This window comes from Aegilops tauschii, chromosome 6 (assembly GCF_002575655.3).
Source record: "Aegilops tauschii subsp. strangulata cultivar AL8/78 chromosome 6, Aet v6.0, whole genome shotgun sequence".
Taxonomy (NCBI): Eukaryota; Viridiplantae; Streptophyta; class Magnoliopsida; order Poales; family Poaceae; genus Aegilops; species Aegilops tauschii.
Window position 1 is genome coordinate 493,887,449 of NC_053040.3, and position 72,089 is coordinate 493,959,537.

General features: G+C 43.6%; 3 protein-coding genes and 3 pseudogenes across 5 annotated transcripts; 5 read left to right on the forward strand and 1 right to left on the reverse strand.

Moving 5' to 3' along the window:
• Nucleotides 1-4,710: 4,710 nt before the first annotated feature.
• LOC109736780 (probable 2-oxoglutarate-dependent dioxygenase AOP1) lies at nt 4,711-6,514 on the reverse strand (annotated as a pseudogene).
• Nucleotides 6,515-13,405: 6,891 nt separating this feature from the next.
• On the forward strand, nt 13,406-17,370 carry LOC109736775 (uncharacterized). Its single transcript, XM_020295981.4, has 3 exons — nt 13,406-14,947; nt 15,064-15,503; nt 15,616-17,370. Exons 1-3 carry the CDS (start codon nt 13,526-13,528, stop codon nt 17,054-17,056), a joined length of 3,303 nt encoding a protein of 1,100 aa, XP_020151570.1. The 5' UTR covers nt 13,406-13,525; the 3' UTR covers nt 17,057-17,370.
• A 1,741-nt stretch (nt 17,371-19,111) lies between these two features.
• Nucleotides 19,112-21,572, forward strand: LOC123494402 (uncharacterized). Its single transcript, XM_045230229.2, has one exon. The coding sequence runs from the start codon at nt 19,240-19,242 to the stop codon at nt 21,448-21,450; it is 2,211 nt and encodes a 736-aa protein (XP_045086164.1). The 5' UTR covers nt 19,112-19,239; the 3' UTR covers nt 21,451-21,572.
• A 3,541-nt stretch (nt 21,573-25,113) lies between these two features.
• On the forward strand, nt 25,114-31,294 carry LOC109736773 (scopoletin glucosyltransferase-like; annotated as a pseudogene).
• Nucleotides 31,295-43,374: 12,080 nt separating this feature from the next.
• On the forward strand, nt 43,375-44,081 carry LOC120967250 (F-box protein PP2-B11-like; annotated as a pseudogene).
• Nucleotides 44,082-52,263: 8,182 nt separating this feature from the next.
• On the forward strand, nt 52,264-57,504 carry LOC109736776 (putative disease resistance protein RGA3). 3 transcript variants are annotated; one of them, XM_073502726.1, is made up of 5 exons: nt 52,314-52,545; nt 52,660-53,879; nt 54,443-56,567; nt 56,640-56,766; nt 56,978-57,504. In XM_073502726.1, the coding sequence occupies exons 2-4, from the start codon at nt 52,833-52,835 to the stop codon at nt 56,672-56,674; spliced, it is 3,207 nt and encodes a 1,068-aa protein (XP_073358827.1). In that variant the 5' UTR covers nt 52,314-52,545; nt 52,660-52,832; the 3' UTR covers nt 56,675-56,766; nt 56,978-57,504. The 3 variants fall into 3 exon arrangements, with proteins under 3 accessions (XP_020151571.1, XP_040249146.1, XP_073358827.1); XM_020295982.4 differs by having other exon boundaries at nt 52,264-53,879; XM_040393212.3 differs by having other exon boundaries at nt 52,271-53,879; nt 56,982-57,504.
• Nucleotides 57,505-72,089: the final 14,585 nt, after the last annotated feature.

Consider the following 72,089-nt stretch of genomic DNA (forward strand, 5'->3'; position numbering starts at 1 on the left):
CCATCCTATAGAACACCTTTTGTCAAACCTTTCAGCTACAAGCTTATGCAGCAAGACTGCTAGAGAGATCCGAGAGATCTTGCTACCTTTGCTCTTGTGAGTTCATTCGGATTCGCGAGAAGGAGCCTCTGGTTCCCCCTAGTTCGTGCTCTACGGTTCCGGCCGTTTTGTGTGGATTAGTCCCGGTTTGTGGTTCTGTGATTATTCGGACAGCGGGTTGGAGTTCTTGTAGCTTCGGTCAGCCATCCCCAACGTATGGGTTGCATCCAACCTTGGCAGGTATAAAGCTAGTTATCCCGGCTGCTTGCAGCTAGTTATCCCTTCCGATTCGATCCTACGACGTGAAGATCGGGCCACCCTCGGGCGTGAACTCGTTCCTCGGGTTTCCACCTATCACCACCGGACCACACCCGCGCCACCAACAGCCGAGGAGACGGTGGCGCCTCACCGAACAAGGCCGCCGCCCCAGATTCCGATGCCCCCCCGCTGGAGAATCGGAGTTGCAAAGGCCCCACCGCCACCTTCCTTGGCCACGCCCCGGGCTTGCCCGGCGGATGCCTCTGGCGGCGGCGAGGAGGGAGTAGTGGAAGGGGGGAGGCGGTGAGGGCTAGGGTTGTCGCCCTCGAGCCGCCCGAGAGGGGCGACGCGAGGGAAGGGAGAGATCCACTCTTAGACTCTTATGATCATTGTCTTGGATATCGTTATGGGTATTTGCACTTCTATCAATTGCTCAACAGTAATTATTTTCCCACCGTTTGCTATTTTTCGAGAGAAACCACTAGTGAAATCTACGGCCCCCGGGTCTATTTTCGCATCATATACTTTCCGATCTACATTGCTATTTGCGTTTTCCCTTATCTGCATCTTTTATTTTTCATATCTATATTATCAAAATTACAAAAATACATTGCTGCATTTTTTATTTGCATCTTTTATTTTGCACTTGTTCGCGATCTATTTATCTAATCTATCACTATTTTTATCCCATCTACATGATTTTTCTCTAGACTGATTTTGTGTATTTTTTTCTTTTCCCTTTTCCTTTTTAAATATTTTTTATTTTGTATTTACTATTTATATAATTTTTTAAATTTTCCTTTTTTTAAAACGCACAAACAATTTTCAAATTCGATGAATACTTTTCAAAAATTGAGGAACTCTTTTTAAAAATCAAAGGACTTTTTTATAATGTGATCAACTTTTTTCAAAGTGGATGAATGTTGTTTCAAAATTGAAGAAATTTATTCAGATTTACGTTCCTTTTTCAAAATTGATGAATTTTTTTTCAGAATAAATGAAGACTTTTAAGTCTGTAAATTTTTTTGAACATGATAAACACTTTTTCAAATTGATGATTTTTTCTGTGAACATTTTTTAGTTCCTGTTTTTTTCGAATTATGTTTTTATCAGAAAGGCAACGGTTAACGGGTCAACGGTGGGCTGGTCAACCATGACTACCGAAGCAGGAAAGATGCGCTGGCAAGCGAGCGAGTAGTCCTCCCTTGATCGCTTGATCGGACCATGAAGCGGCGCGCGTGGGCGCTGGTTCTTTTACTGGCACTGAAGACATCCAATAGGAGCTGCCATGGTTTCCAAAGGCTCTCAAAGCTTTCACCCTGTTTTGGGACGATGATGGCCGTTTTTCTGTTTCCTTTAGTTTTCCTTGCTACTTTTTCATATTATTTTCATTTCTTTTGTGATTTACTATTTCAACTTTTATTTTCTATTTTTATTTCTTTCAGTTCATGAATAGTGTTTCAATTTCCTAAATATTATTTTATATATGTGAATTTTTTTACAAACCCACGAAATTTAAACAAATTCAAGATTTTCTATATCCCTAAATAATTTCAAAGTCGATGAACATTTTAAAAATCTCTGAAGACTTATAAAATTCATGAACAATTTAAAAATCTTGAACCTTTTATTACTTGCAAAAATTAACGCGTCAATCTTTTTTAATTCGGAAACCTAGTTGAAACTAGTGGAATTTTTACAAAATTTCTTGTAAATGTAAATATATATAAAGTATGAGACATAAAGTGAAAAAAAGATATCAAACCGGTACCTGAACGATCTGAGCAAACACATATGTGAGCGACTACTTAGTGGTGTTGGCCCACTTATCAGGGTCGATGTGAGTAATCGCCACACACGATATGTTTCCCCCTCCCCCCACCCGGCCCGAATTCAGTCCATGCCCCGCCACCACACTCACATCCTACTGCATATTTTATGACATACCTCATAGAAACCTTAAGTTTATAACTAACTATTTATGGAGTAGCATTTGATGGTTATTAAGTATGTCACTACACAACCATATAGTCGTTCCGTCCCAAAATAAATGTCTCAATTTTAGTAGAAGTATTATCTAATATATTCACATTATTGATTTGATATCTCCATATATAGGATATGTGAAACATGATCATCAACCTATGCATCAGTTGATCCTATCCGTTTCAAATATCTGATATACAATCCGGGACAGTTTAAGAATCATTTAATAGTCTCACAAATAAGTTGCATACTCATTGATCAATATTTTTTTTAAGAAAAGGAGGATGACCCCCGGCCTCTGCATCTGGGAGATGTATGCGGCCACTTTATTGATTATTTTCGAGAACCTTACAAAGTATTACAACAATATGTCTAAAACCGCCATCTTGGCAACATGCCACTACTCCTATCCATATGATGAAGGGGTGCTACCTGGGCCAAATACGCAGACCACTCACCTAAGCCTATCATCAAAAGCCGGAAGCCCCAGCCGAGCCACATACCGGGTCTGGGGCACAAACCGGTCTGACGCACGCACTTGTGTCGTCGCCGCCATCATTCCACAGGTCCGTCTTCAGAGCAGATATTGAGGCTTCTACCATGTCAGGCCACTCTGCCATCGACGCCACCATGACGCCAGACAGCGTCCTCCTCCTGCGCGAGTCCATCTCAAGCATCAGACGCCAAGTCTTCACTACACCACGCTGCCAAGATCGGCCGCCATCAATGTTTAAGATGAAGCACCGCTCACCCAAGAAACCAACCGCCATTCCCTAGAGTCTGTGTACACCTCCAAGAATGACGCCCCAAGGGGGAAACGACACAAGAGCCCCGTCATCCGATCTACTGATCTAGGGTTTCCCCCGGAGGTAGCAGATAGTTGTCTTAAACTTCTCCTTGGTGATGCCTTCAAGAAGGAAACGCCGCAAAATAGCGCCGTCACCGTCGGCCTTGGCCAGGTTTTCACCCAGATATGAACAGAGGACCTCCATCAAGCAACTTGTACACGAACCGCCGCCATCGCTGCCGGGGACTGGACGGAGAATCCAGGCCGCCGCCGCCTGACCGGCCATGGCACCACCATGGTGCCTAGGCCGGCGTCGTCAGGCCCACCATGCCCGCCTGTAGAAGCTCACCAGATCCGCCGGCCCGCCGAAACCCATCTGGGTACAGCGAGATCCACGATCTGGGCCGCCGCCACAGGGGCTCCTCTGCCGCGGTATCGCCCCTGCGCTGACGCCGCTATCACACTCGCCGCCGGGAACCCGCCGCTCCACGCCGCCGGTGCCCCATAGTTCCGTGCGGCGCCGACGCCAGGGGAAAACGTAGCCACCACGCGATGGGGAAAACCCCGCCGCCGCCATCACTGGCCAGGCTACGGGCGTGGCCTCCGGCGGTGGCAGGGGAGAGAGGGCGAGGGAGGAGGCCTTTGGGCCAGAGGCGGCAGATCGCCCCCCGTGTCGCCTAGGTTAGGCGACGCGGGGGCAGGGGGCTGAGTCCGTGTCGTACAGGCTCTGCTTTTGTCCGGCGCCTCAAGAAAGTAGACCTCCTGCCTTTCCTCCCTTTCCCTTCGGCGGCTATGGCAAACTCTCCCTTGCAGGCTACATCGCTTAGCCCGTGGATTCGCCTCCGCTCCGCCTTCCACTTCAGTGGCCGGTGGTAGGGACGAGAATCTGAGTGCCTCCGCACGGCTAGTAGTCTACGTTTGGATTCTTAGTCCTCACATGAGTGGTGCTCGGGCGGGTGGTGGTTCTTCTTCTTTGAGTTTGTCTTCTATGCTCCGATCCTCCTCGAGTTCGTCCATTTGGACATCGTTGATGGAGCTATGATGTATATTCCAACCGTCTCCTTGGGGCGGCGAGGTTAGGGTTTCTCGTCATGTATGCATGATAGCGAGATTTGGTGATGTCAAGTGCTTCAGATCTATTCAAGTGTTTCAACAGTGACGACTGTGGCTCCCTCGTGCTGATCCTTAGAGGTACGTGCGCAAGGACTTTTCAATTGTCATCAACAAGGTCAAGCCGGTTCCGGTAAAGGAGCGGTGATAGCGGTATGCCGGTGGCTCATTCTGACGGAGATAGCGGCTATTCGGCACTCTAGCTTGGGACCTCGATGTATATAGTAAACACATAGCATAAATGTAGTTTGTACGTGATGCAAGCACCAACAGACTTCGACATGGTGCTTACCATAGTACTCCCTCCGTTCCATATTACTTGTCGCTGATTTAGTATAACTTTATACTAAATCAGCGACAAGTAATATGGAACGGAGGGAGTACTATTTAGGCAACACAAGGCTTAATACATGCATCATCAATCATACGCATGATTGCCTCTATCGCATATCACCAACAGATTTAGAAATTAAGCCGAAATAGGAAGCACACGAAATTTAATTGTATAATTAATATAGATAAAGCAGAGCGTGAGGATGGCCGTATTCCATGCATGGATTATCAGAGGGTGGTCGCCGGCTCCACTCCGCAGAAGGCCTTGAGTGGGTCGCCGGAGTTGCGCCCTTCCTCCGACTGACGGAACGCGTTGTAATCGTCAAGCCTGCAGGGGCTGTACTTGAGAGGGTGGTCTTCGTCCACGAGCCCGTCCATCGCACTCAGCACGGTGCCGTCCCTGGGCCGGCAGACGAACAGCGCGCAGTAACGCTCACGGTTGCTCGGCGTCCTCACGCGGTGAAAGCATGGCGGCACACGCCCGTTGGTCACAACCTGCATGCATGATGCATCCATATTATCAAGACGAGAGAAGGTGGCCGGCGAGCGGGAGCTGGGCTGCGTACGTACCGTGAAGACCTTGCCGGCGAGGAAGGTGAAGGTGTCCGGCTCTGGCGGCACCATGAGTCAGCACCCGTCGTTGGCCTGCACCTCGAGCCCTTCCACCTCGTGCTGCACGACCACGGTGAACAGGGTCTCGTCGTAGTGCGCCTGCATGGACTTGCCGGTCGCCGTGTCCTCCGGCACGCCGTAGTGCGACAGCCGGGCGGCGTAGGTGTGTGCGCCCAGGTGGGCCGGGTCGACACGAACGCCCTTGCTGAGGCCCTCAAGGGTCATCTTCTCCACGGTCCGCTGCACACGATCGTATCACTTGATCCCATGGAGAGACATATTATATATCGGTGTCAAAAATATTGGACCATCTGTTTTGTCAAGTGACTGGTATTTTTCTATTTGTCGATCTCTTTTTCAATCACTAGCTAGATCAACATCATCTAACAACTCATTTTTCCTTCGCAAATTTAAATACTCCCTACGTCCTATAATATATATAAGACGTTTTCGCAAGCTAGACGTCTAACATTATGGGATGAAGTGCTGGAAAATTTGATACTAAAGTTGGTTGCGCCGACATTTTATGTTCAAATTTTGTTAAAGTGATGGTAAAAGGCCAGAAAGACAAGCGAAAAAATAGCGTAACTGAAAATAGAATTACTAACCAAAAAGCAGAGTTGCCTGTGGCCATAGGAGGTTTGTGAATTCACGGACACGGGCGTCATCAGTGGCCTCCTCGACACGCAGGCTCTCCCGAAGAAGGCCGGGAACCTTTCCGAGGTAGCTGCTGAAAGGGCCCCATTTGGAGATGTTCCGCTGCTTGGCCTCGACCGGGAGAGCGAATAGCTCGGGCAATGGGCTGAGCACGCTGCCATGCGAGACAACCACGCAGCCATGCCTCACCATGGATGCGGTCATCGAAGCCTGGGCATCCTCCCACCCCGGCGCACCCGGATCTAGCCTAGAGAGGTCCACCTTGGGGATCGCCGTGACCCGCTGACCCGCGCCATGTACATAAGCCTTAACCACCATTCTTCTGTTCAACTTTGCCTTTATGGACGGGTTGGACATCATCACCTAAAATTGAAGTTAGGGAGAAGCTTCAGCTTTAGGGTCGCATTGGTTCGCATGATTCTAAAAACACAAAATAGGAAAAACACAGATTTTATCTTTATGTCATCTTGAATGCTACATGAAATGAAACACGGGAATGCAAGTGCCCTAAGCTTTCAGGGCCTCTGAGAAATTCTACATAGCTAGGTAAATTTTTACTCTTGCAACAAACTAACTAGGTAAAATTAAGAAACAAATAACAATCAATGAACAAGAAATAATGCATGTTTATATCGAAAGGATCATGCAACTGACCATGGAGCTAGGGGAGGAGTAGCCGTGGAGGCCGTGGAACTGCGGCATGGAGGTGGCAGGAGAGAGCTGGAAGGCCATGGTACCTATCTCTGAGTAATAATGCTACGTAGGATTTTCCAAGTGAGTAGTCACGCCGTGCCTTCAGATCATACTTATAGCTTGGAAGTAAGGAGGAAGATGTGGACTGGCGGCAACATGGCAAGCTTGCAGTCGTATTCGTCGGATATCTTCCAGTATTTTTTGTGATCTCGCTGAGCACATGGAAGTGTTTATTGTATTGTAGGGGCACATGCATAGTTACATAACCTAATGATTTTCTGGTTAATTTATTCCAGATTCCTAGAGTAAGTGTCAGTTCGACATGACTATGTAACACTTGCTTTCTGTTTTTTTGGCAAAATTTCTTTACATCACAGATAGTTCATTGGTTCATTGGTAGTATACTAGCTAGTACCCTACTTTTCTTTCGAGCCTCATGAACCACACAAGATAAATAACAACATTTTTATAAATAGTCTTTTTGTTGACTCATATTGTCACATCAAGGTGATACAACTATAAAAGGTTTACACCCAGCCTCTGCATAACTACGATGCACACAACAGAAAAGACACAAAAAAGATCAAGAACATCTGACATTCTAGTCATACTATGCAATAACCTCAGTTGAGCAGTATTATCAAGTTGGACCGTGATAGACAAAATATGTGTATTCGATCGGCTCTTTAGCAGAACTTTTGTTGCTTTACGGAACATTGTTCATGGGACATGCGATATTTGAAACTGCAATGGGTGAAACCATGGGAACACTATACTAAACTAACTTAATGTGTGTGGGTCTCTGGAGAAGTGAAGCTGGAGCGGGTCTTTCCGAGACCATGACACTGTGATCATTCTTACATATTTCTGGTTCATTAAACATAACATCGTGTTGATGCCCTGGAGGCGGAGCTTCCGCGTGCATGGCATATATTGCTTCGACGATGTAGTGGAGCCAATATCCTTTCCTTCTGAAATCATACAACACGGAAGGTGTAGCTATAATCCATGCGGTAGGCATGAATAGATCCCACTACACGTCACAAGAAATCAAACAAGCTTTGGGAAGGGATGAGGTTTGCTATCACCCATGTTAACCACAGTCAAAATCAAGTTAGCCATTGTTTGGCAAATATTGGTGGACAGTGTCGTGCTCTGCAGTCTAGCTACGCTCTGGTCTAGACGACGTTGTTGAGTTGTATAAGACTGACTGTCATGTTTGAGTGATATACCATCTTTTCCCCACAAAAAAAGTCCCGTAGTGAGAAAAGGACTAGTCGTGAAATATTTCTTGATAGCAGTTAGGCAAAAGTAAACATGGATTCGTGTTGCAGAACCTACATTTGACGGTTATAACCCATGGTGTATGTTAATCTTTGTTAGATCCATCCTGAAACAATTTTGATCCATTATTTATGTTGTATATGTGCTGATCTATATAAAGTCTACCTATGCTCATTTTAGAATAGTAACTTGGTGCCAACAACTAGTTTGACTGGTTAATATAGAGTTGCTTCTTTGCATGTTGGCTTTGAATCCTTTCAATTCATTAGCTTCTTTCGATGAACACAAGGTAACAAGCCTTGGCGAATTCTATCCTAAGGACATATCAATCAAGGATTTGGTAAGACTTGAGTTCCAACTTGCCAATGTTATTGATGATATGAGAAAAGATGATAGATTAAGATGCCTAAATAATATTGGCGAGCTCCTTATCAAGCTTGTTGGAACACAAAAATATGTGTTTTTATGATTTCTGTACTTACTTCTCAAATGGTATTGATCTTACCAGCCGGTAAGGCGAGCATTTTGAAAGTTTTTTTTTTGCGTAGTGAAGAATAGTGATGACCTCTTGAACTACTGCTTAGTGACATTTAATGAGGCAGCTCTATTCTTGGAAGTGAGCCAGGATGATATAGTTAATGCTATCATGGCAGTGCAAAAGCACAAAGTAGTAGCCCAGTTTTGTAATTTTCTACCCATGTCATGTGAGACTTTGTATTGTGAGCTTGTGAGATTTGATAAGCTATTTACATTGTTCCTTTATTGAATTATCTATTAGACCTGGCACTGTCACTGATTCACATCCGTTATTTGACATTATCTAGGTTCCTGCGGTGATTTGCACCATGCCTAGCTAGTTCACACATGAAAGCGGACTAACAGGAAAACAAAAGCGTGCAGATAATGTTAAGTTGAGTCTGATGGGAGTATATGCCACTCTATTTCAACGCGTCATGTGCATAATTTAAAGTATAATGCTAGCATATTCGGCATGTTAGAAGGCATAACTGTATATACTCGGCATCTTTAGAAGGGGCACAACTTTATATACCCAAAATCTTGATCTGGAGAAGCACTTGTTTATTGATCCATGCATGTTGGGTCTCTTCATAAATCCCAAAGGACGATTAGTTGTTGGTTACTCTCCTGTCTTGTTCATCAGCGAGGTCATCCACCAAACGTCAACATGCTATTACATTACATATATAGAATGGGACGACTAGAAAGATGGCCGTCTTTAATTTTCTGTCTTATGCTTGTCAAATTATTAATTGTAGGATTTGATTGGTGGAGGTAAGCAAGTAATTGCTTGTCGAATCTGAATAATATAACATGTTGATGAAGTTAGGTTACTTTACAAAAATGGGATTTAGATCAACGCCACACAACAGTCTTTTCCAGGAGAGGCGGCATGGCAGGCAACCATGAAACCCGTACCGGTGTCAGTGCCGTGCAGCGGCGGCGGGGGGGGGGGGGGGGGGGGGGGGTCCTGTCTGTGGGGTGGCCTGATGCAGAGGCGCTGGAGGACTGCCTTGAGACGGCAAAGAAGATGGGTGCTCAAGCGGTGGTCCTCGTCATGTTGTGTGGAATGACCGCGTTGGTGTAACCGGCGACGGCTAAATGGATCCGCCACTATCACTAGAGAAGAGAGCCTCAATGCATGGTGGTTCTGAGCAGCAGCGAGCTCGACACCAGACCCGCTTCTACTGTACAGTGACATCAATGTTTTTTTGGGATTTCTTAAAGGAATCTTCATGTTTGGTTTGGGGCGACGGAGCGGCGGCATTGCCCCAAGGTAGGGACTCCCCCCTTATCGCCGGTCCATTTGTGTGCTTTGCATATCGGTGGAGGGCTTGTGAATCCGTGTCTCCGGTGGGTCTTCTAGAGATCCGTCTGGTTTAAGTTTGTGGTGGGTCCGTCTGGATTCGATCGACTTTTGTGGTCTTCTTAGTTTCTACAAGTCCTATCGGTGTTTTTCCTCTAGGGTGGTGATTTTCTTCATAGATTGCGGTCAGCAATTGTACACCGCCAACTTTCTGGCCGTTGTTTCTACAAATTCCTGAGTATCAAAATGTTTGCTTCACCGAGGCGGCATCGAGCTATGCTCACAACGCACCATCGCTGGATGAAGGAGAATAAGATTTCGGCACGCTAAAGATTTTTAATGTATTTTTTCGTAAGAATATGGCTTTAGGCCTTTTCGAAAAAAAATAGGATTTCAGACATTTTTACAAATGATATAAACAGCATGTGCATTCCCAAACCAATCGCATCAGTCCACCGTTGCAATATGACAAGTGATTGGTTGAATGTTGATCTCATCAACCGGGTCTATTGTTTGTATGTCATTGCCCACTAGCTAATTGCTACTTATTTGATTAGATTATCGTCAGTGAAGCAAGAAATACTGGCAAGCACCGAAGTATAGCATAAGCTCCACTTCATATCATACTAGAGGACATCCCACTCGTTGATGCGGGAATTGGCTGATGAGAATTTGGATTGATAACATGAGAACTAAAATTTAAAATAGACATGGCTTATCATATTTGATTATGTCTATATGTAATATATTTATTGAATATAAGTAGGATAATTGAATGGGATTTTTTTCAATGCATGGTTGAATGGTGTAGTAGTTTTTTTTTCATACATGATTGCATGTTGAGGTGGACCTTATCCCTTTCATAATTCTATGATGAGATGACATGCAAGGATATGTGGCACGATTGCTTGGGATTTATTAAAAAAAATGAACACTGAAACGATCGCAGATGCTCACATATGCTCATACCTATGAACGCAAACACACACATGCTACCCTATGAGCACCTCCGAGACACCGAGCCAACACAATATCTTGAGATTGATGAAGTCATCACAAACACCTTATAGTCTATGAGAACGTCTCCTCCCACTAAATGAACATCACCAGAAAGTATGAAATAAATTCAGGAGAATGTAAGCACCGGTGCCAACTCTAGGACTTGAACCCTGGTGGGTTGTGCAAGGAACCTGGACATCTGTGTTACGCTCAGTTCACGCTTGGGATTTACTATTCATATACGTGATTAAGCTCTGGGTGCCTTCCCACACTAGTGAGATATGGGGAACCCGTTTTATACCGCCCTAACTTTGGTGAGGTCAGTCTAAGTGTCTGATTGGTGGTGGTGAGGCGATGTCATCATCGGCGACGTGCAACAAGTTCTTCTCGCCTTTTCATAGATTCGGCAATCCTTATTGGTGTCGGTGGAGGATGTGTTGAGCTTCGGTCATGGTCAGATTTTGTGACTCTTTTTTTCTATGTTTCATCTAGGTGGTCTTGGACATCGTCGTTCGGCGTAGTAGATTGAGACAGTTTGTGTTTTGGTCTTGAGTGGCTTCTTCCCCGTTTGGCGATACACAACCAGCTACGGCTTCGATGAACATTCTTTAGTACATAGTGCACATTTTTTGAACACACGTGAAGCACTTTTTTCAACTACATGTGAACATTTTTCCAAATACACATTGTACATGTTTTTGAATAGACCTAGTACATTTCTCATCAACATGGTGAACATTTTTGATACACATTGAACGCTTTCAAATACAAGTTGGATATTTTTTCAAATAAATGTTTGAATATATTTTAATACATGTGAAACACTTTTCAGACTCACCTTGAACTTTGTAAAATACATGATAAACATTCTTTTCTTTTTTGATATATGTTGAACATTTTCGAATACATGATAAACTTCTTTCAAACATATGTTTGAACATTTTTTAATATATCTTAAACATTTTCTAAATATTTTTTAGTAAACATTGAATTTGTGGTAATACATGTGAAACATTATTCAGATACACCTTGAATATTTTCTTAAAATAGATCATGCACATTTGTTTCAAATACGTGCTGTATATTTTTGAATACACGCTGAACATTTTTTCTGATACATGTTGAATATTTGGTCAAATACAGGATGAACATTTTTAAATACATGTGTGAACATTTTTTGTATACATGTTAATTTTTTTTCAAATACACATTGAACATTTGTTGAGCACATGCTGAACATTCTTTTGAATGGTATGAACATTTTTTAAACTTTACACAAATATTTTTCTATGCTGAATGAAATGAAAACGAGTATCTAAGCAGTATCATGCATGACATGAAAACGAGTTCCTCCGTTCAACATGACATGAAAATGAACATTTTTTAAAAGTATTAACTTATTTTTCGGCTACAAAAAGGCAAAAAGCTCTTCCTTTCAACATGACATGCAAACGAGCTCGGAAATGGATGAAACTTGGCATGATGTTCATAGGATCCTGTAAGGTGTGGTAAAATTAGAGAGCGTTACGGTAAAAAGTAAATGCACTTCGGGTACAAATCGAACACTCTCCAACGAAGTCTCAGTGTTTCGAACGAGCCGCCTTTCAAACACAACTTCATTTTTACATCATTTCAACTCCAAACTCTTTCTATGATTAATAGACAGCATTGAGAGTCCCATGCTCAATTTTTAAAATATTTTGAGTTGGTTTGTTATTTTCAAAGCATTAATTGAATTGCCGGCCACTAAAGAGGCAAAAAAGCTCTTCCGTTCAACATAACATGCAAACGAGCTCGGAAATGGATGAAACTTGGCATTAGATCTTCATAGAATCCCTGTAAGGCGTGGAAAATTTGAGATCGTTATGACAAAAATTAGATGCACTTTGTGTACAAATCGAACACTCTTCAACGAACAGAAAAACTCCCTTCCGAGTAAAACTATATTTTTTTACAGCATTTGCCCTTTAAACTTTTTCTATGTTGAATACACCATTAAAAACGCCATGCTATAGCTTGGCACTACTCTGAGTAATAAACAAGATATTTCTAGTAAACGCCATGCTATAGCTTGGGACTACTCTGGGTAATAAACATGCTATTTCTAGTACTCTTCCTTACTTACAAAACCTATGGCAGGTGCTATATAGTGCCCGCCACTGCCAAAACTGGAAATTTTTTAAAAGGGCGGGCGCGGGTTAGCGAAATATGACGGTGGCGGCTCTAGAAAATGCCCGCCAATGTCGCGCCAAGATCCAGTGGCGGGCACCGTGGCCCACTCGCCGCTGCTGTTTCCATCTCACGGGTAATTCTGTGAAAACATAGGTGTGGCGAATCCGCTGAGCATTTAGCCGTGGCCGACTTTTTTTTTCCTACCCGACACTGGAAATTTTTCAAAATAGCTGTGGTGAGTACATTGCTCCGCATGCCACTAGTTTGAGCCGACCTATAAGCCTTTTCTTAGTAGTGGTGCTCGCATTTTCCTGGCACTAATTGTTTGAGGATTGATATAACATGATATTTTTATTAGGAATAATATTGTTGACTCCAGTTGTATGGAGGAATCCGAGAGTCAATGCGCCCTAAATTGGTAATCGGTGATCCGGAATATTTTGAGAAGATAGAGTACCTCCGGCTTGGATTTGCGTGGAAATTTTTGTGTGCTCCCTACTAGTACTATCTACACTATTTTTTAAATTTGTTTTTTTTCCTTTGAGGGGATGTTTTTCCATGTAGCCGGAAAAAATGCGGGCGAGGTAAGTTAATAGCCCAGCCCACTAGCGTAGCCAGTATTGAGGTTTGAGCCCAACAAGAGGCACACTCTCCACACCACCAACCCTCGACGACCCAACCAAAGCCCACATCCATACTCGCATCCTCCTCTGACAACCACCACCGCATCTGGTCTCCGTCTCCCCCCTCGCCGGTCCTCGTCGCCGGCGATGGAGCCCCGGCCGCCCCCGCAGCCGCCGACCCTCACGGCGCAGGAGTGGGAGCACCTTCTCGACGACTTCGCCGCCCCGCCTCCCCGCCGCGACCGGTGGCTCCACCTCCCGCTGCTGGACCTGGCCCTCTCCTCGCTCCCCCGCCGCGACCTCCCCTCCCACCTCAAGCCGCTCCTGCTGGCCTTCGTCGACGACCACCTCCTCCCTCCCTCCGCCCCCGCGCGTCAACTCCCGCTCCTCCTCGCCGCCCTCCTCGCCTTCCCCGCCGACCACCCGCTCCGCGACCACCTCGTCGCCACCGCCGCCTCCGCCTTCGCCTCCGCGCTCTCCGCCCCGCTGGCCGATCCCGAGGGGGAGGCCCCGCCGCTCGCGGGGCTCGTCGGCGCGCTCCTCGCCGCCGCCAACCGCCCCAACCACGCCACCGACCGCGCCGCGCGCGCCCTCGCCTGCGACGCGCTCAGGGCGCTGGACGAGGCCCTGCCGGGGCTCCTCGCCGACGTGCTCGGCCACGCCTACGCGCTCGCCTCCGCCGAGCGCTCCCCCGCCGCGCAGTCCTACATCCTCCTGCTCGCCTCCGCCGCGCGCGGCGCCGTCCGCCTCGGCAGGCTCGGATCCAGCGCCTCCATCCTCGCCGTCTCCGGCCCGCCCGTTCCGTTCTCAGTGCCTGCGCACCTCCTCTCCTCACCGCCGCCGCTCGCTTCTGCCGCACCCCCGTCGGAGCAGAACGTGAGGGAGATCAGGAAGGTGCTCGCGCTGGTCATGGAGAGGCCGCAGGTGCTGACGCCCGCGGCGGCAATGGAGGTCACGGCCATCGTCGCGGAGGTGGCGACGGCGGTGCTGGAGTGGGCGCCGGCCATCGCGGCGCATGTCAAAGTGCAGTTCAGTGGGATGGCGTATTCGTCGAGCCCGATGCTGCTGCACTCGGTGCTCACGCTGTTCGCGAAGTTCCCCGATGCGTTTGGAGCTGAGGATGAGCGCAAGATGGCGCGCCGCCTAGCTTCGGCTGCCTGCGAGGCGCACCGGCCACTGCCAGTGCGATTGCTGGTGTTGCATTGGCTGCTTGGGTCCGGGAGGTTCAGAGATTCAGTGCCTGGACTTGCCAAATGGTTCTATCCTGGCATGTTTGACCCCCTGGCGCTCAAGGCCAAGAAGCTGGACTGCCTTGGATTTGTTGCTGCTACCGTTGACAGTGATAAGGTTGAAGGAGGCAGTTACGGCCAGCAGACAACCGAGTTCATCGATGATGGCTTAGTCTGTGTTTCGGCCTTCAGGTGGCTCCCGGCATGGAGTACTGAGACAAGTGTTGCGTTCCGAGCGCTGCACAGGGTCTTGGTCGGCGCTGCTCCTCACGGCACGAATGACAAGGGTTGCTCCGGAGCTGGTGAGCTCCTGAATTCAACTACCTTCCACCATTTCCAGGTAGAAATTACGGAGAAAGTTAACGATAGGCACACTCATCAACTTGCAGGACCCTCACTCCATCACATTGCAATGGAATTTAGTGAATGCTAAGTTTGTGTGTCATCTTTATGCAGGCTATGCTGGTTGATATGGCATCAGAACATCGGAGTTTAGTCCCAGTCATTGCTGATTTCATCAACCGCCTGCTAGCATGCACCACACATCGGTGGGTGGGGGAACAGTTGCTCCGAACCTTTGATGAGTGCCTGCTTCCGAGGCTTGAACCGGGCTACCAGCTCGCATCTTACTACCCTCTTTTTGAGAAGATTGCACAGAATGAGGCAGTCCCTCAGCTCCGCCTAATTGAATTGCTCACCAAGCAGATGGTTTGTCTTGCCAAGAAGCATGACCCGGACACAGAACTGAAGTCCTGGTCTCAGGGCAGCAAGGTTGTGGGCATTTGTCGTATCATGCTGAAGCACCATCACAGCTCTCATATATTCCTTCCCCTGACCCACCTACTCGTGCGCACCATCGAGTCATTCCCAGACCTAGAGATCCGGGACCATGCAAGGTATCTTCATCTTTTTTTTTCTTCTTAAAATCAGGCACACATAATTCTGGCATAGCTTTGCTTGTGTTATCTGTTTCCCTAGCCTTCTCACTGCTTGAAATGATTCGTCCAGGATATGTTTGCGGATGTTGTCTTGCATTCCTGGCAAAAAACTGAGGAATCTCATGGGGATTGGAGAGCAACCCACACCCTCGCATCCGGGTTCCATGTTTGATGACCCATCAGAACGTCCTGCTCAAGATCCTAGCAGCATGCCTGCTTTGGCATCGTACATTCATCTTGAAAGAGTTGTGCCTCTGGTTGTGAAGCAGTCATGGGCCCTCACATTGCCTAATTTCAGTGTCCAGAGCAGAGCGTCTGGTCACATCATAAGTATACAGGATGTGAGTGTGACTCCTCCAGAGCAAGAAAAGCCACCACAGCCTACCATCGAGAGAATTGGCTATACACAAGAAGCGCTACGCGTGATGGATTCAAAGGGGGCTGAAACTTTGGAAATCCTTAGAAGGCACTTTTCATGCATTCCTGACTACCTGCACTCATCTGGTGGTCTCAAAGTCAAAATACATTGCACATTTAGATTTGATTCAGAGCCATTTAACAGAGCTTGGGTATCTGATTCACCTGTTCCAAGTTCTGAAGGGGAAGATGAGTTGCCTGCCCTTTATGCAGTGACGATTACCTTGTCATCCAGTGCACAGTTTGGAAAAATTCCCTCATGTCATGTGCCTTTCCTTTTGGGTGAGCCTCCAGCTTCCGGTGTGGACATTGTCCCCGTAGATAACTGCCACCAGGAAGAATCAAGTTACCGGGCATCAGTAATGATAGAACTGGAGCCTCGAGAGCCATCACCTGGTCTTATTGACGTCGAAATCGCAGCAAACACAGAGAACTGCCAAGTCATTTGTGGTTCTCTTAAGCCCATTACAGTTGGCATCGAGGACATGTTTTTGAAGGCCAGTGTACCTCCTGATACTCCGAAAGATGGTACAGCTGAGTATTACCAGGACCTGTTTCATGCTCTATGGGAGGCCTGTAACAGTTCCTCTAACACAGGCCGTGAGACATTCCCTTTGAGTGGAGGGAAAGGGTTAGTTGCAATCAGTGGAACCCGGTCTGTCAAGCTTCTTGAGGTGACTCCAAAGGTTCTGATAGGAGCTCTTGAAAAATACCTGGCTCCCTTTGTTGTCAGTGTTGCTGGGCGTTCACTTATCACCATTCTAAGAGGTAATGGACTCATTGAGAATGTCGTGTGGGAAGAAAGTGACTCAGATGCTGCTGTTGGTGCTGATGCATTGGTTCCATACTCCATGGAAAACAATCTCCAGCTTCAGCACATCGATGATGACGAAATTGGGATCGGTGCGCAGAGGTTTGCTCATTTAAGCAAGAGGGATATGGGTGTCATGCGCGTCCTGATATTCCTGCCACCCAGGTATCACCTCCTCTTCTCAATGGAAGTAGGCTATGCCTCCACGCTGGTCAGGATAAGAACAGATCATTGGCCATGTTTGGCATATGTTGATGAATATTTGGAGGCGTTGCTGCAATAGTGAAGGTTTCTCTGGCCAAGAGTCTTCAGTTTTGTACCTTATGTAACAGTAAAGAGCATACAAATGCAAGCTGTTGTTTTTTCCCATTTTCCGGGGGCTTCTTTTTCTGTACCATGAAGTCTGGAGCGTCATTCTTTCTGCGGATTCAGAAGTGTAATTTCCAGTGGAGAGGGCAATTTTGTTCATTGGCCATCATCTAGAATATGGGATTGTTTATAGGTTGAAATCAACTTTCCATCCTATGTTACTTCACTGGCTATGTAAAGTTGAGGTTTTCTTTCATGTTGATCTGTGAAAAGAGCAACTTGTGGTAATCAGTGTCCATTTGCAACAAATTTGTAAGTCTTCAGTGTTCAGTCAAGTTGAACTTCTTCCTTCAGTATGGCCTGGGGTATGCATAAGTTCAAGATCAGTTCCAATGTTCCACAGGATATTTCCAGTAAGTTTTACCCTCAGCTTCAGCAGTAATATCCTCTGCCTGTATCGTCATGGTTATTGCAGTAGATAATCAGGGCAAATATCAGAGAGAAAATTGCGACTTTAGAATCTAGGAGTTGCAATACAAATTATTGAACTGCAATATGTCTGAAATCGAGACTGGGGCGTTACAGTTCCATTATGTGCTATCTTTTGGCTCTATGATGTCATATTTGGTGATTCTAATTCTTCAAAGTCAGCCTACAATTCTTTATCTGCAATACAGCCTGATCTTAAACCAGTGTTAACTTCTGAATTTTGGCCCCAGGGGTATTTCCCATAATCATTTTCTTGATGAAAACCTTCCTAACAATCCTGCTGAGCAGAAGTGGTCAATGTATGTAATTCTTTATTTTTACTTATTATATTAGGCGTTGATGTTAATAGCTAAATTGGCAACCTGAGGCTCCAAAACATCACGGGTTCAAAGTTCAAACATACAAATTGCAGTAATTATTATCTGTATTTTCTGGGCAGTTTTGTTCATTGGTCATTTATCATGAACAGCGCGCGATTACATGCTGAAACTAAGTTCGCATCATATGTTACGTCAATTCTGTTCTATTTGGAGTCTCCCACCAGCCATGTGAAAAGTTGAGGTTTGCTTCCTTGTTGGTTTGTGAAAAGTGCAGATCATGGCAATTACGTACTCAAATGTCCTGGGAAGAATATCTGGCAAAGTTAAGATGCTTGATTAGCTAGCCTGATTCAGTTAAACAGAGTACAGTATGTAGCAATAGCAGTTCGGGACTTGATATGGGCACTCAATCCTTATACATTCCCATGTCCATATAACATGCCATTCTGTTGTGACTGCATATCCTCCTGGTTGTAACTGGCCGGCCATTTTCTCTTAAAAACTTATCACGTGGTCTCCGGTCCCTATAAAATACTACTAGCCACCAACTTGGTAAAGTACAATACCATACAATAGGAACAGTCGTTCCAAAGAGCAGTCCATAGATGTAGTTGGTGAAAAAAATAAAGAAATGATTAAGCCTGCAACTTGCTTAAGAACACGTGTGATACCCTACAATAGGAACTCAAGTGAGGTCCACAAGTACTTGGTCAAGTCAAATAAAATATGACACCCTTGCAAGTGTTATTGTAGGTATTTGCAGTAAATCAAGGACCCTTTCAAGCAGGTTGTATATATAATAATGCGTGTATACAAGGCGTTCGGTAGGCAATTGGTGACTTCGTGATTCAACTAAACAAAGTATATTATGCAGTACTAACATTTTTGAACTCGATATAGGCACTCAATCCTTGATCGATTGCCAATGTACATATAAGTATATGCCATTTAGTTGTGACCGCATATCTGCCTGTCCGCGGCTTGGCCACTCGTTGTTAAAAACTCATTCGTCGGTCCGGTCCCCATAAAATACTAGCTGGACAACAACCTGGTAACATGCTATACCATACTCCATACAATATGACCAACTTAATCAAGAGATGTACATAGTTGATCAAGTCAAGCAAAAAAGAGATCAGGCCAAGACATTGGCTCTTGAAAATGTTATATGATTAAATTAAAAAAGAAGAGACACTTTTAGGCAAGTGGTATAAGAAAAGTTGAGTAGGCAAGTGAGGGCTGGGATTATGAATGTGTAGATACATACAAAAGTGGTTCGTGGACCAGCCAGTAGCATAATTAGCTAGTGTGCGTGTGTGGCAGAGAGGAGAGATCAAAGGGAGAACTGATGGGTGTCTCAGGCGCTGTTCAGTGGTGGGAGGTGTCGCAGCTGCGCATCCTCGTCCTTGCTAGCCTGGTGATTCAGTACATCCTCCTTTTCGCTTCGGCCGCACGTAAGTTTCCCATCAGATCCTGGTTTAGACCTGTCATCTGGCTAGCATACCTGGGCAGTGATGCCATTGCAATCTATGCGCTCGCCACCCTCTTCAACCGCCACAGGGAGTCACATCAGGAGGATGGAGATGGCGGCAGCAACATCCTGGAGGTGCTGTGGGCGCCTATCCTCCTGATACACCTAGGTGGACAGGACGGCATAACCGCCTACAACATCGAGGACAACGAGCTATGGACGCGGCACATCCTCACCTCAGTGTCTCAGGTCACTGTGGCTGTCTACGTCTTCTGGAAATCATGGCCAGGCGACGACAGGAGGCTGCTCCAGGCAGCAATATTGCTTTTCATCCCCGGTATCCTCAAATGCTTGGAGAAGCCCTGGGCTCTCAACAGGGCTAGCATTAGCAGCCTGGTAAGCTCCGGAGAGCCTGTTTGGAGGTCAATAAACACACAGAAGCTCAAGATCGATCTGCTTGAAGATTTCATTCACAAGGCAACAAGTCCTGCTGGGGCGAATGATTACCTTTTAACACCAGCCACACCGGTGGACTTCACTCCCCACAAGCTATTTGTGGATGTTGCATCTCCTTCTCCGGATGATCGGATCAGGATGCTGCAGTCCTTCTCAGCACTGGATGACAACCATGCGTATTGTAAGCTGCAGCATTGGCTCTCTGAGACATTTCAGCTACTCTACACCAAAGAAAAGATGTTCCCCATTGAGTCTGGCTTTGCAGGCCGAACCAATAACATCGCCCATGCCCGTGCCAGTTCCACCAAAGTAGGCTTTTTTAGGAGTGGTCTAGTTCGACTATTTGCTATGTACCTTCCGTTTGTGGCCATAGCCCTCTTTCATTATAGTCACAGAGAAGTTTATAGGGAAGATGATGTCAAGGTTACATATGTGTTGCTCTGTTGTACTGCTGCCCTGGAGGGTCATGTCATGGCCCTAAAGACCATGAGAAGGGGCCGAGAAAATCGGAAGCATACAGACGAACCTCTGTTTGCTGACATGGTTTCCCAATACAACCTTATAGGTCTTGTTGTCCGCAACAAGAAGCATTCCAGGATGATGAGGATCCTGGGAGTATTGGGATGCTCTGACTTCCTTCAGCAACGTTGGCGCATGAAGTCTTGCTACTCATCCTTCAGCATTACAATGTTAGTGCTCAAGTATGTGAAAGGAGGGTGGGAGCATCACATAAGAGATGTTTCCACTTACAGGAAGTTCAGTGATAACAGGGGCCAGTTTACTCTTGGGTGTGAAGGGTGCTACGAGGAACTAGGCTGGAGCTTAGAGGGTGCATTCGACGAGAGTGTTCTCCTCTGGCATCTCGCTACGGATTTCTGCTACTACGACACAGGTGTATCTCACTCTCACCACGGACTGCTGTGCACGCAAGATTCATGCCCTCATGCTTATGCATGCCCTGCTTGGTGTGAAGGATCTGGTCATCACAAGAGGGCCGTGCAGTGCAGAGAAATGTCCAACTACATGGTGTACCTACTGTTTGTGAATCCTGAAATGCTAATGGCAGGCACCAGAAGGAACCTTTTCACGACCGCCTACGACGAACTGAAGGGCATCATTATCCAGGGAGACAAGCAACCTCACAAGGAAGCAGAGCTTACACAGATTATAATTGCTGCAGTGGATGGTGGAGGATCTCCACCTCCACAGCAGCAACAGGGAGGCATTATCCATGACGCTTGGAGTATTGCCAAAGTATTGTCCTGTCTGCCTGAAGACAAGATGTGGGATGTGATCGAAGGCGTCTGGGTGGAGATGCTGTGTTTCTCTGCCGCTAGATGCAGAGGGTACCTGCACGCCAAGGGTCTGGCCACAGGCGTGGAGTACCTCACCTATGTCTGGCTCCTATTGTACTACATGGGGATGGAGACTTTGGCAGCAAAACTGCAGAGGGCGGATCATCATTATCACCACAACGGAGGAGAGCATGGGGATGGCCCTTCAAGTTCTCATGTCAGCACGGCCGCCACTGGCCAAGAGGAAGCAGCTGGTCCATCAAGATCAGATGGTGGCGCCGAAGGTCAATCTGCCGGTTACCATGACAGTGATGATATAGTGGAAGAAATGGTTTGATTCACTATGATGTTTCTGGAAGCCGATCTGACTCTGCGTTGCATTGCTCTCTTTGCTTTTGCATGTGTGCTAATACTGTTTTTTGTTGATTAATGGCACTATGCGTGTTTTGTCGCTGTCGTTTCTGCTATGTAATCCCTTTCTGTTGTTGAATTCAAATAAAGAGTGGGCAATGTCTGCTGTAACATTGAGGCAGAGTTTTCAGTTCTGTACCATATGTAACACTTGCACTGTACCGTGAATACTTCTGAAGCATCATTCTTCTTACTGATTCGGATTACTTTACTGCCTGCTACTTATAGTGCGTCCATGTGGCTGCATTTTGCATGCGTATCACTGTTTTGTTTTTGGAAAAACAATGAAATAATGTTTCGCACCGGGTTGATCATATCCTCTAGCCAATGTTTGGCATGCCAAGTGAAAGATGTCAGCTATCCGGGCATTCTTTGATGCGACATGTGGTTATGTATCGGTCCTTTTGAAGCAGCTCCTAAATATTTTTGGGGCGAATTCTTGCACATGTCTTGTGTTTGCATGTGTGTGTTACTCACAGTGGCTGTATGTTGCAGTGTGGTGTAATAAACTAGAAGATGATGATAGCTTTGGTTCCCCCACCTGTGCTTCTCTGCCGGCAGATGCAAAGGGCACCTGCATGCCGCAGAGGGGAGAAGCTGGAAGCTAGGTCGGCTATGCTTTTAAAGAGAGGCTCTTGGTCGTCACGCTGATGTGGCGAGAGGAGCTGGGTATATGGTGCTCCAGATCACCGGTCGCAATGGGACTGTGGAGGATGCTGAAGGTGATGTTGACGGTCCTTTGCTTCACATCTTTGGTCTGTCAATTGGGAGCAACATTGGTCGATGGCATCACAAGGGCAGCGATGCAACCGGGGACAGAAAATCCCGACTTACAATGATGTTTCTGGATGCGCCAATCCGTCTCTGCTTCGCATTGCTCTGTTTGCTTTTCTATAGGTGCCAATACTTCTTCCTGTTGATTACCGGTGCCATGCATGTTTGTGGGTGTCGTTTCTGCTACTTAAATCCCCTCTCCGTTGCTGAATTCAATAAAGACTAGACAATTTCTGATGTAACACTGAGGCTTACTGCTAGAGTTTTCAGTATTCATGTACATCATGAGTTTCAGCTGGGTGCTCTGTTTTTCATGCCTCCTTCTTTTTCCATAGCATGTACCACCATGAATACTGAAGCAGAATTCTTCTTGCATAATCAGATCTGAGCAACCTTCATGCTCAACTCTGAGCAACCTTAGGTAGTTTACAATCGTTTGCTTCCCGCAAAAAGGAAAAAAAACACTGTCTGCAGAAAATAGGTCAGAGGAAAGGCATTCTTCTCAAGAAAAAAAAAACTACACGTCTTCGATTTAGTAACCGAAGAGTTTAGAAAAATGGAATGTCTTAGTTAGTCAACGTTTGTTATGCCAAGTGAAAGATGCCACTGTTTGCTCATCTCTGATGCAACATTCAGTCATGTACCCATCCTTGACAAGCGGCTGCTGAATCGAGCACCTCAACAAGTATGTGGATTTCACGAGGATAATGTCAGCAGAGATGTCCCAGGCCGAGGAGTAGGAGCGGTGTCCACGCTCGAGGAAGATCATCAGCCAGCCAATCAAGTACTCCCTCTGTATCAAAATATAAGACATGTTAGTTCTGAAGGTTCTTCTACTGTAGGTAGCATATAACTGAAGCAGACCATGCTGTTGGTTCTGGAGTCTCGTCGCTGGTCCTTATTTCCAATGGTGTCAGCTCCGCTGACTCGTATGACCGGGTGGACTCACCGGAAACCCACTCTGACTCTGCTCTCCAGAACACAGTAGAAAAACAGAGTGGCCGCTGGCGCAAGGGACAGGCAGGTCGCAGTAGCCTCTCTCGCCGGCCCTCACTTGAGATACTCATAAATTCACAACTGACAAGACTACATTTCTGTGGCTGATCTTGGTAGGACACCATGCTTTCCTAAATTTATCGTGGTAAAATATTGTGGCATTCAACCACTGAACCACAGCTCTTGGCATCGATAGCAATTTACAAGGCACAATGTTCTGAATATTCAGGTGTAAAGTCAAATCAGTTGATCTGTCACAAGTACTCCCTCTGTAAACTAATATAAGAGCGTTTAGATTACTAAAATAGTGATCTAAACGCTCTTATATTAGTTTACGGAGGGAGTAGAACTTAGACAATCACCTCTGTTCTTCGCTATGCGCATGCACACAATACATAATCAAATAGTAAGTTATAGGTATTTACTTTCAAATTCTACCGCTGGTACCAAGAATAACTTCTTGAAAAGTACTAGCACAGGCATATAACTTCTACCGCTGTATTTTGTAGTTGCATCAACAACACACAGGCATATACACGTTACAGCCATCATCGTTGCAAATTGGATGACACTGGTCTTGCCGAAAAGTAATCTAAATGACGAGCTTCTCTTTGTTGTAGGAGGATCGCACTGCAGCGCACTTGATATGGCCAACCAACAAGGTGAAGAACTGAAGATGGTTATAAGGCCCGTCTATATTGCTTGCCTTCAACCTGTCTGCATCAATGTTTAACACGCATAAAAATATGACCATACACCTGGGTTTCATGGATTAAGGTTTTTCATTTCCATGTATAGCATAGCTACTAACTTCGTCATCGAAATCATGAGTACTACAGAGTAAATTGGCATGCGACTGCCAACACCAAAATGAAATACATTAACGGAGGCAAAATTATATTAACTAGAAGCTGAATGATGAACCTACCTCTCTCCATGCACCTTCACAAGAACCCAGAAAGATGCATGCAAAAGAATGCCAAAATCTTATGCCTACTCCTTGTCGCCCTTCATCTCAATGGACTCATGAAACAACTTCCTGGTCCTCCTCTTCATCCCCTGAATCAACTAAACGAGTTAAATGAACAGAGCGGAACAACAAATTGAGATGACGCAGTTAGGCTAATTTACCTGCAGATATGAAGTGGCAGACATTTGTGTCCAAGCTGCAGGGCCTCTCGTGTACAACACATACCATTTCCTTGTATTGTTCTCATCGCGTGCATATGCTTTGACATGGTCGATACGGCTGAACTTGTCCCACTCAGGTCTAGATTGTCCCACGACTATTGAAGTGAGCAACGTTAGATTGGGAAGATTAGTGATCCTCTCCATGTCGGGGCTTTTAGCCACCTTCCAGCTCAACAACAGAAGCAAAGTTCTCTAGTGAGTTGAGGTGCCGGTTATTTTGTGCAGATATAGACTTTAAAGCCCTCGCATGTGAGGCGAGGCCAGGAGGAAGACACCTCAATCTGCAATTTTCAAGCTCAAGCTCCTCCAAAAGAGGCATGGCTTGCACTTTCTCCTCCCACTTCCACTCCTCCGATTCCACCATATCAACTAAACACATCTTCTGTAATCTCGGAAACACAGCCGTCGCTAACTGGGGCTGTAGGAATTCAGGTCCAACACGCTTGATGGCTGGAGCGCGGCGGGTTTCAATTTCCTGCAAACATGGGAGCTGGCACAAGCCATCGGGTAGTTGGGTGCAACAAGCTAGATCATACTGTTAAAGATATATGCTACCCATTTGCTAAACCAGCTGGTGACAGAAAAGTACACAGACATCGAACATGGCATAAGAGAGCACATCCTCAGGATGAGCAACATGACAGCTAAGCTCAAACCCATGGATGCGGATTTGGAGCTCAAGCCTGTACTCCTTATTCACCTGGTCATGGCTTCACTGCCAAAAGAGTTTGACACTTTTGTTGTCAAGTACAACATGTCGCCTGGAAAATGGGACATTGAAAAGACTATAGCCAGGTGTGTGCAAGAAGAGGAAAGACTTAAAACATCACATGGTGGTTCTCTGAACTATGTAAAGGATAATAAGAAAAAGAACTACAATCAAAGTGGCAAAGGTTCTCCTTCAAAGCCACATGGAAAAGCTTCCACGCACCATCAGCATCAGCAAAAGTCTTTCCCAGTGGACAAAGATACATGTCTCCATTGTAAGAAGACTGGACACTGTAAGAAAGATTGCCCTGATTGGCTAAAGTCAATAATAGCAAAGAGAGGTAACAACGTTGTTTCCTTTGTAAATGAATCCTTCTATACACAGTTTTCGAAATCTACTTGGTGGATTGACTCAGGAGCAACTGTTCATGTTGCAAATTTATTACAGGGATTCCATTCGACGTGGACTACACAAAGAAGCGAAAGATGCATTGAAGTTGCAAATGGAGTTGAAGCAGAAGTTGAAGCTGTCGGCAACATCTCCCTGGAGTTAGCTGATGGATTCATGCTTCTGCTTAGAGATGTTTTATATGTTCCTTCATGTCACAGAAAATTAATTAGTGTTTCGTGTTTGGATAAATGTCATTATGAATGTCACTTTGGACATGGCAAGTGTGCCATATGGTTTAATAATACTCATGTGGGTGTTGTTTTCCTACACGATGAGCTTGTGAAAAAGTGCATTCTGTGTGTAATGTGAATGGGCATGTTTCCGCGTCGGATAAGGAACAAAAGAAAAGAAAGAAAACTCATGGCTCATCGAAATTATGGCACTGTCGTTTGGGCCGTATTTTGAGGGGAAAAATTGAAAGACTAGTTAAGAATGAAATTCTTCCTCCATTAGAGTTCTCAGTCATAGAGCAATGCATAGATTGCATTAAAGGAAAGTATGTAAAACAAATAAAATAGGGTGCAAACCGCAGCACAGGAACACTAGAAATTATTCACACTGACATTTGTGGACCATTTCCTGTGAAAAGTGTGGATGACTATGACTCGTTCATAACATTCACAGATGATTACTCCCGATATGGTTATATTTATCCAATCAAAGAAAGATATCAAGCGTTGGATAAATTTAAAATATTCAAAGATGAAGTTGAAAATTAGCATGATAAAGGAATAAAGATAGTAAGATCTGACCGTGGGGGAGAGTACTACGATCGGCACACTCCATATGGCCAAGTCTCTGGACCTTTTGTAAAGTTCTTACAGGAGACTGGCATAGTGGCCCAGTATTCAATGCCGGACGAGCCTCAGCAAAATGGAGTAGCTGAAAGGTGTAACCATACTCTTATGGATATGGTACGCAACATGATGAGTTACTCCACCTTGCCATTGAGATTATGGATGGAGGCGCTTAAAACCGCCATTCACATATCAATACAGATCTTACAATACTAGCATTAACTAGTGCAACTCGACCGCGTCTTTCTGGAAATCTGAAATGTTCTTCTCCAAACCAGTAACGTGCACAGAAGGTAGCATACGTGTGATGCGGCTAAGAGGTAGTAGTGGGTACCGAAATTAGCTATCAATTAGTTGAGCAACAATAGAGCCGGGCGACTTGAAGGTAACTTCGCATTGACCAGTGCAACTCGACCGCGTCTTTCTGAAAATTTGAAATGTTCTTCTCTAAAGCAGTAACTCTAAATCAGTAACGTGCACAGAAGGTAGCATACGTGTGGTGCGACTAAGAGGTAGTAGTGGGTACCGAAATTAGTTGTCAATTGGTTGAGCAACAATATAGCCGGGCGACTTGAAGGTAACTCCGCATTGACTAATGCAACTTGACCACGTCTTTCTAAAAAATCTGAAATGTTCTTCTCCAAATTAGTAACGTGCACAGAAGGTAGCATACGTGTGATGCGACTAAGAGGTAGTAGTGGGTACCGAAATTAGCTGTCAATTGGTTGAGCAACAATATAGCCGGGCGACTTGAAGGTAACTCCGCATTGACTAATGCAACTTGACCATGTCTTTCTAAAAAATCTGAAATGTTCTTCTCTAAATTAGTAACGTGCACAGAAGGTAGCATACGTGTGATGCGACTAAGAGGTAGTAGTGGGTACCGAAATTAGCTGCCAATTGGCTGAGCAACAATAGAGCCGGGCGACTTGAAGGTAACTTCGTATCACCTCTGGCAGAGTGACGAATGTTAGGAACGTCACCAAGCATTGGTTGGCTGACTGCAACTAGTGTGTCATCTTGGGAAATTACTTTGACGTGAAGCTTTGAGTAGAGACTCGACCAGCTCAAACTTGTTAACGTCAGGGCATGTTGATTGGTTGAGAGAAAGTTGACATATTACGAATTGACATGTCTGACCTAGCTCAACTAGGAGTTTTTCATAATGTTTTGTCCAGCATACCGCGTACAGAATGGTTCAACATTTTCGTTTGAGTACATATGCCATATAAAGGTCTCGCACTACAGAAAAATCAACGTGGCCGTGTATCACCGCGTACGCCAAGTACAAAAACACGGATTCTCGACTTACATCCAGGTAAGCTGAGTAAGAAACAAGAAACTCACGGCAAACTAATGGTATTTGGCTTATGTCTAAATAAGCCAAGTGGGTCCAAAAAAGATCATGGGCTTACAAAAAGCCCTCGGCATATCACAAGAAGATACTCGGCTTGCACCCAATTCTCGGCAACGATCATGGCCACGTGGCGATCACTGAGGTTGCAAACGGCAGCGTCACCAAACTAGTTGTAAGCCGAGTACCCAATAAAGGACACTTGGGTCACAGTGTCCTATTTCTTCATACGGAAAAACTAATGCCCACACGTGTGGGTGTTTGCACATCGCCCACACGCCTCCATCACCACTCATTTCCATACGGAAAAACTAACGCCCACACGTGTGGGTGTTTGCACATCACCCACACGCCTTCATCACCACTCATTTTGCCACGTTTGAATAGATGACATCGGCAGAATTTTTTTTTGGTTTTCGGCTTAAAAATGTTTTATCTTCTAATTAAAAAATCAAATTAAAAATCTGTTTTCACCATTAAATTCATCTCGACGAGATCTTCAAAACTAGACCCCATGTTGATATGTTTCGATGAATTTTTTTTGCCCAAAAGTTGCCATGATGTTTACACTGTAGTTGCCATAGTGCTTAAACTAAAGTTGCCATGTGGCAATTTTAGTTTGTAGAACATGGCAATTCTAGTTTTTTTATGATGGCAATTTCAGTACTTTGACCATGAAAATATTTTTTGTATAAACCATGGCAATTTTAAGTGCATTTATCATGGCAATTTTAGTTTATGGTGCATGGCAAGTCTAGTTTCTTAATTCCCATTTTATAATATGTGAAAAATTACTTTTAAATGTAGAAGAAAATAGCTGAAACATATAATGGCAACTTCAATGCAAACATCATGGCAATTCATGTGCAATAGACATGGCAACTTTTAACCCAAAAAAATCTCGTCAAAATATATTGATATGAGATCTAGTTTTGAAGATCTCGTCGCGAGAAATTTAATGGTGAAAACGGATCTTCAATCGGATTTTTCATAAAGAGATAAAACATTTTAAAACTGAAAATCCAAAAAGATTCCCACATGCATACATGCAATGACGTGGCGCAGTCTGTATGTTATAAGGCGTGTGGGCGGGTTTGCCTTTCACCACACGTGTGGGCGTTAGCGTCGTCCTTTTCCATAACCTATTTTTTGTGAAAAATATTTTTAATATGGTCCACTGTATTTATATTTACTTATTGCTTTTTTCCCTCTTTTTCTCACCATTTTATATACGTTAGTTTCATCATCCTTTCGATGCATCAATTTTGCAATCTCTCTCTAATTAATTATCACCATTTTACCACTTTAAAGTTGTGGGGTGTTGCATTGTGCTCTTCACACCCCTAGTGTATCCATATTAGGATCACATGCAAAAGGACAACCTGTTCCAAACCGACGAGAGCGAATACTATGAACACATGCAATTTTAATGATGAAAGGTTCACGAGTTAGAGTGCTTGTCCCCGCTCGCTGCACATCGAGCTGGGGGGAGGGAATTCTATGAACGCATGCACTCAAACATGGTCTGGCCTGTCACCATGACATACACTGACACAAACCAAAAGGAATTCAGCATGGTCAACCCCCTCTAGCTGACAGTCAAAGACCTAATCCACGTGGGCCCGGCAGAGGGTGCGAAGACCACCCCCACCTGCATGTGGCCCAAATATATGTATCAATGGGTGGTGTGTTGTTTAAATATGCAATGCACAACTTTGATGTAGCACCTACCTCACAAATCGGATAGTCCTGCTTGAAGTTTCAAAACGTAGAATGCTGGTCCCCCCACTTCGAACCGATGTTCAAGCATCGTGTTCATCGATCAGTGGGTTGAATCATCGTACTGGATCAACAGCCGGCCATGCATTCTGCATTATTGCTCGTCCACCAGTTAGTAGACCAGCCCGTAATATCAATTTGCAGATCAAAAGGGAAAATTAACGCAAGTCCAGCTAACAGTTCCTCTTATAAATAGGCCAAATCCGCGTCCGGACTAACCACAACACAAGCCAGCCTTCTGCTCGTAGTAAAGAAACAAGAAATGGCTTCTACCACCAGCAACCGTGGCGGAAGACCCTGTGTGTCCTGCTCATCCCCTTCTTTGCGACTAATGACATTGAGCCATTCACCGAGCTTGCCATTCGCCTCGCCGCATCTATAGGCCAAACGCCGGTGTGAGACCAACCATCGCAGTCACACCGGCGAATGTCTCTGTCGTCCAATCCGTGCTGGAGCGACGACTACACGGGCATAATCCAGCAGCTATCAAGATCGTTACTTATCCATTCCCAGTGGTGGACGGCCTCCCGAAGGGTGTCGAGAACCTCGGAAAGGCATCCACGCCGGCTGATTCATTACGCATCAACCTCGCTGCCCTAAGCGATGCCCTGATGCGCCCGCCGCAGGAGACCCTCATCCGGGCGCTGTCCCCGGACGCCATCTTCACCGACATGAACTTCACCTGGAGCTCCGACATTGATAACGAGCTTGGTGTGCCATGTGTCGCGTTCAATGTCATGGGGGCCTTCCCAATGCTTGCCGTGCGCCACCTTATCATGGACGACGTTGCCATCGACGACAACGATGCCGCAACGATCCCTCGGTTTCCGGTCCCTCATATACGGATCCCGAGGACCGAGCTGCCGGACATCTTGAGGAGTCGAAACTATGATGCCAGCAACACGGTTCATTCGATGCAAGCTGACTGCTTTGGCATTGCCATCAACACATTTTCAGACCTGGAGCAGCAGTACTGTGAGATGTACGTGCGTGAAGGGTACGTGAAGCACGCATACTTTATAGGGCCTCTCTCGCTGCAACTGCAACCATCACAGGCCGCCAAAGGTGTTGCCGACTCACGGTTCATCGATTGGCTTGACACAAAGCCTAACCATTCGGTGGTCTACTTGTCCTTCGGCACATGTGCCCACATATCGAATGCGCAGCTGGACGAGCTTGCTCTTGGGCTGGAGGCCTCGAGACGGTCGTTCATGTGGGTGGTCAAGGCGGCCGAGAAGTGGGCTCCACCGAAAGGGTGGAAGACCGGGGGCTCATCATCAGAGTGTGGGCTCCACAAAAGGCTATACTAGCGCACTCGGCGGTGGGTGCATTTGTGACGCAGTGTGGGTGGAACTCTGTCCTAGAGGCAGTGGCTGCGGGCGTGCCGATGCTCACGTGGCCAAAGGTGTACGAGCAGTTCATCACCGAGAGGCTAATCACGGAAGTACTAGGGATCGGTGAGCGGCTCTGGCCTCTTGGAGCCGGCTTACGAAGTGAGAATTACCGAAAACATGAGGTAATCCCAGCCGATGATGTGACGCGGGCATTGATCAGATTCATGAGTCCGGGAGGACCAGGGGACATGGCGAGGAACAAGGTAATGGACCTTGCATCTAAGTCCCATTCAGCCATGGCAGAAGGAGGCTCCTCGCACCGTGATTTGCACCGTCTGGTTCACGATCTCATGGCAGCAAGAGGAGCCAAGGGATCTCGCCTCTAAGTACTTGCTTGTCACGATCTCTCATTCCTTATGTCACTTTCAGTTTATTCCCTTTTTCGCAGTTGGAATCTTGGACGTATATGTTATTCATGCACGTAACACTTGCTTTATTATTTTTTCTTTGCGCCAAGAAATAAGGCGTACCTGGCAGCACTCGTTCAAGTGAACCCGTACCTCCTCGCTTAGAACCACATGATCTACAGGTCCGTCAAGGACGAGCGGAATTCTGAGGGCATCCGCGAGATGCTGGTCCGCCTCATTGAGATGTTTCTTGATGAGCTAGCCAAGAAAGATGCGCCATCTGAGGAGAGCGATGACCTGTTGCCATTGAGTCCGTCGACCGCCAGTGCCAATGATGATGGCTCCTCCGCTTGGAGGGTGGGCGGTTAGAGATCCCCAGTTCCCCACCAGCCCCGACTCCACAATGACCAGCTTCACGGATTACCACTTGGAGTAGAGCTCCATTCTCGGAGTTGTCTAGCTAGATAGTTTGATGTCGATGTAGGGATGAAGTTATGTAGCTGGTGAGGTCGACTCGAATGACAACTGTTGATGCTTTTGGGTATATGAATCATGAATGCTTATGTAGCTCAAGTTTTTCTCAATCCTTGCACATACTTGAAATCCTGTTATTCTTAGCATTGTTGGTGAAGTGGTATGTGGTGTAGTCACGTAGATATCCAGGAGTCTATTATTCATGGCAAGCTGCAAAGTGTTCAATACTAGTGAGGAGGCAGAGGATGATTACTCCAAGTATGTGCTCAAAGAGAAGATAAATCATGAAGTAGGCAAGGGTGCTTATCAGATCAGGTGGAATGAGCTGAAGAACTTGATAATCTTTGTCCCCCGTTCGTCCAAATTATGGTGTTGCATTTATCATCTCATCATATGTGACATAAATTGGTCATATTTGGGGTTCAGTGAGTACTTGTCACTTGTTATGATGCTTGTGTGGACCACATATGATGCTTTGGTGAGCTTATGATGAATGCATGTGATTTTCCTATGATGTGGTACTATTTGTGATATGCAGGCAGTGATATAATTGCTACAAATGTGTTTTGCTCAGGGCTATGAATAACTAATTAAAAAACAAGCTGGCAGAAGCTTTGCCGAGTACTGCACTCTGCAAAAGACATTGCCGAGAACCAAGCTCGGCAAAGGTGCCACGCGTCGGGCTCTGGTTGCTCAGTAGAGGCTTTCCTGAGTGAGAAATAAAGGATCTCAAGCTCTCAGCAAAGCAGGGGGCGCTCAGCAAAATGACGTTTGCCTGAAGGGTTCAGGCTAAATACGCTTAGCTGACATCTGAACTCTGCAAACTCTCTGCCAAGATGGAATAGGCTTTCGAACTCGGCATTGCTGTAGTGAAGCATGTATCTTATCTACGAGAAAGAAAGAAGCTCAGCGTGTACTACATGGCAATACAACGTTATCTTCCTCGTGCCTGATTGACGATTAGGATGATGATTACGGTCCACAGACGAGCCGGGGAAAATTTCAGGTGCTCTCATCCTTGGGGTGCTCCCCATGCTCCAACTTCAAAACATCAACTCTAAATGTTTCAAAATTTTCAGTGAAAAATGTGGATGCTTACAAGGAATGTGACTACAACCGCTAAAAATATCAGATCCATACTCGAAATGTACATTGAGAAACAAAAAAAACAAATTCAGATGTAAATAGTGTCAAATGTTGCTTTTGTCTTTTTATGACACTATTCATGCTAGATTTCACATTTTCGTTTCTCTATTTTAATTTAGAGTTTATATCTGATTTTTTTACGACTTGTAGTTACATTTCTTGTGAATATTCATAAAAAAATTAGAATCTTTTGAAACATTTAAAATTAATTTTTTTGAAGAGTATGAGGAGCATCCCAAGGATGGAAGCACCTGATATTTTCCCAGACGAGCCGTCATCGTCATCTTTTTCTGTCTACCTCCGAGAAATGTCAGCACGCTTGTGTTTGCAAGTGCAGCTCCGACACTTTCTTCAGTGGCCCGTACAGCAGCCGCGTTTCTCTCTCCGTTGTCCAGCGCCTTCACGAAATACCTGCGCGATCCGAAGATTTCAATCCAATAATATGCAACAGGTTCTACTTCTATGAGAGCTGCAGCGTGACGACGAGTGTGAAGCCACAGTTTGTGATGCTCTGTGAAAAGAGAGTGAACCAATGCACGTACCAGCCATTCAGACACTGAGGTTATGACTGCCTCCTTCCCGACGAATTTGTCGGGTACTGGTCCTATCAACCATCAAACAAACCAACAAACTAATCATGGTCCAACTGAGACACCAATAAACCAAGGGTGTGGCTAGATCATAGTCAATTAAGATTTAACTAAGTCTCAATCAAGTGACATACTAACATGTAAGAGACAAAAAAAAACTGAAAAGAAATTTCTGCATAGATCTTAATATAAGATTGCACGGATATAGTATCGACTGAGATTTAACGAAGTCTCAGCGACTGAGACTTAGCAAGACTGATAAACCAACGGCGGATCCATGGCTCCAAGACTACGTCCTCAAGAGGGGAACGACATGAAAGACGTCATCGTCGTCCAATCCAGAGAAGGATCTTAGGCCTTCACCCAAAGCCTCGCATCCTAGACATCATCACCGCACGCTGGCCGCCAGGTCCATCAAGCACATGAGCACAAGAGCGTCCTCGTTGGGTCCGAAAGGAGGCCTCCCATAGACGCTGCCGCTCACCTCGAGCACCGACGCTAAAGGAGGGGGATCGATCCATGCCGCTGCACCAGCACTACGGACCTCCACCCGCGCCAGTCCCTGGGCTCCACGTCGCCAACAAATGCACATGAGGAGCAGCACCGGGAGCAGCCCGAATTCGTGTGCGTCCCCTCCACACCCCCGCCCCCGCAGCTGCCAGCCGAAACAGAAAACGGATCACCGCCATAGACCACATCTCCCGCTCACCGCCACCCAGGGTGACCTAAAACCTCACGCTATCGTGCACTAGCCAGTGCTTCCTGCCACCACGCACCAGCCGGAGAGTTGCCCCGCCGCCGCCAGGTGAGCTTCGTCCATCGGAGCCTATGGTGGTGGCGAGACGAGGGAGGGGATGGGTGCGGAAAGAGTCGACACTAGGTTTTCGCCCCCTGAATTGCCAGGGAGAGCAACGCGTGGGTCACGGGTCGCCCAACCCACTTCATCCGCCTTTCATGAAAATCGAGATCACTCTTACATTTATCTTTTCGATATCTTTAATTTTTAAGCACCGATTTGTGTAGTTTCTTTAGTATGATTTCTGTAGCAACACATGTGGCATCGTCTAGTTTGAGATAAAAGAGGAGCCTTACTGCCTTAGCTTATGGCCTTTTGCTGCGTCGAAATGATGCGCGCATCCCCATGATGCATCTTGCGTATGCCTTTGTTGGTGCCATGTATATAACTGAACAAGTTTATATGATGAACACTAATTATAAACACCTACCTAATGGATCGAACCAATGGCCGAGATGACTTGCACGTTCCAACTTGGGTTTGCTTTGCTTACAATACACCAACCCAGATCAGCATTCAAATCGTTGGATGGCACATACCAATTCATCTTAAAATACTAGCATTGACTAGTGCAACTCGACCACGTCTTCTGAAAATGTGAAACGTTCTTCTCCAAATCAGTAACGTGCACAGAAGGTAGCATACGTGTGATGCGACTAAGAGGTAGTACTGGGTACCGAAATTAGCTGTCAATTGGTTGAGCAACAATAGAGCCGGGCAACTTGAGGGTAAACTTCGTATCACCTCTGGCAGAGTGACGAGCGTTAGGAACGTTACCCAGCATTGGTTGGCTGGCTGCAACTAGTGTGTCATCTTGGGAAATTACTTTGACGTGAAGCCTTGAGTAGAGACTCGACCTGCTCAAACTTGTGAACGTCAGGGCACGCTGATTGGTTGAGAGAGAGTTGACATATTACAAATTGACATGTCTGGCGTAGCTCAACTACGAGTTTTTCATAATGTTTTGTCCAGTTGGGTTCCAGCATACCGTGTACGGAATGATTCAACATTTTTGTTTGGGTACATGCCATATTTAGGTCTCACACTACAGGAAAATCACACGTCCTAGTGCAAAAACACGGGTTCTCGGTCTATATCCAGGTAAGCCGAGGAAGAAACAAGAAACTCACGACAAACCTATGGTACTCGACTTATGTCTAAGTATAAGCCTAGTGGGTCCATAAATAAGGTCTTTGGTTTACAGAAAGCCCTCGGCATATTACAAGAAGACATTCAGCTTACATCCAATTCTCGGCAACGATCGAAGTCATGTGGTGATCACGGAGGCTGCACACGGCAATGTCACGGAGCTAGTTGTAAGCCGAGTACCCGCTAAACGACACTCGGCTTACAGTGTCCTATTTTTTCATAACCTATTTCTTCGTGTAAAAAATTAGTTTTAATGTGGTCCATTTTATTTATATTTACTAATTATTTATATTTCCTCATCCATTTTGTCTAAGTTAGTTTCATCGCCCTTTCGATGCGCCAATTTTGTGGTCTATCAAATTAATTATCACCATTTTGCCACTTTAAAGGTTTCGAGTATTGCATTGTCTCTTCATACCCCCCTAGTGTATCCATATTAGGATCACATGCAAAAGGACAATTTTCCAAACCGATGGGAAGAAATCCTATGAACGCATGCAATTCTAAAGATGGAAGGTTCATGACTTAGAGTGCTGGTTCCCCACTTCGAGCCGGCGGAAGGGAATTATATGAATGCATGCGCTCAAACATTGTCTGGTATTGTCACCATGACATACCCTAACACAAATCAAAAGTATTTCACCATGGTTAACCCCCTCTCATGGCCGGTTAAAGCCCTAGACCGCGCGGACTAGATAAACAGGCGTGTCATCCAAAACTGTGCGAGGGAGGGTCAGAACACCACCCCCACCTGCATGTGATAAAAATATATATCAAAGGGTGGTGTCATGTTTAAATACCCAAGACACAACTTCGATGTAGCCCCTGCCTCACAAACCGGACAGAACGGTGGGGATGTTCATGACATAGAGTGGTACCCCCCCCCCCCACACACACACAGACAAACATCGAGCCAGCGGGAGGGAATTTTGTGAACGCATGCGCTCACACTTGGCCTGGCATGTCACTATGACCTACCCTATCACCAACCAAGAGGAACTCACCATGGTGTACCCCCTCTTGCTGCAGGTCAACGCCCTAGACCGTGCGGGCCCCACTGATGGGCGCATCGTCGAAAACATCACAAGGGGGGGGGGGGGGGGGTGTCAGAACACCACCCCTAACTGCATGTGACTCAAATATATGTATGAAAGTATGGTTTCATGTTTAAATACCCGAGGCACAACTTTGATGTACCACCTGCCTTACAAACCCGATAGTCCGGCAGAAAGGTTCAAGAAGTACATCGTTGGTCCCCCCACTTCGAGCCGACGGGAGGGAATATTGGGAATGCGTGCACTCAAATTTGATCTGGCACTATTACCTATCATAACACAAACCAAGAGAAAATTACCATGGTGTACCCCTCTCGCTGCAGATCAACGCCTTAGACTACGTGGGCCTGATGGATGAGCATGTCATCCAAAACTGCGTGATGGAGGGTCAGAACATCACCCCCTCCTACATGTGGCCCAAATATATGTATGAAAGGGTGGTTTCATATTTAAATACCCAAGGCACAATTTTGATGTGGCATCTGCCTCACAAACGAGACAGTCCAGATCAGCATTCAAATCGTTCGATGGCACATACCAATCATCTCAAAATACTAATTGAGGTGCAACTTGATGGATTGCTTCTTCTGAACTATTCTTCTCCGGTGCATAGGAGGTGGCGTGTGTGTGATTAAGAGGTATAGCAGTATAGTAGGTACCAAAAAATGCTGTCAATTAGTGTGACTAGTTGTCTTGCGGGGATGAACATAACAATAGCTACTGGGTGTAGATAATGCCCTACACCTTTGTTGACGTTGCTCCTTCCCATTCAACGAAGACACTTGGTTGGCTGCAACTTGCATTGCCTCAGTGAGCTTTGAATAGAAACACGATCTGCTGATTGGCTGAGAGACTCTTGACATCGCAAATTGGCATGTAGATATTTCGAAATGGTTTCTCCAGCTGGGTTCCAGCACACCGCGTACGTACGTACGGAATAGGTCATCGTTTTATTTGGCTATATATATAAGGTCTCACCCCTCAGCAGGTACCCATGCACTGATATAACGTCCCCTCCAGAAGATTAACCGCCATCTGAAACTTGCCATCAGTACGCAGCACTGCAAAAGCAGGGCACTTTTGTACAGGTAACCCCCGTTTATCTTTAGTTTCCGAGCAGTTGTAACATGATCCCTCTTATCTCCTCTTAGTTTCCTGGAAAGTATATTCTCAAGGTTCCATCTAAAAGAAGTATCTTCTCAAGATTTAACAGTTGTGATATCCTTGGGTACGAGTAAGATCTAACAACTGAGCTGTGCTTATCTACAGTTACGAAGATCTAACGTTTATTATCTCTTTAGTTAATGTTAGCCCACCAAATTAAGGGTCAGATGATTTACTTTTCTTTGAAAATTTCTAGCATCACTGGTAGAAAATGGGCCTTTAGTCCCGGTTCGCAAAGGCCTTTAGTCCCGGCTGTGCAACCGGGACTAAATATGCGTGACTAAAGACCCCCCCCCCCCCCCTTAGTCGCGCCTCTTACGAACCGCGACTAAAAGCTTTAGTCCCGGTTCTCGTGGCTAACCGGGACTAAAGGCCCGTCCTTTAGTCCCGGTTCTCGTGGCTAACCGGGACTAAAGGCCTCCTCCGCAGGTTTAGGGTTTTAGCCCCCCTAAACCTGGTTTTTTTGCGAATTTTTTTAATTTTTTTTATTTTCAAATTTCTGAATTATTTTAACCTCTAATCTCTAATCACCACCCCTCATCACTGCTCAATTTATCCTCTAATCTCTAATCACCCCTCATCATTCCAAATCATCTAACTTGCTCAATTTATCCTCTAATCTCTAATCACCCCTCATCATTCCAAATCATCTAACTTCCCGGATGGTCACCCATCCTCTCACTACTCCAGCCTGAGCACGCTTAACTTCCGGGTTCTATTCTCCCTCGTTTCCAAGTCTACACTTGTTGTTTTCCTAACAATAGTAGGATGTCAATTCTATTAACCCTCAGGAATTTAGCTTGAGCATGAAGTGACACATTTCACTGTTTGAGTTTGAAACTATTGTTTTAAAAAACAATAATTATTTAGTAACACTAATATTTCTGGAATAATTAGTTTGACCATTGTTTGACCACTGTTTGACCAGATTTGACCAAAATTTAAAAAAAATTGAAATAATTATTTAGTAACACTAATATTCTAGAATAATTAGTTTGACCACAGTTTGACCACAATATGAAATTTTTTGAATTTTTTTGCCTCTCCAGATCTTAAAAGCCCCGTATCTTATTTTCTGTTAGGTTTTTGAGGATTTTGAAAATGTTTAACGGTGTTCCCCCCGTTAAATTTGGATGTAACTTTTCGAGTAGATGATTTTTCATATAAAAAACTTTTTCATCCGAGTTCGTATGCAAAAGTTATGCCCATTTTAAGAAATTCCAAAGAGATTTTGCAAATAAAGTCGAAATTCATATTTGTTAATTTTCCCAACAACTAGACCACATATCACATGAGAAACTTATTTTATTTTATTTTTTTGACATTTCCATCATTTTCTTTTGGTTTTTCTAAAACTGAAAAGGCGGTCCGGGGGGGGGGGGGGGGTAGAGTTTGATGGGCCCTTTAGTACCGGTTGGTCTGGCCAACCGCGACTAAAGGACTAACCTTTAGTCCCGGTTGGTCTGGCCAACCGCGACTAAAGGCCTTCGGGCCAGCCTGAGGACCTTTAGTCCCGGTTGGCCAGGCCAACCGGGACTAAAGCCCCTCCCGTCCGCCAGCTGTCGACCGAGCGCGCTGGGCCCAGATAGTTGGTCGCGGGTCTCCTCCCGAACCGCGACTAAAGACCCCTTTGGTCGCGGTTCGATTATTTTGGGGACTAATGGGGGCGTATGGAAGCCTCTTTTTCTACTAGTGCATCTCTCTCTATTTTCTCTCTTCGTACAGTCCTTTAAGTATATAAAATAGATAGATATATTTTCCTATGAGAGCCTCTCTTTTCTTTGCGAAATCTATAAGAGCCTCTTTAATCACAAGGATTTTGAAAATATAGGAACATGCAAACACATAAATAGAAAAAAAAATTGTGCGCAACAAAGGAGCAGTAATTAACACATACATTTTTGCAAAAATTAGTGTTTGATTCACAAAATAAGAAAATAATCTGAATTCTAATAAGCACACTGAAATCAAAGTGAAACCCTAGATGAAAAAGTGAAACTATAGAATTCTTTTGAAATGAGGCGCATGTGAGTTCATAATTCATGTGTTGTTTTGTTCCTTCGCCTTTCTATGAATCAACCAGTCCCTACAGCTTGTTTGTGGGACTGAATTGATATTATTTTTCTATATACACTACCTTCTATACAAGCAATTCTGCATTAAAAGTATTATATTGGGCCCTACCAAATTTTCCATCATAACGGTGAAAACGATGTCAAAGACCTACTTATTGCAAACAAATCCATGCTTTGCCTCTAGTGCAAGGGAGGGGAATATAGTTGCACACTTGTTAGCTGCTCAAGTCAAGGGACTTTAGACATCTGCTGGATGGGAGATACCAGACTTTGTTGTTTTAATGTTAGTAGATGACGTAACAAATTTTGAGAATCAATAAAGTCGATAGGCAGGCAATCTAAAAGACATAAAAACAAATATGTGTATGTCCATTTAACTTGTTGAGGAGGTGTAACCTAGTCCTCAAACTTTGTACAAAGGTCATACAAGGACCCTTTAGTGAGTTTGAGGACCAAAGTGAATCAATTTCTAAGTTTGCGAACATATATGCTATAAAGAATTTGAGGTCTCTTAAGTAGTACAATTTTTATGCTCCATCTATCTACTTATACAAGGCCACTACGAAATATACACTTTGCATCTATACAAGACCACCAACAGTAATTGAGGCAAAATTAAGTACTAGCAACCTGTTTAATACTTGCATGCATCCAGTCATAATGACAGTCAGCTACTTCCTCCACTCAGTTTCCTTGCATGCAGACGGCATATTAGTGATCCCAGTAAACGAAAAGAAAAGCTGACCTACAAAGCAGGCATTAAATTTTACATTCGTACCTGTAATTTGAGTTTGTGACCTTGTATATAAAAATGGAGGGAGTATTTTTCCTTACGGAAGTAATGTCTATTTTTCTAAAATGTCCTTAAGGGGAGACTTCTCTTTTAGGAGACTTCCAAATTGTTACACAACTTGTTATGTTTTTCCACCGTAGTTCAACTCAGCCCTACCCATTATATAGTGACTAAGCCTATGTTAAAAAAAAGACAATGTTGAATCGGTGTGTGAAATATTAGACATATAATAGAACATTGCGTCTGATTTGTTTGAGGTTTGTTGTACAACTTCCCTGTTTCCGTGGATCTCAGTGGAGCAACTAATAACATTTTGTAGTAGCACTAAGAACCACTATAATAATTTTTATCTAGGAAGAATAATCAATACCGAAATATACCTGGTCTTACCAAAGAGCGTATTTTTATGTTGTACAGATGGATGATGATCAAGCACGTGAACTGAGAGCTCTAGAACGCATACTGAGTGATCCAAGTGTGGAGCCAACCATGCTATCTTATGGGATACTGAAATACATTACAAATTCTTTTTCTAACGAGATTGGTCGTGGTGGGTTTGGAGTTGTGTACCAGGTATGGTTTTTTCTTGATTGTCTCACAAATATTTAAATTTAAAAAAATCCCTGGTGGAGTGAAAAACTGCATATTAACACCATCAGGAAAACAGGGAGATTTGGAAAACTGGGTAGTCGCTGTGAAGATCTTCAAGACACATAATGCAGATAGGCAATTCCTAGATGAGATCAGGTGTTTAAAAATTGCAAATCACAAGAATATAGTAAGATTTCTGGGCTATTGTTCAGATATACAAGAGGAAGTTAGGACATCCGATGGAGTACCTGTGCTGGCAGGGCATTATAAGAGGTTGCTCTGTTTCGAGTATGTTCCTAAAGGAAATATTCGACAGTATCTTCAACAAGGTATGGATAGCTTACATCTTCATGTATCTATTTGCAATCACTATAAAAATAACTACTAACTAGCTTTGGAGTTATATCATTGAATAAATAGTTGATAAATACTCTCCTGGTGCCTACTTGTGGTTTGGGTACAATAGGGAGACGACCAATTATCTATTTACGAATTTGCTGTGCAAAACTAACATGTACACTAATGAAGAATATATTAGGAAGACTACATGATCCTTTGCTCTTGCAGAGAAACCTCATCAAGAGGACTGGCCAGCACGCTACAAAATGATTAGAGGAATTTGTCAAGGGTTGCACTATCTTCATGACAAGCAAATTATCCATCGTGACTTAAAACCTGAAAATGTAATGTTGGATGCTCAGATGGAACCAAAAATTACTGATTTTGGTTTGTCGAGATTCTTAGACCAAGGAACATCCACATTGCTTACTTCACACATAGCTGGAACATTGTAAGCAAAGCTAGCATATTGACATCTCTACTCGTTAAATTGGTTTTGTGCGGTGATACTTCAAATAAACTATCTCATCAATGCATGCAGGAGATATATTGCACCAGAAAGCAAAGATAATGGAGAAGTATCACTAAAGTCAGACATATATGCTTTGGGTGTTATTATGGTGGAGCTACTATCTGGCATGAGCATGATAAGTCTGTTGCATGTAAGGAGAAAATAACTTAATACTCTAGTTTACATCATTAAATTATGGTAAACATTATTCATCGTTACTTTCATTGCATAGAAATAGAAGTGTTTTCCTACTTTGCACAATCTAAATTCTAAAAAAAAATCCACTACTTCTTTTGAGGCATATCTTAGTAAAATATTATAGAAATTAGTATCTTGAATTGAATTCTATTGACAAATAATGTTACCATTAGCTTCTAACCAAAATAAGGTATTTAATTAGTTGGTTTTGTTTATGTTTCAGGTTTGCCTATTTTCCTACAGTTCAGTGTCATTTTAGCAATACAAATTTATATTCAGAAAACTATCTCTACTTGTGAACTAATCACGGCATAACAAATGTGTCTGCAATATAATATACATATGTTGTGTGTTTGCATTCTATGTTGTAATAATTATGGTTAAGTGATCCTAATATTAAGTTGTAAACTTAATTATAGCAGTGGGATAAATATATAGACATGAGCCTCCCACGAGTGAGGGGGTGCACCGAATTAGCTCGAAACTGCATGGACCAAGACAAACATCAGAGACCCACAGTACGTGAAGTAATTCGCGACCTGGACAATCTGGAGAGCATGTTTCCATGGTCTTCCATAAGCCAGGTACGTAAGATTAATTCAAAGCACAGTTGTATTCTCTTGACAATGGTTGTTTGTTTGTGAAAATTCCACCCATACAACATCATGCATAATCCGGATCCCTAATTAACCTGCTTAATTAGGAACATTTTTTTTGTCAGAATGCTAAATTGAGATTCTGATCAGATGTGACACTTGCATGTACATATATTTCTGATTCGACCGGTGCATACAAAATCAGCTTTGTAGGTGTTTGCATACATGGCATGCACAGTCAATGATTATGTGCATGCATGTTAAACCACGTGCGTACTATTTTTTTGCGTGCCATCTGTATAGTAGATGGTGAAATCAACAATGATATTGCGACGAGTTAACTTAATTAGTTGCATGCATGATAAGATTGAAATACACTATATATAAATATAAGCATGTGATATTAATTAGTTAGGCCCCACTAGCACGATATATAGGATACTGTAACCTCATCGGAGATTAATGCATGTCCAGTAGGAGTACATATGAGTGGAATTTTTACCCCCGGTGGGCTATACCTCCTACTGTTAGTAAACATAACTTGGTACTTATGCTTGAATTTTTCTTGACAAACCGCAGAGTCGTCCTATGGGGCCGGAGAGCACCGTCGTCAAGCTACCATCGAGGTCATTAACTATTGCATGGGTTGACAATCCCGAGTACTGGAGATGGACCTCACGCCGGGACTCCAGGTTCACCGGCCCATCTTTGAAAGAAACTTTTCACGTCTTTCTTACACGACATATATTTAACCTTATGCGCGCCATTTCTTTTCTTGTCCATGCTACAAAGGTTTGGCGAATGTGCGGAACTCTTACGTGTGTACTATCTGAAGGTCTCTCGGCTGATCACACCCAAGGACCTGCCTGCCGCCACCACAAGCTACACGGCTTACCTCGTGTACAAGCGGGCTGGCAGCACCCTGGAAGGCATTGTGCAGACAGCGAGCACGCTCCATTTCGACAATATCATTGCTAGCAGCAAGGTTAGCCTTCACCCCAAAGAGGGCGGGCCAAGTAGTGCCCATGGTGTCACCTACCCTGTCACCAGGGGCGATGGCTGGCTGGAGCTTAGACCGGGGGAGTTCTCTAACGAGAAAGCGGTAACTGTACAGCTCCTCCATGAGGACCCGAACAAAGAGATGAGCGGCCTCATCATTGATGGCATGGAGGTCAGGAGGAGCCTGTAATGTAATGCATCCACATCACCAGATTGATCGTGTGCCACCTCTACTGTAATCCACGAACTGAATAATTAAGCCTAGCCAGCTAGGCAACCCTGTATCGACTGTTATGTTGAAATGTCAAGTGAACTAGCAAAGTGGCCCGCATAGTTTGCGCGGGTAGATTTCTTAATTTTGATTATGTGAATTCAATAAATGGCTTGCAATGTCTAGTTTTACATTGAAGATTTCCGGCAAAAGAGTTTTAAGTTTTGTTTCCTCTGTGCGACTTGAGGTAAACGTCTTGCCTATTCTGGCAGACGTGTTGCGTGTTATATAGATGGGTTGCGAGCCCAGATACGCGTACAAGTCGGTTGAGAGAGATAGATCTTGAAAAGGAAGAAAGCTAGAGATAAGAGGAGATAAAGATTACAAAATACTTGTCTAACTAACTATTCCTCCAACGGTGATGATCTTCCTTCTTGTACACGCCATGATCACGCACGCAATATCATCATGTTTGACACCCTCCCTTAATCACAACTTCATTAAGTTGAGATTATGATTGAAGTCTTCAAAACTTCTTGTAGGTAGAGCTTTGGTGAAGCCATCAGCAACTTGGTCTTGAGAGTGAATAAACCGAATATCCAAAAGTTTATTTGCAACTATTTCTCGAACAAAGTGAAAATCTATGTCAATGTGTTTAGTTCTAGCATGAAAGACTGGATTTGCTGACAAATAGGTAGCACCTAGATTATCACACCATAAACATGGAGCTCTAGTGCTTTTCATACCTAGTTCCTTTAAAATTGACTGCACCCATATGATCTCTGTTGTTGCATTTGCCAATGCTTTGTATTCCGCCTCTGTACTGGATCTTGAAACTGTGGCTTGCTTCCTTGCATTCCAAGATATCAAATTAGGTCCAAAGAATACTACAAAACCACCAGTTGAGCGTCTGTCATCTAGACACCCAGCCCAGTCTGAGTCAGTGAAGGCACTAATAAATGGCAAATTATTACTGAAATTCAGGCCAATGCTCAATGTATTTTTCACATATCTTACTATACGTTTTGCAGCAGTCATGTGAACAGTGGTAGGTGCATGAAGGAACTGACATATTAACAGCAAAGGAAATGTCTGGTCTGGTCAGTGTCAAGTACTGAAGTGCACCTACCAGGCTTCTGTATTTTGTACTATTTTCTGAATTCAGAAGCTCTCCTTCAGCAAGAGACAATTTTTCTGTGCTAGATAAAGGAGTAGGTGCAGACTTACAACTTTGCAAACCAGCCTTTTTCACTAAGTCTGTTGCATACTTTTCTTGAGACAGGTGAAGACCATCCTTGTGTTGCTTGACCTCAATACCAAGAAAGTAGTGTAGAACTCCTAGATCCTTGAGAGCAAATTCTGCACTTAGATCCTTCAACAGTGTTGTTATTGCTTCATCAGATGAGCTTGTCACAATTATATCATCAACATAAATGAGAACAAATATGGATATTCTTGACTTGTTATAGATAAATAATGAAGTGTCAGACTTTGAAGGAACAAAACCAAGTGTTTGCATCTTTCTACTGAGGCGAGAATACCATGCTCTCGGGGCCTGTTTCAGTCCATACATGGCCTTGTCAAGTTTGCACACATGCAGTGGTGCCTGCGCATTTACAAACCCAGGAGGTTGTTTCATGTAAACCTCTTCTTCCAAAACACCATGGAGGGACGCGTTCTGAGTGTCTAGCTGTCGTAGACTCCATCCCCTAGACACAGCAATGGACAAAACAAGGCGTATGGTAGCAGCTTTAACAACCGGACTAAACGTGTCCTCATAGTCAATACCATACCTTTGTTTAAAACCCTTTGCAACGAGTCTAGCTTTGTAACGATCAATAGTTCCATCAACTTTTCTTTTTATCCTAAATACCCACTTACAGTCAATAAGATTTTTACCTTGTCTTGGAGGAACCAAGTGCCATGTTTTGTTTTTCCTCAGTGACACAATTACATCATGCATTGCCTTTCTCCAATTTGCATCACCAAGAGCCTCTTCAAGAGTGTTGGGTTCTCCTGGTTCACCTATTGAACATACCATCCCATATTTTGTAATATGTTTATAATCAATAGGTTTAATTACCCCTTGCTGTAGCCGTGTGCGACGTGGAGTAGTAGCAGGAGCCACTACAGAGAGCCCGACACAGAGGATCCCACACCTAGATCGAGCTGATCCTTCCCCGATCCCGAGGCGAATCCAGGCACAACTCCAGAACCGGCGTTGTCAGCAGTAGCAGTCGGGTCTGGATCTTCTGCGGTCGCCAGCTGTGATGCACGTGGCGAGTCGGCCACAGAGGATCTGGGCCTAGCAGCGTCATCATCGCCTCGTGATTGCATGGGCCCCGCATCGATAGGGTCTGTCCCCGCTCCCGTCAGACGAGTCGTCCGCCGCTTATGGACGAGTGGGCCTCAAGCCGCGCGCGGCCCGGGCCAGCGCCGGCCTGCCATCTGCTGGGCGGCGATTGGCTTGCACGAGGGGAGGTGCCGCGGCCCGCCAGGAACTGCCACGTGGCTGGCGCGGGTGGCTCGGCGCGCCCACCTGCAGCTGTCGCGGTTGCACGCGCGCCTGCGCCTGTCGGGGCTGCCGCAGCAGATTCGCTTTAGGGCATCGATCCCTAGGCGGATTCGCTGCGCAGCAGCAACTTCTGACCAGATCCCGAGGGGGATTTGCTCCCCAGGCCAGGACACATGAAATATGAATCTGCTGCACTGTTTTCTTCACCATTTGCTATGATCTTTTCACTGCTGTTTTCTGCATCATCACAAGGCTCATGAAGGCTATTAGTAGGGTTAGTCAACATATGATCATCACAATTAGTAATGCCCTCTTAATTATAGCCAGAGAGATGAGATGGTAAAAGCAAGATTTCGTTCCATAGGAGAGCACCGGCATTAGGATGTAGATGCGCAAAGGGAAACTTGGTCTCATCAAACACGACATCGCGGGAGATGTTGACCCGGCCGGTGGAGATGTCAAGGCATTTGACACCTTTGTGTTGGGCACTATAGCCAAGAAAAGCACATTGCTTTGATCTAAACATGAGTTTGCGATTATTGTACGGACGGAGATTTGGCCAACAAGCACAGCCAAAGACACGGAGAGATGTGTAGTCTGGTTTGACATGGAGAAGACGTTCCATAGGTGTTTCGTTATTGATGACACGGCTAGGTAACATGTTGATGATGTGGACAGCTGTGAGAAATGCCTCGTCCCAAAACTTGAGAGGCATAGAAGCCCATGCTAGAAGGGCCAAACCGACCTCAACAATGTGCCTATGCTTGCGTTCGGCCGACCCGTTTTGTTGGTGAGCGTGTGGGCATGATACATGGTGAGATATGCCTATATTTTGGAAGAAGGAATTGAGTTTCTCGTATCCCCCCCAATTGGATTGGACAGCTATAATCTTGCTGTCAAACTTCCTTTCAACAAATGCTTGGAAGCTTCTAAAAACTTGAAACACATCGGACCTTTTCTTAAGAAGATAGATCCATGAAAATTTGCTATAGTCATCGATAAATCTCACATAGTATGTGTGTCTGCCAACAGAGGAGGGAGCAGGGCCCCACACATCAGAAAGATCAATTGCAAAGGCTTAGTTGAGACACTAGTAGATATGGGATATGGTAATTGATGACTTTTAGCACACTGACATGAATCACAAATAGTTTCAATATTTCGCTCACCAACAAACAGGAGCTTATTTTTCCTAAGTAACTTTACAACCAAAGAAAAAGAGGCATGTCCTAAACGACCGTGCCATCGTGTGGACGAAAGCTTGATAGCACCACAAGCTTGTTTATTGAATCTTCTAAACTCCGGAATCAACGGGTAGAGCCCTTGAACACATCTACCTCGATAGAGAACTTTCTTTGTTGCCTGATCCTTGATCAAAAAGAAATAAGGATGAAACTCGAGGAAAACGTGATTGTCAATGGCAATTCTATGAACAGGCAGAAGATTTTTGTGGGCACTAGGAACATGCAAAATTCTTTTGAGATGTATTTTTCGACTAGGGGTATTAAAAATTGAATGACCAATGTGACATATACCCATACCTTCACCACTGGCCGTGTGGATTTGATCCTTGCCACCATATTTCTCCTTCAGGGTGACCTTCTCGAGCTCGTTGGTGATATGGTTAGTGGCGCCGCTATCGACGTACCAATTTGTGTCGATCCCATAGGAGCCATCGGCAACCGCAACAACCTTTTCTTCATCTTGCGAGGAGTCACCGTCATCTTCCTCGTAGCGGTACCAACAGTCCTTCGCCGTATGACCAGGCTTGCCACAAATTTGGCAGCGAGGCAAGTCCAGGCGAGATCTGTTGGAGCCGCCGCCACGACGCCCTTTGGAGCTGCCGGAGCGTCCGCCGCCACGAGCGTTGTTGGAGTAGCCGCCACCGCCAGATCCGAACCTCCCCTTGCCACGAGAGGAGGCACAAGAGCGAGAGCCGCCATAGCGGCCTCTGGAGACGGAGTTTGCCGACGACTTGAAGCCGCCGCCGGAGCCGTGGTACTGCGCCATGCGCTGATCAAAGTTTCTAAGCATGGCAAAGAGCTCGTCAAGAGTTACCGGAGTGACGCGGGCGTCCAAAGCAGAGACAAGGGGCTGGTAATCTTGGTCCAGCTCGTGGATGATGTAGGACATGAGCTCGTCGTCCTGGATAGGTTTTCCCGCCGCGGCGAGCTCATCGGGAAGGCCCCTCATGATGGCGAAGTAGGCGGCCACCGATTGATTGCCCTTCTGCGCGTTAATCAGCGCCTTGCGGATGTTGTTGACGCAAGCCGGGATGAGGAAGACAACAGCAGCTCAGAGATGGAACCGATGGCGAGGGGAAGGAGTAGTTCTTGTGCACCTCTCTGAGAGGAGCGACCTCCCTTTTATAGGCGCAAGAGAAGGAGGCGAGAGGGCAGCGACGGGAGGTGAAACGAAAAGACGGAGATGAAGCGAACAGCGAGCAGCCGAAGGGCTGCACCGTTCGCATTCGAACTCCACTTTCGCAAAAATCTTTTCAGCTTCCGTGTGATCTTTCGTATACCCGTAGTGCGTGGCAAAAATTTAGACATCGGCTCATTCCCGCAACCCGCGGCGTGACGAGGCGGGCGGCGGAGGAGGAGCGCGCGTGGATGTCCCTCTTGTTCTCATGCCCAACTCCCTCTAAACTAGCAACGTGGGACTAAACTTTAGTTCCACCTCTTTGCCTTGCACGAATGGGCTGCATGGGCCTCTAGGATTTATTAGGAATTTCTGAAACTGCTTATTGGGCTAAGCCCAAAATAAACAAAATTCTAGCACTAACTTCGTCTTCGAAATCATGAGGACTACAGAGTAAATTGGCACGCAACTGCCAACACTAAAGTGAAATACATCAACGGAAGCAAAATTATACTATTAATTAGAAGCGGAATAATGAACCTACCTCTCTCCATGCACCTTCACAAGATCTGATGAAGATGCATACAAAAAACTTAAGCTAAGTGTATGTGAGCGGTTACACTATGGTGATTCTACTGACTGCCAATATGTTTCTTTTTTCTCTCAACCCCCGCCAATATGGTAATAATTTGAAAAACATGAATCTTATTATTATTATTATTATTATTATTATTATGAAGAGATAGAAAATCGTCACTAGTCATTTTTAGGCAGGCGTCAATCCTATTGGGCCTAGCCCATCTCTAGCCCAAGTTATTCCATCATTATCTTTTACCACGGAATCCTATTCGGGATTTCCTATGAAAACACCAGTTAGAGGGTATCCCTTGAAAATGTCACTCCCACCTTCTCTGGTGGTGGTAAGTGGCACACTACATGTGCGACACTTGTCACAACCTGTGAGTTTTGTACTATTTTTGTAGATTTTTTTCAAAATATTTTATCTCTCGAACCCTGTGTCCAATTCATGAACCATTTCCACCGTTGGGTTCTCGAGTGAAGATATTCAAAACTAGATCCCATCTTAATATGTTTGGAGATTTTTTTTCGAAAGAAAACCCTGAAAAAAGCGGAAATAAAAAAGATTAAAACGGAAAAAACCAACGAAACCAGAAACAAAAAAATACCCTAGAAATAAGAAGAACAATCGTTCTTTTCACTTTTCTGGGGAAGCACACCTGTGCTTTTCATTCTTTGGGAAGCTTCATCATGAAGCACACCTGTGCTTTTCAGTTTTTACTTTATTCTGTTCTGGCGTGGTTTTTCTGGGCTGAAGTACACCCAAGTGAGCCAACGAAAAAAATACTAGGGTGGTCCATGGACCACCATCCTGGCCACCCTTGGTTACTCCAATGTACTAAAGTGCTAGCGGTGTGTCTCTGTTGCACAAAAAAGTATTTCTTCAAAAGCAAAGTTGATATAGATAAGTATACACACCATAATAATTTAGAAAATCACATCTTTATTCACTTCAGCAATCAGAAAAGTAAAAACAGACAAGAAAGCTTATTGCATATCATCTTTTGCTTATTACATGAAAATTATTCTTGGTAATTGTGTTGAATCACGGGCAATGGGCTCTGCAGACAGTATAGTCATCGTAGCATGGACCCGTATAAGCAAAATAGTTGCAGCAGTACTGGGCTCTTCATGGCCACTGCAACTTCTCTTTCTCACAATCAGGGTCATCGTTAGGCCGTATAGCTGCCGTGTTGCTCCCCTTGTCCGCAATGCTTTGTCCTGAAGTGAAAATCAAATAAATTTATATCATCTCGACATGAACGTAATTTCACTTTGCATATGAACGTGCAGGTAATGCCTATGTAGAAAACCACTCAGATCTTTCCAAGGGGTGAGTACTCAAGGTTGACGAAATAGACTTTGAACATAAGGATGAACACTGAAATTTTACAAAGTAATTATTCATAATTGTTCATTACCCTGTACGGCTGAAGAAACCAGGCAACTTAGAAGAACCATGGAAAGTAAGACGAAAAGTTGGGCATTGTGCTTGATGTGCTTCCCCATTGTGTAAGAAAGTCACTAGGTTTTGCTATGTATCCATTACTTGCCCAGGTCCATATATATAGCTGAATTGTAACTAGTATTGTTATTACTCATCATTAACAAACATTAATTGAATGGTTATCCAATTTTTTGTATTTTTCCATTTCCAAACATAGCTAATGACTTTATCGTCTATCTTAAATGTTGCAGCTAAAGATAGGAAAGTTTTAAATGCCATGTCTAGTATTAAATGTTGCATCTAAAGATAAAGAAGCCTTAAATGTTGTAGCTAAAGATCTCTTCTTTTAAATGCGGAAGATAAACATTGGCTATTGCTAAATGTCATAGATAAATATATATAGCTTGTTCTTTTCTATATTCCATTTAAGTGGTATGAAATTTCTAGAACAATGAGCTCCAAACTCTATTGTTTTAGAGAAGGGTGCAGCTGGCCACCATCGACCTTGGAATTAGAGAAGTCTTTTGTTGTCGACTAAGAACTATAACTAAGAATGTAGCAAAAACCAAATAGAGTGCCAACAACATTTTCACTATCTAATTATGAAGAAAACAAAAGGAGAGGAAAACTAAGCTACTTCTCACCAAAATGCCAAAACATATAGGTATCCCTTGGTGAGCATTGAGCACTGAACATGCAAAAAAATAATTTTTTTGATGGGAATTAAAAGAAATTGGCAGAAGGAAATTAGTGCTATGGTCGCATTGAGTTTGAGACTAAAGAGACATCAATCAAGTTCTTATGTTCCGGGTTTACCTTCCTGGATCGCTCGAAAGCCCAAAGCTGTGAGCCTGTGATATATATCGACATTTACATCACAGAACCTCATATTTTGTTTCATCCTATTGTAACAGATCCATGCTCGTGAAAAAAGGTAGCAGTGCATGAGCTACAAAACATATACGATGAAACTTTCCAAAAGCATATCACAGGTAAACATATACATATACTTACTAGGTTACGATAACTCTGACATAAAAAAGTTGTTACTCGTTTTGGAGATCATAGCTACATATGGAAAAGTATACTGTTTTCACCGCAAAAAAAAGTATACTGTTTTAACACTATTAAAAAATAGTTGTTACACATCAGCTTTCTTGGTCAATTTCGAGGTATTTGGGCCTGCAGTGCCTAACGGGCCTAACGTGTCTACAGTGCCTACCGTGCTGATGGGCTGGGCCGTGGTATCAGGGGTGACGTGCTTGGCTAGGGCTCGCGGCACGGCACGGCCCGTGTAGCTGGCGTGCCGGGCCGGGCCATCTGGCCAGGTTTGCATCAGATCCGCCTGTCCTGCCGGCCACTCTACACCGCCGATTCGCCGGAAGAAAATCCACCCCCTAAATCTCCCTGGCGGCGCGGATCACGGACGGCCGAAGCTGACGCGGCCTTCTTCTACCGCATCCGTCGCCGCTGCTTCTCGGTGCCGTGGCAGGCATCGTCGCCGGCGAGGGGGGTTCGGTTCGGACGAGGAAGTAGTGGCACGGCGCCGGAGATGGAGGGGGAAAATCGGAGAGCCGGCGGGGGTGGCGGCGGCGACGCTGGTGACTCTGGCGGCCGCGAGCATGGAGCAACTTACTCACGGTGAGCGACTGCTGTTAGATGACTAGTTAATTTATCTGAATTACCGCATAAAGGAAACCAATTGCTTTCTTGCCATGGCCGCCATTGCTTTGCTTTGCCGGCCACTCAAGGAAGGAACCAGCTGCTCTTCCCCCCACCTAAAGGAAAAGAAGCGGAATAATGGCTTTCTTGCCAAGGAGCCCAAGCTAAGTACCCCCTAGACTACTAACCAAGGCAAAACACACACACACACACACTGTTGATTAACCAATCTTTAGCCTGAGCCTGAGAACAAAGAAACAGAAACCATGGCCATTGTGCTGGATGCCTTCGCGTCCTATGTCGCCGACATGCTCAAGCAGGTGGTGGAGGACGAGGTGGGGATGCTGCTCGGCGTCACCGGCCAGATCGACAAGATGGGCGTCAAGCTTGGGGACCTCAAGAAGTTCCTGGCCGATGCCGAGAGGAGACGCATCACCGACACCAGCGTGCAGGGCTGGGTGACGGAGCTCAAGCGCGCCATGTACGATGCCACCGACATCCTCGACATCTGCCAGCTCAAGGCCATGGATCACCATGCAGCATCACGCATGGGGTGCTGCAACCCGTTGCTCTTCTGCTTGCGGAACCCCCTCTTCGCCCACGAAATCGGCACCCGCATCAGGGCGCTCAACCAGAAGCTCGACGCCATCAAGGAGCGAAGCGCTGCCTTCGGCTTCGACCTTGCTTCGTACGAGGACTCTTGCAGCAAGGTACATTCCTCTCGCTTATCTACCAGCCGCGAGACATCGTGGGAGCTCGACCGGTCAGGTGTGGTCGGGGAGAAAATCGAAGAAGACACAAGGGCACTGGTAGAAATCATGGTGAGAAGAACTGAGGCGGAAACCAGCAACGCAGACAACAACAGAGTCATGGTTTTTGCCATTGTGGGTGTTGGTGGGATCGGCAAGACAACCCTCGCTCGGGAGGTCTTCAACGATGAAGCCATAAATGCCAATTTCGACAAGAGGATATGGTTGAGTGTCAACCAAGACTTCGACAAGGTTGAGCTTCTTAGGACAGCCATCACTCTTGCCGGGGGAAAGCACCGTAGTGAAAAAGCGTTGGCAGTGCTTCGGCCAATCCTTAGTGATGCCTTGACAGGGAAGAAGATATTCCTGGTGATGGATGACGTGTGGAGCCATGAAGCATGGGGTGATGTGCTTGAAACACCCCTTAATGCTGTGGCCCGAGGTAGCCGAGTCCTCGTCACTACGAGAGATACAAGAGTTGCCCGTGGGGTGAAAGCTGTGCTCCCCTACCACCACATCGACAAATTAGATGATGAAGATGCCTGGTCATTGCTTAGGAAACAGGTTTGTTGTTAAACTCGATGCATCTTCAATAATTACGAGCTAGCTGCTTAGCTCCCTATTTGGACATGAGATAATAATAATAATAATAATAATAATATATAATGATGATAATGATAATAATGATGATAATAATAATAATAGTAATAATAATAATAATAATAGGGCATACTCCTGTGTATTTTTCACTAAAGTTACTACAAGACAGACGCATACAACATATGCACACCACACACACACACACACACACACACACACACACACACACACACACACAATGGCACAATGTTTTAATCAAATCTAGCTTGATGAGGGTGAACAGCTTCTCTCCCACAACGCTTGGCAATTTAATTTCAGTACCTTGGTTGACAGCGAATCCCCACTTGCCGATCTATTGACCTGACAATTTAATTTAAATAGTTCATTATCTAGTATATTAATAGTTCCATTTCTTGGCTACCTTGTTTTTAAATAAAACAAAATTGGGGCTAGCCAAGAAAAAGTCGTTTATTTTATTTAAAGTTACACCTCTTCTTATTATCTCTATTGGTTTAAACTGCTTGCAGGTAATTTCAAGTGAGACAGATGGACCTGAAGTTGATATGCTTAAGGATATTGGATTGCAAATTGCTGTAAAATGTGGTGGTTTGCCTCTTGCTGTCAAAGTAATGGGAGGACTGTTGTGTCAGAAGGATAAACAACGCCATGAATGGAATATGGTTCTGAATGATTCTATATGGTCGGCATCTGAAATGCCCGAAGAGCTAAACTATTCAATATATTTTAGCTATGAAGATTTACCTCCTTCCATCAAGCAGTGCTTTCTATACTACTCCCTTCTCCCTAAAAGTGCTGCGTGGTCTAAAAATGGCAGTATTGGTATGTGGATTAGCGAAGGATTTCTTCATGGAACCTCTGCTGACTTGGAAGAATTAGGAAGCAAGTACTATAAGGAGCTGATTCTGAGGAACCTTATAGAGCCAGTTACAATATGGTCTGATCAGCAAGTTTGCAGCATGCATGATGTTGTTCGCTCATTTGCTCAATTTGTGGCTAGAGATGAGGCACTAGCAGCTCACAGTGGAGATACTGGTTTCATTAGTAAACTTAGTGCACACAAGTTCCTTCGGTTGTCTATGGAAAAAAATGTATCAGAATCAGATGGGTTAGACTGGAGTTCCTTACATGCACAGAAGACACTGAGAACACTGATATTAGTTGGCCCTATATCTATGAAGCCTAGTGATTCGATTGTTGATTTTCCCTGCCTACGAACTCTACATGCAGAATCTATAGATGTTGCTGTATTGGTTGAGTCTTTGGGGAAACTCAAGCACCTGAGGTACTTGTTAATACAGAAATCCAATATATCTAGTTTGCCAGATAACATTGGAAATATGAAATTTCTGCAGTTCATTGGCCTTGTAGAATGCCAACAATTTGTGAAAGTTCCACATAGCATTTTGAAGCTAGGGCAGCTGAGGTATCTTAACTTTTATGACTCTAGTGTAAATAGTATACCAAGGGGGTTCTGTGTTCTAACAAATCTAAGGAATCTGCGTGGGTTTCCAGCGCAGACAGATGGTGTTTGGTGTAGTTTGGATGAGTTAGGCCCTCTTTCTGAGCTCAGATCTCTTGGAGTGCAGAGATTGGAGAATGTGTCTGTTACCTCGTCTGCGGCAAAGGCAAAGCTTGGCGAGAAAGTTCATCTGACCCACTTGTTTTTATACTGCAGCAGTATATTGGGAGATGATGGGCTGATTAAAGATGAAAAGGGTGTCTCTGAGGAAGAACAGCGACAAATTGCGGGTGTGTTTGATGAGCTCTGCCCTTCGCCTAGCTTAGAGTATCTTGATATAAATGGATTTTTTGGCCGACGGCTCCCAAGGTGGATGACGTCAAGATCAGCAGCGGTCTTCAAGAGCTTGAGGATTATATTGATGTATGATCTAGCTTGTTGCACCCAACTACCCGATGGCTTGTGCCAGCTCCCATGTTTGCAGGAAATTGACACCCGACGCGCTCCAGCCATCAAGCGTGTTGGACCTGAATTCCTACAGCCCCACTTAGCGACGGCTGCGTTTCCGAGATTACAGAAGATGTGTTTAGTTGATATGGTGGAATGGGAGGAGTGGGAGTGGGAGGAGCAAGTGCAAGCCATGCCTCTTTTGGAGGTGCTTGAGCTCGAAAATTGCAGATTGAGGTGTCTCCCTCCTGGCCTCGCCTCGCATGCGAGGGCTTTAAAGTCTATATCTGCACAAAATAACCAGCACCTCAACTCACTAGAGAACTTTGCTTCTGTTGTTGAGCTGGAAGTGGCTAAAAGCCCTGACTTGGAGAGGATCACTAATCTTCCCAATCTGCGGAAGCTTGAGATCGAGACTTGCCCCAAGCTGAAGGTACTGGAGGGTATTTGTGCGCTCCAGAGGCTCGTATTGGAGGATTATGCCATGGAAACACTTCCTGAATACATGCGAGATGTAAACCCAAGGCATTTTGAGCTACGCTGCAGCCTGACGTTGCTCACTTCCATAGCCGCGGGACAATCTGGCCCTGAGTGGGATAGGTTCAGTCATATCGACCATGTCAAGGCATATGCACCTGATGAGAACAATACAAGGAAATGGTACGTGTTGTACACGAGAGAGCCCTGCAGCTTGATCACAAATGTCAGCCACTCCACATCTGCAGGTAAATCAGCACAACCGTGCCATCTCAATGTTTTGTTCCACTCTGTTCATTTAACTCGTTTAGTTGATTCAGGGTATGTAGAGGAGGACCAGGAAGTAGTTTCATGAGTCCATAGGGATGAAGGGCAACAAGAAGTAGGCAGAAGATTTCGGCATTCTTTTGCATGCATCTGGGTTCTTGTGAAGGTGCATCGAAAGAGGTAGGCTCATTATTCAGCTTCTAATTAACATAATTTTTCTTCCGTTGATGTATTTCACTTTAGTGTTGGCAGTTGCGTGCCAATTTACTCTGTAGTCCTCATGATTTCGACGACGAAGTTAGTAGCTATGCTATACATGAAAATGAAAAACCTTAATCCATGAAACCCAGGTGCATGGTCATATTTTTATGTGTGTTAAACATTGATGCAGACAGGTTGAAGGCAAGCAAGCTAGACGGGCCTTATAGCCATCTTCACCTTGTTGGTTGGCCATATCAAGTGCGGTGCAGTGCGATCCTCCTACAACAAAGAGAAGCTCATCATTTACAAAACTCTGCAGCAAGACCAGTACTTGTGTGTTGATGAAACTACAAAATACCTGTAACTTATTTGATTATGCATCGTGTGCATGCTTGTGTGTTGATGCAACTACAAAATACACACCATAGACTGTGCCGGATCAAATGGTTCTGTTTTCATAATTACCGGAGTCATGCAAAGGAAAGGAACTAAGCGAGGAGCGCAACTTCTGGTTATTTGTACTAGTACTTTTCAAGAAGTTATTCTTGGTACCAGCGGTAGCATTTGCATGAAAATACATGTAACTTACTACATATTTGATTATGTATTCTGTGCATGCGCACAGCAAAGAACAGAGGTGATTGTCTAGGCTGTACTTGTGACAGATCAACTGATTTGACTTTATACCAGAATATTCAGAACATTGTACCTTGAAAATTGGTATAGATGCCAAAAGCTGTGGTTTAGTGGTTGAATGCCATAATAATCTCACCAGGATAAATTTAGGAAAGCATGGTGTCCTACCAAGATCAGCCACAGAAATTTAGCCTTGTGAGTTGTGAATTTATGAGTATCTCAAGTGAGGCCTGGCGAGAGAGGCTACTGTCTCTTGCGCCAGCGGCGGCCACTCTGTTTTTCTACTGTGTTCTGGTGAGCAGAGTCAGAGTGGGTTTCCGGTGAGCCCACCCGGTCATACGAGTCTGCGGAGATCACATTGTCACGTTGACAACTAAAAACTACTGTATTTGCCAGGAAGCCTTCATGGTCAAGAAGAGATTTCAAAGTCTTCGCTGTATTCGGCAGTAGACAGGGATTAAGTAGCAGAAATGGCACCAACAAACACGCATATATAGATTAAAAAAAAAGATTTAGCACACATAAAAGCAAACAGAGCAATGAGCAAACGAGCATGGAAGAAAGTAAGTTGTGAGACACAAACAATGGCAGGGACTGAAGAAAGTAACCGATGATGAAAACTTAATGGTACTATTGCATATTCTTGATGATGGACAAAGAGAAAGACTGCTCTCTCCCTTGTAAATTAGTGATCCGAATCAGTAAGAAGAATGATGCTTCACAAGTATTCACAGTACAGCCTACAGAAAAATAAGGAGGCTCCAAAAGCAGAAGACTCATACAGTGCAAGTGTTACATATGGTACAGAACTGAAAACTCTGCCTCAATGTTACAGCAGACGTTGCGCACTCTTTATTTGAATTCAACAACAGAAAGGGATTACATAGCAGAAACGACACCGACAAAACACACATAGTGCCATTAATCAATAAAAAACAGTATTAGCACAGATATGAAAGCAAAGAGAGCAATGCAACGCAGAGTCGGATCGGCTTCCAGAAACATCATAGTGAATCAAACCATTTCTTCCACTAAGGACTTAGGAGCACGACAGCACGGGTATGCCAGGAGGCAGCTGCAGACTATGGTGAGGAGTGTGGCCGTGCAGAGGAGGTGATGGCCACACCAAATAGCGGGCGCTCACGGTAATCTTTCCCTCAATCCCTCTCTTGTATTGTATGTGTGGTATTCATGTACGTGGGTGTGCAATATGATTTGTTCTTGAATTTCTATGAGTACTCTTGTACGAGTATAAAGTTTACAGTAGCAATTGGTGCATAGATTTACAGAATTAGGTAATTTTCGCTGGTTACTACTTGAGTCACAGTTTGTTTTTGGTACATGGCATAATCTGTAGATATGCATGTTAATGATTAATTAGGTATTACCACATCAGTGAATTTCAATCTAGTGGCTGTGAATGATTTAGATTCATGAGAATCTGGCATGTAATTTTGTTAGGTCTTCCTTATATTCCTTAAAAGGATAGAAATTTTAATTTAGATCGGTAGCCCTACCATTACCTACAACTTAGAGATCACAGTATTTCCAAATTTGTAAAATTTATTTTTTTGACTGAAACATTACAGTCTAGGTATTGTGTACCTTGGCTCACTTTAACTGAAACTGAAGAATGTTTTTTTGCATGTATAGATCAATAGCTTCTCATGATGGAGCACAAGGCCCTGTTGTGATTAGGCCTGTTATAGATCAATAGCTTCTCATGATGATGACGAAGGAACTATGGTAACATATTCCACTCATTAAATTTGACTTCTAAATGCGCAAACTGGCGATGTTTGTTCTGTTTTATTGTGCTTTTGTTATTTTCACTTCCAAAGATGAGTTTGATTCCATTATAACTGAAGCCTATAAGATGATGCCAAGAACATTGAGGTGAAGAGTGGAAGATGATGCCTAGAACATTGAGGTGAAGAAGGGAAGACGATGCATGGTTGTACCCGTGCTTGATGTTGTGCTATGCCATTTTGTGAGAAACTGAGACTGAGAATGATGTTGTGTTATTGCTATCTCATTTTGTGAGGACTGATAATTGTGTGCTTATGTTTATTTGATGTTATGTCATTTTGTGAGAATATAGATTATTTGGTGATGTGCACTTTCATATGTCATTTTGTGAGAATCTAAGAGATGATTTGATGCTTGTGCACTTGTGCTACGTCGTTTTGTGAGAATTTGAGAGCTTATGTGAATCTTGTGCGATAGTGGTACATTTTATGTATACGTGTTTAGGGAACCCGATGGATATCCATACCCGATGGATATTTATCGGGTTTGGATTTGGACATAATTTTTCGCCCATGGATTTTTTCGTGGACGGGCACATGATGTCTTCATGGATTTGGGTATGGATTTGATATTGCTCAACCCGAGCCGAACCCGATCCATTGCCATCCTTAATCCTATCGTTCCTACTGCTTACATTGAGAAACCACCTTTCCCTGTTAGAATAAAGGATCATGCTAAAGCTTCAAATGTGGTCAATAAAAGTAACATTAAGGCACCCAAACCCCCTGAGCAAATTAAAGTAGAACCTAGTGTTGCTATGGTTAAAGATCTCTTGGCTGATAATATTGATGGGCATGTTATTTACTTCTGTGAGGAAACTGCTAGAATTGCTAGACCTGATACTAAAAATAAACACAGACCTGTTGTAGGCATGCCTGTTATTTCTGTTAAAATAGGAGATCATTGTTATCATGGCTTATGTGATATGGGTGCTAGTGCAAGTGCAATACCTCATTCCTTATATAAAGAAATTATGCATGATATTGCACTGGCTGAGATAGAGGAAATTGATGTTACAATTAAGCTTGCCAATAGAGACACTATTTCACCAGTTGGGATTGTTAGAGACGTTGAAGTCTTGTGTGGGAAAGTTAAATATCCTGCTGATTTTCTTGTTCTAGGTTCGCCACAAGACAACTTTTGTCCCATCATATTTGGTAGACCCTTCTTGAATATTGTTAATGCTAGGATAGACTGCAAAAAGGATGTTGTTACTATTAGTTTGGGGGATATGTCTCATGAGTTTAATTTTGCTAAACTTCATAGACAACCCCATGATATAGAATTACCTAGTAAAGATGAAATTATTGGTCTTGCCTCTATTTCCGTGCCTCCTAATGATCCTTTAGAACAATATTTGCTAGACCATGAAAATGATATGTTTATGAATGAAAGAAGGGAAATAGATGAAGTATTCTTTAAACAAGGACCTATTTTGAAACACAACTTGCCTGTTGAAATACTAGGGGATCCTCCTCCACCCAAGGGTGATCCCGTGTTTGAGCTTAAACCATTACCTGATACTCTTAAATATGCTTATCTTGATGAAAAGAAGATATATCCTGTTATTATTAGTGCTAACCTTTCAGAGCATGAAGAAAAGAAATTATTTGAAACTCTGAAGAAGCACCGTGCTGCTATTGGATACACTCTTGATGATCTTAAGGGCATTAGTCCCACTCTATGCCAACACAAAATAAATTGGAGAAAGACGCTAAACCAGTTGTTGACCACCAACGACGGTTAAATCCTAAGATGAAAGAAGTGGTAAGGAAAGAAATACTAAAGCTTCTAGAGGAGGTATAATTTATCCCGTTGCTGATAGTCAGTGGGTAAGTCCTGTCCATTGTGTCCCAAAGAAGGGAGGTATTACTATTGTTCCTAATGATAATTATGAATTGATCCCACAAAGAATTATTACAGGTTATAGAATGGTAATTGATTTCCGCAGATTAAATAAAGCTACTAAAAAGGATCATTACCCTTTACCTTTTATTGATCAAATGCTAGAAAGATTATCCAAACATACGCATTTTTGCTTTCTAGATGGTTATTCTGGTTTCTCTCAAATACCTGTGCCAAAAGAGGATCAAGAAAAGACCACTTTTACTTGCCCATTCGGTACCTTTGCTTATAGACGTATGCCTTTTGGTTTATGTAACGCACCTGCTACCTTTCAAAGATGCATGATGGCTATATTCTCTGATTTTTGTGAAAAGATTGTTGAGGTTTTCATGGATGATTTCTCCGTATATGGAACTTCTTTTGATGATTGCTTGAGCAACCTTGATCGAGTTTTGTAGAGATGTGAAGAAACTAACCTTGTCTTGAATTGGGAGAAGTGCCACTTTATGGTTAATGAAGGTATTGTCTTGGGGCATAAAATTTCTGAAGGAGGTATTGAAGTTGACAAAGCTAAAGTTGATGTTATTGAAAAGATGCCATGCCCCAAGGACATTAAAGGTATAAGAAGTTTCCTTGGTCATGCCGGTTTTTATAGGAGGTTCATTAAGGACTTCTCTAAAATCTCCAGGCCTCTGACTAATCTCTTACAAAAAGATATTCCTTTTGTCTTTAATGATGATTGTGTAGAAGCATTCGAAATACTTAAGAAAACATTGATTTCTGCACCTATTGTTCAGCCACCTGATTGGAATTTACCCTTTGAAATTATGTGCGATGCTAGTGATTATGCTGTAGGTGCTGTTCTAGGACAAAGAGTTGATAAGAAATTAAATGTTACCCAATATGCTAGTAAAACTCTAGACAATGCCCAGAGAAATTATGCTACTACTGAAAAAGAGTTTTTAGCAGTTGTATTTGCTTGTGATAAGTTCAGACCTTATATTGTTGATTCTAAAGTAACTATTCACACTGATCATGCTGCTATTAAATATCTTATGGAAAAGAAAGATGCTAAACCTAGACTTATTAGATGGGTTCTCTTGCTACAAGAATTTGATTTGCATTTTATTGATAGAAAGGGAGCTGAGAACCCCGTTGCAGACAACCTGTCTAGGTTAGAGAATGTTCTTGATGACCCACTACCTATTGATGATAGCTTTCCTGATGAACAATTAGCTGTCATAAATGCTTCTCATACTGCTCCATGGTATGCTGATTATGCTAATTACATTGTTGCTAAATTTATACCACCTAGTTTCACATACCAGCAAAAGAAAAAGTTTTTCTATGATTTAAGACATTACTTCTGGGATGACCCACACCTTTATAAAGAAGGAGTAGATGGTGTTATTAGACGTTGTATACCTGAGCATGAACAGGAACAGATCCTACGCAAGTGTCACTCTGAAGCTTATGGAGGGCACCACGCTGGAGATAGAACTGCACATAAGGTATTGCAATCCGTTTTTTACTGGACTACTCTCTTCAAAGATGCCCGTAAGTTTGTCTTATCTTGTGATGAATGTCAAAGAATTGGTAATATTAGTAGACGTCAAGAAATGCCTATGAATTATTCACTTGTTATTGAACCATTTGATGTTTGGGGCTTCGATTATATGGGACCGTTTCCTTCCTCTAATGGTTATACACATATTTTAGTTGCTGTTGATTACGTTACTAAGTGGGTAGAAGCTATTCCAACTAGTAGTGCTGATCATAACACCTCTATTAAGATGCTTAAAGAAGTTATTTTTCCGAGGTTTGAAGTCCCTAGATATTTAATGACTGATGGTGGTTCACATTTTATTCACTGTGCCTTTCGTAAAATGCTTGCTAAGTATGATGTTAATCATAGAATTGCGTCTCCGTATCACCCGCATTCTAGTGGTCAAGTAGAATTGAGTAATAGAGAGCTCAAATTAATTTTGCAAAAGACTGTTAATAGATCTAGAAAGAATTGGTCCAAGAAACTTGATGATGCATTATGGGCCTATAGAACTGCATATAAAAATCCTATGGGTATGTCTCCGTATAAAATGGTTTATGGAAAAGCATGTCACTTACCTCTCGAACTAGAACATAAGGTATATTGGGCCATCAAAGAGCTCAATTATGATTTCAAACTTGCCAGTGAGAAGAGGTTGTTTGACATAAGGTCACTTGATGAATGGAGAACCCAGGCCTATGATAATGCCAAACTGTTTAAAGAAAAAGTTAAAAGATGGCATGACAAAAGGATACAAAAGCGTGAGTTTAATGTAGGTGATTATGTGTTGCTATTCAACTCTCGTTTAAGATTTTTTGCGGGAAAACTTCTCTCTAAATGGGAAGGTCCTTACGTTATCGAGGAGGTCTATCGTTCCGGTGCCATAAAAATCAACAACTTCGAAGGCACAAATCCGAAGGTGGGGAATGGTCAAAGAATCAAACATTATATCTCAGGTAATCCTATAAATGTTGAAACCAATGTTATTGAAACCGTAACTCCAGAGGAATAGATGAGGGACACTTTCCAGAACGTTTCAGACTCCGAAAAGGAATAGGTATGTGGTACGGTAAGTAAACCGACTCCAAAACAGTTCTAATAGCAATTTTTCTCCGTTTTGGAATATTTAAGAAAATAGGAAAGTAAGAAGTAGTCCGGGAAGGACACGAGGCTTCCACGAGGGTGGAGGGTGCGCCCTACCCCCCTGGGCGCGCCTCCTTGCCTCGTGGGCAACTCGTGTGCTCTCCGGACTCCGTTTTTTTGCATGACACTTCTTTTGGTCAGTAAAGATTCATTATATAATCTCCCGAAGGTTTTGACCACCGTTTCACGCAAATATCCTCTGTTTTTGTTTCGAGCTGTTTTCTGTGAGCGTTGTCAAGGCCAGGCATCATGTCGTCCCCCATCTCCAACAATGGTGACACGATGCTTGGCTAATGAAGGTAGAGCTGAAGAGGGAAGAACCCATGGAGATCAACAAGGATGATGGGATCAAGAAGGCCATGGAGGACCATGTTGCGGCAACAGAAGACATCCTTCAACTTGATCACAATCTTCTTACCCCAACTGAGATCGAAGCTTTCAAGATGATTGAGTTAGCTCGTATACAAAACAAGTATCTCACACGTGAAAATATTTTGTTGAAGGAGCATATCATCGCACTCAAGGGCATTATCCGCAAATTGGAGGACCTCCTACGCTCGATGTGCGACTATCCATCATCACCTCCATCTCCTTCACCAGCAAAAGAGACATAATCACATGGGTATGGGCACTCCCTTGGCAACTGCCAAGCTTGGGGGCGGTGCCCCGGTATCGTATCACCATCACACTCCTATCTTTACCACTTTTCTTAGTTCGATCCTTTTGGTAATATCTTGATCTAGTAGAATAAAGTTTTAGTGTGATTTAGTTTTGAGTTTTGCTTTATGATCCTTCTACGTAATCGAGTCCGTGAGCTATATATAATAAAGATTAGTGTTGAGTGAAGGGCTTGATTATCTCGGTATGATCTTGAGAGAAAAAGAAAGAATAAAAAGAAATAAAGAGATCATATTGATCTTGTGGAGAGTAATGACTTCGCATATAAAGAGTATGATGAATAAAAGTTGTTGAAAGTTGACAAACATAGTTTTGGTCATTGTTGCAATTAATAGGAAGTAAAAAAGAAAGAGAGGTTTTCACATATAAATATACTATCTTGGACATCTTTTATGATTGTGAGCACTCATTAAAGTATGTCATGCTAAAGAGTTGATGTTGGACAAGGAAGACAACGTAATGGGTTATGTTTTCTTATATCCGAAATAAAGTATATTATCATGGATCATCCAACATGTTGAGCTTGCCTTTCCCCCTCATGCTAGCCAAATTCTTTGCACCAAGTAGAGATACTACTTGTGCTTCCGAATATCCTTAAACCCATTTTTGCCATGAGAGTCCACTATATCTACCTATGGATTGAGTAAGATCCTTCAAGTAAGTTGTCATGTTGCATGCAATAAAAATTGCTCTCTAAATATGTATGATTTATTAGTGTGGAGAAAATAAACTTCATACGATCATGTGATATGGAAGCAATAAAAGCGACAGACTGCATAATAAAGGTCCATATCACAAGTGGCAATATAAAGTGACGTTCTTTTGCATTAAGATTTCGTGCATCCAACCCTAAAAGCACATGACAGCCTCTGCTTCCGTCTGCGAAGGGCCTATCTTTTACTTTTGTCTCTTACCTTATACAAGAGTCATGGTGATCTTCACCTTTCCTTTTTACATTTATCCTTTGGAAAGCACCTTGTGTTGGAAAGATCCTGATATATATATCCAATTGGATGTAAGTTAGCATGAATTATTATTGTTGACATTACCCTTGAGGTAAAAGGTTGGGAGGCAACACTATAAGCCCTTATCTTTCTCTGTGTCCGATTAAAACTCCATACCCATAAGTATTGCGTGAGTGTTAGCAATTGTGAAAGACTAAATGATAGTTGAGTATGTGGACTTGCTGAAAAGCTCTTATATTGACTCTTTCCAATGTTATGGTAAATTGCAATTGCTTCAATGACCGAGATATAGTTTGTTGGTTCTCAATGAAGTTTCTGATTCATACTTTACATTGTGAATAGATTATTACTTGAGCATAATAAATCATATGACAATATCCATATATGTTGCTTTTATAAGAATGATCATGATGCCCTCATGTCCGTATTTTATTTTATCGACACCTCTATCTCTAAACATGTGGACATATTTTTCGTTATCGGCTTCCGCTTGAGGACAAGCGAGATCTAAGCTTGGGGGAGTTGATACGTCCATTTTGCATCATGCTTTTATATCGATATTTATTGCATTATGGGATGTTATTACACATTATGTCACAATACTTATGCCTATTCTCTCTTGTTTTACAAGGTTTACATGAAGAGGGAGAATGCCGGCAGCTGGAATTCTGGGCTGGAAAAGGAGCAAATATTAGAGACCTATTCTGCACAGCTCCAAAAGTCCTGAAACTTCATGGAGGCACGTTTTGGAATTAATAAAAAATACTGGCAAAAGAATCCACTAGAGGGGGCCCACACACTGGCCACGAGGGTGGGGGGCGCGCCCTACCCCATGGGTGCGCCCCCTGCCTCGTGGGCCCCCTGGCAGGCCTCCGGTGCCCATCTTCTACTATATGAAGTCTTTTACCCTGGAAAAAATGATAAGCAAGCTTTCGGGAAGAAACTCCACCGCCACGAGGCGAAACCTTGGCGGAACCAATCTAGGGCTCCGGCAGAGCTGTTCTGGTGGGGAAACTTCCCTTCGGGAGGGGAAATCGTCGCCATCATCATCACCAACGATCCTCTCATCGGGAGGGGGTCAATCTCCATCAACATCTTCACCAGCACCATCTCCTCTCAAACCCTAGTTCATCTCTTGTATCCAATCTTTGTCTCAAAGCCTCAGATTGGTACCGTTGGGTTGCTAGTAGTGTTGATTACTCCTTGTAGTTGATGCTAGTTGGTTTATTTGGTGGAAGATCATATGTTCAGATCCTTTATGCATATTAATACCCCTCTGATTATGAACATGAATATGATTTGTGAGTAGTTACGTTTGTTCCTTGATACGTCTCCGTCGTATCTACTTTTCCAAACACTTTTGCCCTTGTTTTGGACTCTAACTTGCATGATTTGAATGGAACTAACCCGGACTGATGTTGTTTTCAGCAGAATTGCCATGGTGTTATTTATGTGCAGAAACAAAAGTTCTCGGAATGACCTGAAACTTCACGGAGCTTATTTTTGGAAAATATTAAAAATATTGGCGAAAGAATCAAGGTCACGGGGCCCACACCCTTGGCACAAGGGTGGTGGGCGTGCCCCCTGCCTCGTGGCCCCCCTGGAGCTCCACCGACCTCAACTCCAACTCCATATATTCGTGTTCGGGGGGAAAAAATCAAAGAGAAGGATTCATCGCGTTTTACGATACGGAGCCGCCGCCAAGCCCTAAACTCTCTCCGGAGGGCTGATCTGGAGTCCGTTCGGGGCTCCGGAGAGGGGAATCCGTCGCCATCGTCATCATCAACCATCCTCCATCGCCAATTTCATGATGCTCACCGCCGTGCGTAATTCCATCATACGCTTGCTGGACGGTGATGGGTTGGATGAGATTTATCATGTAATCGAGTTAGTTTTGTTAGGGTTTAATCCCTAGTATCCACTATGTTCTGAGATTGATGTTGCTATGACTTTGCTGTGCTTAATGCTTGTCACTAGGGCCCGAGTGCCATGATTTCAGATCTGAACCTATTATGTCTTCATGAATATATGTGAGTTCTTGATCCTATCTTGCAAGTCTATAGTCACCTACTATGTGTTATGATCCGGCAACCCCGAAGTGACAATAACCGGGACCACTCCCGGTGATGACCATAGTTTGAGGAGTTCATGTATTCACTATGTGTTAATGCTTTGGTCCGGTACTCTATTAAAAGGATGCCTTAATGTCCCTTAGTTTCTGCTAGGACCCCACTGCCACGGGAGGGTAGGACAAAAGATGTCATGCAAGTTCTTTTCCATAAGCACGTATGACTATATTCGGAATACATGCCTACATTACATTGATGAATTGGAGCTAGTTCTATGTCACCCTATGTTATGACTGTTACATGATGAACCGCATCCGGCATAATTCTCCATCACCGATCCAATGCCTACGAGCTTTTCACATATTGTTCTTTGCTTATTTACTTCACCGTTGCTACTGTTACAATCACTACAAAACCCAAAAATATTACTTTTGCTACCGTTACCGTTACTATCATACTACTTTGCTACTAAATACTTTGTTGCAGATATTAAGTTATCCAGGTGTGGTTGAATTGACAACTCAACTGCTAATACTTGAGAATATTCTTTGGCTCCCCTTGTGCCGAATCAATAAATTTGGGTTGAATACTCTACCCTCAAAAACTGTTGCGATCCCCTATACTTGTGGGTTATCAAGACTATTTTCTGGCGCCGTTGCCGGGGAGCATAGCTTTATTCTTTGAGTCACTTGGGATTTATATCTGCTGGTCACTACGAAGAACTTGAAAGACGAGAAAACAAAAATTTATCCCTCAACTACGAGGGGTGGTAAGGAATTGCCATCTAGCTCTGCACTTGATTCACCTTCTGTTTTGAGTAAGCTTGCGACACCTAAACCTGCTTCTGCTATTAATTCTGATATGTCGCATGTTATTGATGATGCCACTTCTGCTATGCATGATACTTATGATGAAACTACTTCTATGCTTGATACTACTCTGCCACTTGGTGAATTTCTTGATGAACAACTTGCTAGGGCTAGAGAGGATGAAATTATTGAAACTGATAATATTGATGAAAGTGATGGTGAAGATTCTCCCAATAAATATGAATTACCTGTTGTGCCTGAGGGCTATGTTATGGATGAAGAAACTGCTAGAGACTTTCTTGCTTGCAATGATAGGAGTGATCTTAAGAAATTATTAGCTAAGCTTAAACAAAAAACTCAGAATGCTAGAATGAAATATGATCCTGCTTATGCTACTTCACCTATCTTTGTTACTGATAAGGATTATGAATTCTCTATTGGTCCTGATATAATTACTTTGGTTGAATATGATCCTTTCTATGGTTATGAATCTGAAACTGTTGTGGCACATCTTACTAAATTAAATGATATAGCCACCCTGTTCACTAATGATGAGAAATCTCACTACCTTTATATCCTTAAAATATATCCGTTCTCATTAAAGGGTGATGCTAAGATATGGTTTAATTCTCTTGATCCTGGTTGTGTGCGTAGTCCCCAGGATATGATTTATTACTTCTCTGATAAATATTTCCCTGCTCATAAGAAACAACTACTTTAAGGGATATATATAATTTTGTGCAAATTGAAGAAGAGAGTCTCCCACAAGCTTGGAGGAGGCTTCTCCAATTACTTAATGCTTTGCCTGATCATTCTCTTAAGAAGAATGAAATACTTGATATCTTTTATAATGGACTAACCAATGCTCTCAGAGACCACCTGGATAGTTGTGTTGGTTCTGTTTTCAGGGAAGGGACACCAGATGAAGCTGAAATTCTATTGAATAATATGTTGAAAATGAAAATAATTGGACACTTCTTGAGCCAACTCCTGAGCCTATGCCTAAGCCAACTCCGAAGAAAAGGGGTGTTCTATTTCTCAGTCCTGAAGATATGCAAGAGGCAAAGAAAACTATGAAAGAAAAGGGTATTAAAGCTAAAGATGTTAAGAATTTACCTCCTATTGAAGAAATACATGGTCTTAATTTACCGCCTGTTGAAGAAATATATGATCTTAATTCATCACCTATTGAAGAAACACATGTTCTTGATAACCCGACACAGGTAGTAAAGGTAAATTCTCTCTATAGATTTGATGAAGGTGATATTCCTCGTTATAAGTCTACTAGCCAATGCTTATGTTGGTAGACAATTGAAACACAATTCCGATATGCTTCAACACTTGGGTGATTATATGTCTAGAGTTAAAGGTGAACTTAAACTCATTAGTAAACATGCTTCTATGGTTAGCACTCAAGCAGAACAAGTACTTAAAGCTCAGAATGATTTTCTCAATGAATTGAATAGTAAGAAAAATGATTTTGCTGTTAGAGTGGCTACTAGAACTGGTAAAATGACTCAGGAACCTTTGTATCCTAAAGGCCATCCTAAGAGAATTGAGCAGGATTCTCAGAGAAATAATATAGATGCACCTAGTTCTTCTAAAAAGAAGAAAAAGAAAAATGATAGGACTTTGCATGCTTCTAGTGAACCTATTGCTAAAAAACTTGAGAATCCAAATGATATTTCTATTTCTGATGCTGAAACACAATCTGGTAATGAACATGAACCTAGTGATAATGTTAATGATGATGTTCATGATGATGCTCAACCTAGCAATGATAATAAGGTAGAAATTGAATCTGCTGTTGATCTTGATAACCCACAATCAAAGAATCAACGTTATGATAAGAGAGACTTTGTTGCTAGGAATCACGGTAAAGAAAGAGAACCATGGGTTCAGAAACCCATGCCTTTTCCTCCCAAACCATCCAAGAAAAAGGATGATGAGGATTTTGAGCGTTTTTTTGCTGAAATGATTAGACCTATCTTTTTGCGTATGCGATTAACTGATATGCTCAAAATGAATCCTTACGCTAAGTATATGAAAGAAATTGTTACTAATAAAAGAAAGATACCGGAAGCTGAGATTTCCACCATGCTTGCTAATTACACTTTCAAGGGTTGAATACCTAAGAAGTTAGGAGATCCAGGAGTACCCACTATACCTTGCTCCATTAAAAGAAATTATGTTATAACTGCTTTATGTGATCTTGGAGCCGGTGTTAGTGTTATGCCTCTCTCTCTATATCGTAGACTTGACTTGAATAAGTTGACACCTACTAAAATATCTTTGCAAATGGCCGATAAATCAACAGCTATACCTGTCGGTATTTGCGAGGATGTGCCTGTTGTCGTTGCAAATGTTACTATTGTAACAGACTTTGTTATCCTTGATATTCCCGAGGACGATAATATGTCTATTATTCTTGGAAGACCCTTTTTGAATACTGCAGGGGCTGTTATTGATTGCAACAAATGCAATGTCACTTTTCATGTTAATGGCAATGAGCATACGGTACACTTTCCGAGGAAACAACCTCAAGTTCATAGTATTAACTCTATGGAAAAATTCCATCGATTATTTTTGGAGGTTTTGAATTTCCTCTTCCTACTGTCAAAAAGAGATATGATATTCTTATTATTGGGGACGTGCATATCACCGTTGACGTAACTTAGTGTTATTCGAAATTTCTCCGGTTTCATGCAAATTCGGAATGAGTTTGTTAACAAGACCTGATCAACGTTGTTAGTGGATTCCTTTTGATGAGCATGAGATGGATGAAGTTAGAAAGCACAACCTTCTGTACCCTCCTTTTACTTTCTGTTATTTAGATTAAATAAAGTAAAATTAGTATTTTCTGTCAGTTTTCTGATTTATCCGTGCAATAAAAAAATACCCCTAAAAGTTCTCCAAATGCCCCGAAATTGAAATATGATTTTTTCTGGAATATTTGAGAATATCTGGCACTGAGAACACCGCAGAGGGAGCAAGCACCTGGCCACGAGGGTCCAGGATGCGCCCCTGCCTCGTGGACCCATGGTGGCTCCCCTCCACTTATTCCTGCACCCACACACTCCTTCTTCCTCCAAAAAAAATCACCATCTAGCTCAAGCACGAGTTCTAGCTCATTTTGCAGCGATTTTCGATCTACTTGCTCAAAGCACCTCTCACGAAACTGCTTTGGGGGATTGTTCCTTGGTATGTGACTCCTCCAATGGTCCAATTAGTTTTTGTTCTAGTGCTTTATTCATTGCAAATTTGTGCTGCCTAGGTGACCATGTTCTTGAGCTTGCATGTCAAATTTATATGGTTCCAAGTAGTTCTAATGCATGACATAGTCTCTAGGCACTTGTGGGAGTAGTTGCTATCAATTTTGTTGAGTTTGGTTCACTTTTATTTGAAGTTACTAAAAATTTCAGAATTTTTCAGAAAATGATGAAGAGATTTTTGAGGGGTTCGTCGAGCCGAAGCTCGAAGGAAAAGCAAAGTGAAGAAGAAGAGAGGCCCAAGCCTCACTGACTTCCTCCACGACAGTCTGATTACCAGTGGGATCCGGAGGCGATTGCCAACCAGTGGCAATCCGAGGCTTCATCTCAGTACGACCCCAGCTACAGCTTTGGATATCCGCCAGGCCAGCCGTGGCAATAGACCAACTTAGGCCAAAAGCCTAAGCTTGGGGGAGTACGTATCTCTCACTGGCATTACATTTATGTTCACACACTCATGCTAGTTGTTGGTGCTCATACTTTTTTACTGTAATATCCATGCTAGTTTATTTTCTTTTTCTTGCTTTCTTCTT

Coding starts and splice junctions, on each gene's coding strand:
- LOC109736775 (XM_020295981.4), top strand. CDS start 13,526: ATGGAGCCCCGGCCGCCCCCGCAGCCGCCGACCCTCACGGCGCAGGAG. Junction 14,948..15,063: donor CTACCTTCCACCATTTCCAG/GTAGAAATTACG, acceptor ATCTTTATGCAG/GCTATGCTGGTTGATATGGC. Junction 15,504..15,615: donor GAGATCCGGGACCATGCAAG/GTATCTTCATCT, acceptor TGATTCGTCCAG/GATATGTTTGCGGATGTTGT.
- LOC123494402 (XM_045230229.2), top strand. CDS start 19,240: ATGGGTGTCTCAGGCGCTGTTCAGTGGTGGGAGGTGTCGCAGCTGCGC.
- LOC109736776 (XM_020295982.4), top strand. CDS start 52,833: ATGGCCATTGTGCTGGATGCCTTCGCGTCCTATGTCGCCGACATGCTC. Junction 53,880..54,442: donor GGTCATTGCTTAGGAAACAG/GTTTGTTGTTAA, acceptor AACTGCTTGCAG/GTAATTTCAAGTGAGACAGA. Junction 56,568..56,639: donor CAGCCACTCCACATCTGCAG/GTAAATCAGCAC, acceptor TAGTTGATTCAG/GGTATGTAGAGGAGGACCAG.